At 32.7% G+C, this 72,089-nt stretch overlaps 6 protein-coding genes across 8 annotated transcripts; 4 read left to right on the top strand and 2 right to left on the bottom strand.

Annotated features, from left to right (window-relative positions):
- The first annotated feature begins 13,270 nt into the window (after nucleotides 1-13,270).
- On the top strand, nucleotides 13,271-19,091 carry LOC111900501 (uncharacterized). Of its 2 annotated transcripts, none has more exons than XM_023896383.3 (15): nucleotides 13,271-13,760; nucleotides 14,070-15,511; nucleotides 16,092-16,283; nucleotides 16,365-16,436; nucleotides 16,511-16,600; nucleotides 16,981-17,018; nucleotides 17,091-17,178; nucleotides 17,257-17,373; nucleotides 17,467-17,664; nucleotides 17,756-17,835; nucleotides 17,939-18,011; nucleotides 18,121-18,222; nucleotides 18,410-18,515; nucleotides 18,651-18,738; nucleotides 18,823-19,091. In XM_023896383.3, the coding sequence occupies exons 1-15, from the start codon at nucleotides 13,391-13,393 to the stop codon at nucleotides 19,001-19,003; spliced, it is 3,237 nt and encodes a 1,078-aa protein (XP_023752151.1). In that variant the 5' UTR covers nucleotides 13,271-13,390; the 3' UTR covers nucleotides 19,004-19,091. The 2 variants fall into 2 exon arrangements, with proteins under 2 accessions (XP_023752151.1, XP_023752152.1); XM_023896384.3 differs by having other exon boundaries at nucleotides 13,272-13,760; nucleotides 16,511-16,591.
- Nucleotides 19,092-30,159: 11,068 nt separating this feature from the next.
- LOC111900500 (zinc finger protein CONSTANS-LIKE 9) lies at nucleotides 30,160-33,716 on the top strand. The gene is made up of 5 exons (XM_023896382.3): nucleotides 30,160-30,351; nucleotides 31,139-31,732; nucleotides 31,911-32,129; nucleotides 32,224-32,546; nucleotides 33,143-33,716. The coding sequence occupies exons 2-5, from the start codon at nucleotides 31,199-31,201 to the stop codon at nucleotides 33,270-33,272; spliced, it is 1,206 nt and encodes a 401-aa protein (XP_023752150.1). The 5' UTR covers nucleotides 30,160-30,351; nucleotides 31,139-31,198; the 3' UTR covers nucleotides 33,273-33,716.
- A 12,145-nt stretch (nucleotides 33,717-45,861) lies between these two features.
- On the top strand, nucleotides 45,862-47,078 carry LOC111900498 (probable E3 ubiquitin-protein ligase XERICO). Of its 2 annotated transcripts, none has more exons than XM_023896380.3 (2): nucleotides 45,862-46,020; nucleotides 46,409-47,078. In XM_023896380.3, exon 2 carries the CDS (start codon nucleotides 46,422-46,424, stop codon nucleotides 46,878-46,880), a length of 459 nt encoding a protein of 152 aa, XP_023752148.1. In that variant the 5' UTR covers nucleotides 45,862-46,020; nucleotides 46,409-46,421; the 3' UTR covers nucleotides 46,881-47,078. The 2 variants fall into 2 exon arrangements, with proteins under 2 accessions (XP_023752148.1, XP_023752149.1); XM_023896381.2 differs by lacking the exon at nucleotides 45,862-46,020 and adding an exon at nucleotides 46,027-46,239.
- Nucleotides 47,079-47,479: 401 nt separating this feature from the next.
- LOC111900497 (U-box domain-containing protein 6) lies at nucleotides 47,480-49,688 on the bottom strand. Its single transcript, XM_023896379.3, has 2 exons — nucleotides 49,299-49,688; nucleotides 47,480-48,698 (listed from the first exon to the last, which is right to left on the bottom strand). The coding sequence occupies exons 1-2, from the start codon at nucleotides 49,577-49,579 to the stop codon at nucleotides 47,888-47,890; spliced, it is 1,092 nt and encodes a 363-aa protein (XP_023752147.1). The 5' UTR covers nucleotides 49,580-49,688; the 3' UTR covers nucleotides 47,480-47,887.
- Nucleotides 49,689-55,461: 5,773 nt separating this feature from the next.
- On the bottom strand, nucleotides 55,462-62,083 carry LOC111900496 (GBF-interacting protein 1-like). Its single transcript, XM_023896378.2, has 10 exons — nucleotides 61,639-62,083; nucleotides 59,437-59,480; nucleotides 59,242-59,344; nucleotides 58,659-59,132; nucleotides 58,143-58,313; nucleotides 57,592-57,955; nucleotides 57,198-57,504; nucleotides 56,968-57,099; nucleotides 56,375-56,863; nucleotides 55,462-56,282 (listed from the first exon to the last, which is right to left on the bottom strand). The coding sequence occupies exons 1-10, from the start codon at nucleotides 61,793-61,795 to the stop codon at nucleotides 55,974-55,976; spliced, it is 2,550 nt and encodes an 849-aa protein (XP_023752146.1). The 5' UTR covers nucleotides 61,796-62,083; the 3' UTR covers nucleotides 55,462-55,973.
- A 4,184-nt stretch (nucleotides 62,084-66,267) lies between these two features.
- Nucleotides 66,268-68,628, top strand: LOC111900495 (uncharacterized). Its single transcript, XM_023896377.3, has 6 exons — nucleotides 66,268-66,465; nucleotides 66,573-66,613; nucleotides 66,692-66,855; nucleotides 67,329-67,428; nucleotides 67,499-67,668; nucleotides 67,829-68,628. Exons 1-6 carry the CDS (start codon nucleotides 66,422-66,424, stop codon nucleotides 68,393-68,395), a joined length of 1,086 nt encoding a protein of 361 aa, XP_023752145.2. The 5' UTR covers nucleotides 66,268-66,421; the 3' UTR covers nucleotides 68,396-68,628.
- Nucleotides 68,629-72,089: the final 3,461 nt, after the last annotated feature.

The raw sequence follows: 72,089 nt of genomic DNA, 5'->3' as shown, positions 1-72,089 counted from the left end.
CCTCTATCGGAGATTGTTACAAGACAATTCCATAGACGTGATGTCTCTCACTCAAAGTACATTCTTTGAACATCCTTTTGTATAGAAGTTTCTAATCTAGTCATAGATTTCTCAATATTCAATTCCCAATATGGACACACTTCCATATGTTCCATATGACAACTCATTCTTAATAGAATCTTATCTATTCGTAATGATGTCGATACGGTCCATCCAATATGGAACCATTTCCATATTTTCCAATACTATACTTCCAACTACTCACAAGTGACCAATCCTCGTCGAACTTTGGGTTGTCCTTTGACAGTTGTTTAATTGTTTTAGTCAAAACCAATTCTTGTCATTTTTCCCTCTAAATGCGCTAGACATTTGGAAAATTTTAGAATGTTCAAACATTAAAGCATTTGCAATCGATCCTATACCCGAAGCGTATGGGACACGACGCATAATGTTTTATTTGCTATGTTCTCAAAATTCGAATTGTGAAGAGGGATGCCGTAATCATAATCGAAATTTTAAGAACACACTTTGTACCTTTGACTAAATTTAACATTTCTCAACCTAAACCTTTAGATTTGAAATGAAGCATAATATTCTCTCCCTTAATTATAGCAAAACAACTCTTCAACTATTGCGACTTTGCAAAGTATGACTCTTGTTTTCTATAATTAATATTGCTAACCTTGCAATACTTTCCTTAATAATCATACAATCATAACATTTATGCTCCCACTATCATGAACATAACACTTATGCTCCCACTAGCTTCGACATGTATTCATAAACATCTTAACTTTCAGAAAACAATACTTATTGAATTTCTTAAGTTCATGTTTCTAATACTTAGTGCTTTGATAATCCTTTATCAATGCTTCTTGAACTTATACACCTTTGCCTTCGATAGTTCATATGTGTGTCTAAACAATTAAGACTAATTGCCAAACCTCACAATTCAAATTATGGAAAGGGATGCCGTAACCATGATTGAATTTGAGAATGCAATTTTACAATCACTATCTTCTTAAAATCTCTCTTAGTGAAAGTATTTCTTCACAATCATTTTCATGAAGGAGGAAATCTTATGACACTTAGATTTGAGCGGTGTATGTGTTCCTATCCATGTGAATTTGTCGAAACCAAAGTTTACGACAAATTCAAACTCTTATGGATCGAACTTTCTTGATCTCGATTTCTTGCCTTTATGGTAGCACAGCTGCCCACCATGTCTTCCAAGTAGTTAAGCAGCTCACCCTTTCCTATCAATGTACCTTTCACTGATTAAGGTGCTTTGCCTTTTATGCGTTCAAAATGAGAACTCATAGAACTCACATGCATAATTAACTCGATTGGATTGGCACAGAATCAAAATAATGTCAACACGATAGGTTGTAAACCTCAACTCGTGTGCTAGTGATGATCGATAAGGTTTATTTGATTTGTTCTTGAAACCTTTCAAGACCATTAAGACTCCCACTGACTCCTTGACATATAAGATTCTCTTGTCAAAACATTTCTTGACAAACAAATATTCAAGAGTTAGTGTAGCTTTTATCAAAACTCTTCATAAATTGGTCCTAGTTGGTCTTTGTCTTATCCAAGACATCACAACTTACCACATTTAATGAATGTTTTAAACCTTCTTAATACTTTTCACTCAATGTCACAATCTTAACTTTAAGACTTGTTATTGGAACGAAGTATGATTGACTTATTGATTTAACCATTTCTTCAATTCTTGATTCCTCTTCTTAGACATACAATTGTACTAAGATTCACTTGGAGGATCAATTGAGATATGGTTCTTAATCATTAAGACCTATCATAAAGCATAAAAGGTACTCTCCCTTCATCTTAGAATGGAGTAACTTTTATCTTTCTGCCTACTTGATTCTTCTTATTCGTTCTACTAATGATCTAAACCCTTTAATCAATTTAGAATTACACTTAATCTTGTAAGTATAATCATATTTACTAAGCCTTTAGTAAATCATGACGAATATCTTTGTTATTCTTATGGTGAACTTGATCAACACACTACTTTGTGTACTTGATCTCCTAGTCCTTCACTTGACACTTTGTCAATGAATTGATCTAATTTCCAAATATGAATTTCTCATTCATCATGCAACCAAGTTGCATGATTCCAAATTTCTGTCCGATTGAAACTTTGGGCGATGAGAAACTCTCCCTATTTGGTAAATTCTTGACATTTCCATAAACAAGAATCATATCCATTCGTTGTAGAAATATTCAAACATCGATTTTCATAATGATTTCATTGTAAGGAAATAAACAATTAAATAAATAAGTCAAACAAAATTTATTTTATTTATAAAAGCAGCGGGAAAAATTTGTCCTTACAATGCAAAAAACTATGTTCAAAAGAAAATTTCTAACAACTCTATCATAACTTTCTAAGCTCAAAATCTAATCTTCAAGTCTATGCGATCGAGATCCATCTCTTGTGATTAGATTCATCTTGCTTTCTCTTATCAAGCTTCCTTTCTTTTTACCGACCCTACAAAACATTCAAATGCAATCTTATTACATCATGTGTTAAGAATCAATGAATAGGAACTTAATTGAGTTAGATAGTGGATTTTACCTGAAGCGCAACCATACTCTTTGACTCTCCCATCTTTTGGACTCTTCAGGCTCTTTTGGCAGACTTGTATCCAACGCCCTTTCTTTTGGCAGCAAACGCAGGTCGGTTCTCCTAGAATGTCCTCGGAAGCATGGTCGGTTGATTTTTCCAACAAATACGCTCCATTGCTTCGCCAAATCATTTCTGATTCAGCAGCAATGAGCATGTAAGTTAGGTCAATGAGGTTGTCGTCATGATTCATCATATAATACTTTCTTTTGAACTCATTATATGATTCGGGAAGTGACTGCAAAACCCAATTCACAGCCAAGTCATCTGGGAATGACACACCTAACATTATCAACCTATCAATGTGTGATTTCATTCCTAGAACGTGGGCACACACGAGTTTACCATCTTCATGTTTCATTTCCAATAGGGCTTTAGTGATATTGAACCTTTCAATTCTTCGATATTGTGGGTTAGGGAGAACAATAGGAGGAGGAGGAGGAAGTGAAGCATGATTTCTCGTTCCTCGATTGAATCGTGGAATACCATCTTCATGTGGAATGCTTGTTCCACGGGATTTTGGAAGACCATAGTTGTCGAACTTTGACATCTACAAAACGGGAGAAAAACGAATTCAAGTTAGTTGATAGATTGAGTCCTTGGTAGATCACCCAAATGAAATTCCAAGGCTAGGACCCAACACAATACGCTACAACCTAGAAAAGGGATGCCGTAATCTAGTTGCAGAATATTTGAAGGTAAGTGAATGACGATTCACTAATTTCCACCATGAAAAACGAAAAAGAAATTTTAAGTTTTAAATCTATGAAAACTCCTAGATCCTTTGAGATACATTGAACTTTCAATGACATGTTTATATCTCGATATGCCCCTCTTGTTTGTGACTGGGATGCCGAGGATCACAAAGCGGGTGTGAATAACCATGCAAACTTACATGGTGCCCTCACATGTTACATTCACCTATTCGATGTGCCGGTAAACCACACACGCTCCACCGAACCATGACAAACATTGAGTCACCCTTTGCTACCTTTGCTTAGACCCATTTAGTGTGCCGGTTAACCACACACGCTCCACTAACGTCTTCGCAAGGGCACAAAGTGTAATTTCATGGAATTGCATCAATTCACTTTTGCCTAAGTAACTAAGATTGGGAATTTCGAAAAACATTTAGTTACTTTAGTAATTCATTATACTTATAATGGAAGGTTTCGTCCTATCCTACCCGTTCGGCTAACGACCCTCCACTAGTCAAGAGTGCGGTGGGTAAGAGTGGATACCCATTCAATCGCCATTTTATAGGCAATTTCCTTAAACACCCCTTATAGACTAGCTTCGTGAATGAGGCCTACTAACGGTAAGACTGACCTTTAGTTATACATATATATAATGTTAGACTTTTAATGTTATATATAGTATAGGGTGTATTTTATAACTTTTAAAATACTATGTGGTTAACTATAACAATTATACTTTTAATTAAATGGTTAACCTAAACTTTTATGGATTTATTAAATCTCCTTTAACTATACACCTTAATTAATTAATAAAACCATAAGGGTGTATTTGAACTTTTTCAAAACTAGGGTTTTAGAATTTAACATTCCTAATTAACTTTTAATCAACTTTTAAATTCCAAAACTTGAGGGCAAGTTTTGAAACATTTTAACAAATTAGGGTTTAGAATTTAAATATGCATCAAAATTAAACTATTTAATCAAAATTTAAATTCCAAAACTTGAGGGCAAGTTTCGAAACCTTTTTCAAAACATTAGGGTTTCAACTATTTAAATTTCAAAACAACAAAACTTTTGGGTTCAAATTTAAACTATAAAACCTAAAGGGCAAAATATGAAACTTTTCATAACTACAAGGATCAAATAACAAATAATTCAAATTAACATTTAATCACATAATTATCCATATTTGATTTATTTAATGATTTTTTGCAAAACAATTTATCAAATTACTTAAAATAATTAATCAATTATCTTATAAGGAAACAATTATCTTATTAATTGATAAATATCTTCAATTAGATCAAAAATATAGTCAAATATATCATATAATCGGATTAATATTGATCTAACATGATAAGGTAATTATCCCAATGCAAAAACAGCAAGAAATCCCGAGATAAGCACTGTCTGACGCACCGACTCGCCGAGTCACCCTCTGGAACTCGCCGAGTAGGGCTGACTCGCCGAGTCCAAGAGTGACTCGCCGAGTCAGGTCGAACAGTGAGGCCAAAACACGATTTTCAGTTACATCAAGCATCAATACAATAGAAACCAATCATGGCTCTGATACCACTGATGGGTTTTGGGCATAAGACATCCTATGTGCTCATACAAACCCTAAAGCTCGGATCTAGGTTTCTCTATTGTACATACTTTGAATCCAAGACTATATACCCTAATTCTAGCATATGGAAATCAGAATTCACATGTAGTTAGGTTTAAGAACATACCTTGATTGTTATATAGCAATAACAATCCAATTCCTCCTTGAATTGACCTTGGAAAGCAGAGAGTCACAAGTGTCACTCCTCTAATGGCTTACAAACACCATAAGCAAGTGGAGAAGGTATATAGAGAGAGGAGGGAGGTTAGAATTCGTATTTTGGACTTCTTGGGAAGGGATACACGAATTCATGGCCTTGGGGTTGTTTATATAGGTGTAGAGATAGGGTTTCAGTCATTATCCTTATCTAGTTGATTATCCATTAAGCAACCAATAAGATAATCCTTGAATCCTTATCATACTCAAATTCTAAGGCTTTCCAACCTTAAATTCGTTCACCACCCTTATAAGATAATCCTTACCTTATTTTGTAACTATCACATAATTACAAATCAGCCCCTCTAGTTTAATTAATTACATTTGATCACAAAACTAATTCTTAATTAACTATCGACCAATATTAATTAAACAAATATGATTTCTCCTTTAATATATTATTCTTATAACATATTAATAAATCATATTATCCTCTCTCTCTTTATTTATTTCTCCATTCAAGTTGCTTTGGTGAAGGCAACCCAAAAGGACCATGCACCATCGGGTCAAGTACATACCAAAATAGTTATGGACTTAGACACTAATCCAACAGATGTTTGTATCGATACTCTATAAGATAGATATTACATAAAATGATACTTTAACTTGTAATGTACTTGTATTTCCCCCCTAAAACATGAAAAAAATTGAAAGGTAGGGGTATGAACTCACCCGTTTGGTTTGAAGAGAGAGGGGCTAGAGTTTAGCAGAACTTCGATCGCGGAAAGCTGCGCCTTCGGGCTCTTCGGGGATCTCGGTAGCGTAGATCTTTCGTCGGGGGCTCGGGTACGGAAACCGAGGGCGTCGGGATGGTTTTTGGAGCTTGAAAGTATGAGAGGGTGATTGGGAGTTTGAGAAATTGTGCAAAAACCCGTAGCTCAAACCCTCTATTTATAGGGCTGGAGGATCCGCGTACGCGGGGCGTACTACCGGAGTACGTTGGGCGTACTCGGTACGCGGGGCGTACTTCGGTTACGCGGGGCGTAAAAATGCGTCACGGCTTACGACTCCGGTCTAGCTAGCGTAGAGCACTCGAGCCGATGGGACTTTACACTGGGTCTAGTACGCGGGGCGTAATCTTGGATTACGCAGGGCGTAATCCAGTCTCCCATCTTCTAAATTTCGTAACTTTCGCGTACGGGCTCCGTTTTTCGCGTTCTTTATATCCACGTGTAGGTGAGATTATGCTCCACAACTTTCATTTAGACTACGTCGGCTAGTTTTGACTTTATTTTTAATGATATATTTTTAATAGGCCGGGACTGCTAAAGTCCGTTAAAAATTTATAGTTTCTTTATTCGACGTCGGTTTTCGTTTGTCTTTTTATCATTTTACTCCTATTGTTGAGATCTTCAACTCTCGTTTAGGTTGCGTTAGCTAAATATCATTCGATCTTAAATTCGAGTTTTTAGCTCTCTACTACCGTTACGAAACTTTGAAAATTCGTAACTTCTTCATACGAAGTCCATTTTGGGCGATCTTTTTATGCACGCTCACCATTTAACGAAATCTACAACTTTTGTTTAGATACTTAAGGCTAAAATGCATTTTATTGAAATTTCACTTTTTACGTTAAATAGCGTTTTAACGGGGTGTCGTAAATATACGAGTGATTATAATTTCTTCAATATAACCCGGTTTTGAACGTTCTTTATGTTTTTGGAAACCTTGACACGATATCTAATATTCGATGCATCCCAACTTAGATATTTAAACACTTTTATTTTTGACGTTAATTTCGTTGTATTTGTCTTTTGAGTGTTACACTGCTTTTGGAAAATTTAGGGTTGTCACATCATCCCCCCGTTAGGGGAATTTCGTCCCGAAATTTAATCGAAGATAGAGTTTACAGGTTAGGAAAAAGTTGTGGGTACTTTTGTTTCATCTGATCCTCGCGTTCCCAGGTGTATTCAGGTCCTCGCTTGGCGTTCCAGCGAACCTTTACAATCGGTATGCGGCTTTGTTTTGTCATTTTTATTTCCCGATCCATGATTTCTACTGGTTCTTCTACGAATTGGAGATTTTCATTTATTGCAATTTCGTCTAAAGGGATGACAAGGGTCTCATCGGACAAGCACTTCTTTAGGTTTGATACGTGAAAGGTAGGGTGTACGTTGTGGAGCTCCTGAGGTAATCAAAGTTTGTACGCCACTGGATCGATCCTGGCAAGGATCTCGAATGGTCCAATGTATCTTGGGTTCAGTTTCCCACGCTTTCCGAAGCGTATTAACCCCTTCCAGGGCGAGACTTTTAGCAGGACTTGATCTCCAACCTGGAATTCTAAGGGGTTCCGTCTTCTATCTGCGTAACTCTTTTGTCTGTCCCTTAATGCTTTTAGACATTCCCGGATCTGAACAATCTTCTCCGTAGTTTCCCTTATGATTTCTGGTCCAGTGAGCGTGTTGTCTGTTGCTTGTCCTTTTGCTAGTTGTGTGTCTCCCACTTCAGCCCAACACAGAGGCGACCTGCATTTGCGGCCATAGAGGGCTTCGAACGGGGCAACTTTGATACTGGTGTGGTAGCTATTGTTGTACGAGAACTCGACCAAGGGTAGGTGTGTGTCCCATGCCTTGCCAAAATCGATTACGCAAGCTCTCAGCATATCCTCTAGGGTTTGTATGGTCCTTTCGCTCTGGCCGTCGGTTTGTGGGTGATAAGCGGTACTCATGTCTAATCTTGTCCCCAAAGCTTTTTGTAGCGACTGCCAGAACCTTGAGGTGAATCTACGATCTCGGTCCGAGATAATGGATATGGGCACACCATGCAGTCGTACAATTTCTCTGAGGTATGTCCTTGTTAACTTCTCCAATTTATCCGTCTCTTTGATCAGTAGGAAATGCGCTGATTTAGTTAACCTGTCGACAATTACCCAGATGGTGTCGAGTCCGCTTGCCGTTTTGGGTAATTTGGTTATGAAGTCCATGGTTATCCACTCCCACTTCCATTCGGGTATTTTTGGTTGTTGTAATAAACCCGGAGGCTTTTGGTATTCCACCTTGACTTTGGCACATGTCAGGCATTTGCTCACGTAGGTAGCAATTTCGGCTTTCATGTTCGGTCACCAGTACAGCTTCTTGAGGTCCAAATACATCTTATCAGAACCGGGATGTATGGAGTATCGAGTCTTATGGGCTTCGTCCATGACGATCTCCCTGAATCCACCAAACTTTGGTGTCCAGATTCGATCCATGAAATAAAGAACTCCATCGCTCTTGGCCTCAAGATTCTTATCCATCCCCCTTAGGGCTTCTCTTGTCACATTTTCGGATTTCAAGGCTTCTATTTGGGCTTCCTTGATTTGCGTGGACAGGTGTGAATGGATTGTCATAGTTAGGGACTTTACTCGGCGGCCCGAGTATTCCTTCCGGCTGAGGGCATCAACCACTACATTAGCCTTCCCGGGGTGGTATCGAATTTCGCATTCGTAATCACTTAGTAGTTCTACCCATCGTCTCTGTCTCATGTTGAGTTCCTTTTGGTTGAGGATATGTTGGAGGCTTTTATGGTCGGTGAAAATCGTACATTTGGTGCCGTAGAGGTAGTGCCTCCATATCTTTAGAGCGAAGACGACTGCTCCTAGCTCAAGATCGTGCGTTGTGTAGTTCACTTCGTGCGTCTTTAGTTGCCTTGAGGCGTAGGCGATGACCTTCCCTCGTTGCATCAGGACACACCCAAGTCCTTGGTTTGACGCATTGCAATAGACCACGAAGTCCTCTGTTCCTTCTGGCAATGTTAGGATGGGTGCACTACATAAGGCTCGCTTTAGTGTCTGAAACCCGATGTCTTGTTTTTCTCCCCAGCCGATGTCACACTCTTTTGGGTTAGGGTGGTAAGTGGTTTGGCAATCTTTGAAAAGTTCTGTATGAACCTTCGGTAATACCCAGCAAGTCCCAAAAATTTCCGGATTTCTATAGGGGTTCTTGGAGTAGTCCAACTCTCTATTGCCTTGATCTTGGAAGGGTCCACGTGTATTCCTTCTTTGCTTACAACGTGTCCTAGGAAATCTACTTCTCGAATCCAAAACTCGCATTTTGAAAATTTCGCGTATAGCTTCTCTGCCCTCAATGTTTCCAAGACTTGGCGGAGATGTTGGCTGTTTCTTCCTGGCTTCTTGAATAGATGAGTATATCATCTATGAACACGATCACGAATTTATCCAGAAAGGGGCGACATACCCAGTTCATCAAGTCCATGAACACTGCTGGAGCATTTGTCAACCCGAAGGGCATTACTACAAACTCGTAGTGACCATTGCGTGTTCGGAAAGCCGTTTTAGGGATGTCTCCTTCCAGTCGGTAAAGTTGGATCCATCAAAGATGACTCTCCCACAAAGGTTCATGAGAAAGAAGGAGCCAGTAGGGTTTGAGCGAGGAGTAGCATTGTTGGAAGACATCTGAAAAGAAGAAAGTAAGTTTAGTTTAGATATAGGGATAGTCCTTAATAAAACACCCAAATGTAATATTAAGTCTAGGATCCAATCACAATATATTATAACCTAGAAGAGGGATGCCGTAATCCAAGTTATAACATATTTGAAAGGTAGGTGAATGACGATTCACCAATTTCCACCATGAAAACGAAATATAAATTATTAGGTTTTATTTGGCTTTTAGAAATTCCTAGATTCTTTGAGATTCATTGAACTTTTCAATGACATGTTTCAATCTCGAGTGTGCCCTTCATGTTTTGTGACTGGGATACCGAGGATCACAAAACAAGGTGTGAAGTAACCATGCAAATTACTTGGTACCCTTAATGTTTTACACTTAATCGTAGTGCCGGTAAACCACACACGCTCCTTCCGACCTCATGAAAAACCTTAAGTCACCCTTTGTCTTCCTTGTTAAGTCCAAGTTAGTGTGCCGGTAAACCACACACGCTCCACCAACGACTTAAACAGGGTGCAAAGTGTAATTTCATGGATTAGCACCTTATTCACATTTTTCCTAAAGTAACTAAGATTGGGAATTTATAAAACATTTAGTTACTTTATAATAATCATTATACTTTTAATGAGAATTTATAAGTCCTTGTCTTACCCGTTCGGCTAACGACCCTCCACCAGTCAAGCAAGCGGTGGGTGAGAGTGGACACCCATTAAGTTGTCATTTTATAGGCAACAACCTTATACCCACCTTATAGACCGACTTCGTGAATGAGGCGTACTAGCGGTAAGACGACTTTGTTCTTATACATATATATATATATATATATATATATATATATATATATATATATATATATATATATATATATATATATATAATTATTAAATCATAATACTATAAGTATAAGGGTTGAATTTTAACTTTTAAAATTCTAAGGGTTGGAACTAAAGTTTTAATCAAGACTTTACTTGTTCCAAAACTTGAGGGCAAGTTTTGTAAACTTTCAAAACTTTTCATTTCTTGTAACTTATGAGTTTATTAGGGTATTAAAAAAGAAGACGCTTCATTTTTTATAACCCATGTGTTCTTTTAATGGTTTTAAAGCAAAGTGACTTTTGGTTTTTCCATAACTTGAGGACAAGTTATGGACTCCATTAAAACACATAATAATCATAAATTAATCTACCACATAGGTTACAAATAATTCCTATGATCATCTAAACATCATAAGATCAAGAACATGAATATGAACACTTTCATGAATCAAAACTTACATTTAAAACTTTGTAATTTTGATAACTTGTTGTTGTAAATGGATTAGCAAACACATTACACCATCTAAAATGGGTTTTCAAGTACCAAAACAGTTTAGGGTAATGTTTCTAGTCCATTTCCAGCAACTAAAGTCGAAAATCTGCATTCTGAGGCTTCTACTCGCCGAGTGCATGAACCTACTCGGCGAGTAGGTTGAAGATACACATGAACTCGGCGAGTCCCCCCATGGACTCAGCGAGTTCATCAGGCAGATTGCAAAAATATCGACTTTTTTCAACTATTTAGCACAAATAACAAACAAACAAACCTGGCTCTGATACCACTGATGGGTTTTGAGCATTCTAACACTTCCTAAGTGTACATGCAACCCTAATAACCTTGGATCTATGTTTGTATAATTATCATGCAAAGTTGATTTCCAAGGCTATGATCATATCTAGCATACATGGGGACAATTTTAACTTGAATAATAGATAGAACTACATACCTTGTTGTTGATTTTGATCCTTGAAATCTTGTGAGCCTAACACCCCAAGTGTGATGCCTCAAATGCTTTACACAACACCAAATGCTATGGAGTAAACTTGGAAAGAATGTATAACACTCAAAAATCGGCTCTAACCCTCAAGTATGCATGTGTATCACTAGTGTAACCGATTTTGGGAGACACATGGTCCTTATATAGTGTGTTGCATTAGGTAAAACCCTAATGTAACATGACTATTCATTTCTCAATCCATGGGTTAACTCCATGGAGCATCCTATGGATTGAACCTATTTTTAACAAATTATAAATAGACAATTTTATTCAAATAATACACGAATAAGTGTATTTTAAAATTTATCAGATATATAGTAAATATTTTTCATGCAAATGTTCCACAAAAAACTCTTTTACCATGGATGCTCTTAAAATGAAAAAGTCATCATATAACTATAATATAAAAACTTTTTCAATTTATTTATTTATTTATTTTTTATATGTCGTGTTAAAAAGCAATAAAACATACCACAAATTTACCTCAATACTCTAATAATGGGTAAGTGGTTGACACTTGTTTCTCAAATTGACATATTAAAAAACCGATAAACAAAAAAGTCTCTGGATCGTTCAAAAGAGCATTTTAACGACTTTTTTTTGGTAGGCAAAATAAATGAGTTTCAAAAAGCCACTTTATGTTTTTTTTTAACTAGAAAATTACATATATACCCGTTCAACTACCCTAATAATTAATCTTTTTTGACCATTTTACCCCTAAACATAACTTCAAACAACCCTAAGCCAAACATTTTTTAAAATCAACTTATTAACTTTTTAGATTTTCCTCCCACAAAAACAAAACCTCTAAGGACATCTCTAACCCACTACCATTTCCATTTCCCTCCTATTTTTATCCCTATTCTTCTCCAACCCATCCTCATTTATTCCCTTATTTTGGGGATACACTAAATATGGTGTTATATTATTTATTTCTCTTAAAATAGGGATGAACTTTGTGTTTTCGGTTTTAGTCTCTCTGTTTATATATTTATACATTTTAAATTTATTTTTACCTATTAATTATAATTTAAATGTAATATTTAATACTTATAATATTTTGTTACATATTAAATTATATTAACTAATTATAAATATAAAGTTCGTGTTTTGTTCATCAAATTCTTATAAATAGCTAAATACATATTGAGATTTTGAAAAACAATAAGCTATTTTACAAAAGCTTATAAATATGTTATTAATATAATCTTATTTATTTAATATTATTAGGAAAAACCTTAGAAAAACCCAACATGTTTTCTTTAAATGTTTAAAAAAAACATTATATTATTTTTTAGTGCATTAAAACCCTTATATTTTTAAAAATTCTTATATAATGTTTTCTAACATTAGAAAAACCTAATATATTTTTATGAGAGGATTAAAAAAACCCTTATATTATTCTTTTTAGTGCATTTAAACCCTCATATTTAAAAAAAAAATTAATCTAGTGAATTATAACAATCAAAACAATGAGAATCGATTACCTACAATTTTTGGCTATCTAGGATTTACCGAGTTCAATGCTTTAAATGATACATTTTAAAAAATATAAGGATTTTAACGTACAAAATAATAATATAGTTGTTTTTTTAAGATTTTGATGAAAATATATTGAGTTTTTATAAGGTTTTTCCATATTATTGTAATGAAAAAAATATAAATTATATTTTTGACAAATCCATATAAGTTGGAAGAATTGAAATATAAATTATATTTTAAGGTAAAAAATAAAATAGAATTGAAAATAAATACTATTTATCTTAATTTTTTACTCTATTTTATCTTTTAAAAGAAAAAAATAAAAATAGGTTAGACACGATAACAAATCACATTTGACCCTGTCTCAAACACCCTAGGTCCCAACCAAATATCTTTTTTCATTTATCAATATTTGAAAAGTTCCCGCAAAGATTTCCAGGGAGTGAAGTGAACCCTAGTCCACAATCCCAAAATTTCCCTGAAATCAAATCCACTCCCTCCCTCCCTCCCTCCCCCCGGGATTTAGATTCAGCAATGGCGTCGCTGGTGCCCGTCGACGATAACTCCAATACGAAATCAGAGGAGGGAACAATGGCGTTTCACAAGAAGCGGGCTCGGCGCGTGAGCTTTGCAGAGAACACATCTGTTCACATATTTGACCGTGATGAAGACTCAGGAACTCCATTGGAGCCTAAGCCTCCTAGTTCTCCATCAGATGAATTAGGTTCGGGTGAGCTCAATCATGAACGGGGCCAGTTGTTCTGGAATGTAGATGAAGATGATAATGATAACAATAACGAAGATGATGACATGGATGAGCCCGGATCAAGGAGTCCGTTTTTGCGGTTTATTGGGTCTCCGTCCTCCGGTGGAAGTACAATTGGCTCTGCTAACTCCAACGACGGTAAGTTTTTTCTCGCTTCAAATCATCTTCTTGCATGGTCAAATTTCCCTGATTCTTAATCTGTAGTTTTCTAGTGTATATTTCCAAAACAATAATGTTTAAGGACAAGCGTATATCCAAACATGAAACATCAGCTCTAATTTATGTCTTTAGCTAATGCTGATATGTATGTCTATAGTTTGTCTTGAGACTAAAAGTTAATTTCCTAAGAAATTTCAGCTCTTTGAGCTTTCCATTTTAGTTTTATTGTTTGCTTAGATTGTTTCTATCATCATTTTCATCAATAACAAGGTAATTTTCTGCTTGCAGAAGATAATTTTTTTGGTCCTGTATCAGCAAATTTTATCAGACGAGATTTACTGGACTCTTCAGCTTCAGATGCAAATCATGATCAAACTATGGATTCAACAGCCTTTTCAATGCATTTTCGTAGCATTGCTAGGTCAGACTCAGAAGTGGAATTGAAAACCTCAACTGGGGTCCACCTTTCCTTTGATGAGAAAACCCCAACTCATGATTCTGTTCCCAATAACACAGGAAATTCAATGTTAATGACACTAGCTAAGAAGCCAGATTATCGACCTTCTTTATCCACCTCCAAATTAAGCACTGCATCTGAGTCGAATGATATGAGTATTGTTGGAGAATATCACTATAAGTATGACTATGGAGAACTATCTCCTACATTGGATGCACTCATGGCAGACCCTTCTGGTGTTTCTATCTTGAAATCACCAAGAAATGTTGAAGCAACCATGGAAAATGGGGATAACCTCATGGATTTGAGTTGTAATGAAGATAATGATTTACAAGGGATTAGTGGTCATGAGTTGGTCAATGTTGATGCATTTCAGATAAAGTCAAACTTAGGCTTCTCTACAATTGGTCAAGGCAATCCTAGTCCTAAAACCACAATTTATATAAATGATGTTATTGGAAAGGAACATAAATCTCCTTTTATAGATGATGTTATTCCATCTAAATCACCAATGTATGTGACTCCTTCTCATAATCATTCAAGTGTTTTTGTAAGAACAGAAGATCAAGAACATGTTTTGAGTATTCAATCCATGCAAAAAAGCATTTCCAAACTCAAGATGCTTAAAGCTTCTCCCTTTTCTGCTGCTTTGAGTGCTAAACTTGAAGATTCAATCATCAAATCTGTCACCAGACCCTCTAAGATGACTCCTTTGAATGCTTTGTTGGAGAAAAACGACAAAAGTCCTTTACTTAATTCTATAAAAGACAGTGGTCATTTATCATCTGATGTTCAGAAAAAGAGAGCAAGAGAAAGTTCAACAAACATGGATGATATTAGGTTTGAGACACCAAATAATATTGTCCCTGTGACTCGTTTGCAAAAGATTGTTGAAATTGCATCACCATTGTTGATACCACATGAAAGCACACACTCTAAAAACACAACTGTTTTGCCTCAAAGTTTGGATTTTTCTTCACAGAAAAGGTTAAAGGTTGTAAATACAACAGAATTTAGAAGCAGCCCCTTGAGGATAGAAAAATCTGGTTCATTAGTTTCTTCCACTCAAGATGAAATGGTGGATATTAGGGAGGTTTCTCTTCATGAGGTTTGTTGTGACTCAAAAACTAAAGATAACCCTACAATCTTATTGAAAAATGAAGAACATGAGAAGTTTGAAGATAAGTTTATGGGAAGTGACATTGTTCTTGAAGAGATGAAAGGAACTTCTCCTGTTTTTGATGAAGGGACAGATAAACAATCTTGGAAGAAGGTCAGTTCTTATTGTATTTTACTAACGCAAATTACAAAAAAGACCATGATATTTGTGGACAGTTTTGTGTTTTAACCACTAGTTTCAAATATTGTTCCTATACATCATTTTGGAAGCTTTGCAATTTAACTACTGAGAAATATAATGTTTTTATTGTGATTTGTGGCATTTTCCCAAACAATAACTTTCATGCCATTTTTTTTAAAATGCCACATTAACTACTGAGAAATATAGTGTTTAACTACTGAGAAATATAATGTTTTAAGCAGAATATTGGTGAAACATGATAAAACAAAATGTTAAATTTGAAAAAGATAAAGTAATAGTGGTTAAACCGCAATACTCTCCAAAATATAGTGTTTTTTTTTTTCTTTAATTCTTTCTTTTTAGTAAAGATTCTCAATGCTAATAAAACACACCCATCATTCCATTCCATGCCTTAAAATTTGACTTAGCATATGCAAAGTCTATTCTCTTGACAATTTGAAAGCTGTTAATCTTGGCTTTTTACAACTTAATGAAAGTGCAGCAAGTTTTTATATTTGTTGAAGTTAGTTTGACTCTTGTTCATGGTATTCAGAATTTGCATGATCAGTTTTGTGAAAGCCCTTCAAATAAACAGCCATGCAATAACAATTCACTGCAAGATGAAGATATGATGGTTGAGATAACTGCTACAACTCACACAAGTCCAAAAGCTCATGTAGACCCTGAAATCTTAAATGGAAATGAAATATCAACAATTGTGCAAAAATTAAACAATCCGAATGAGGTATATTGAAACTTGCTTCTCTTTTTCTTAGGATTTTTCTAGTTTGAGTTGTTAATGTTTATTTGTGATTCTATTTTGCAGATAAAGACAATGGTTTCTATTGAAATGAAGAAACTTTTATCTCAATCTGTTGATAAGTTTAATTTGCATGTGGTATGCTTCTTTATCTTATTATATTAAGCAATCACATTGATAAATGTTAATATTTAGTTTTATTTTTTATGCAGATTGATCGTTTATCAGACATTGTGGATCAACTTTTAATGTCAAAAACATATCAGCTTCTCTCTGATGAAATCCAGTCTCAGGTTGGCAAAGTAATAATTTTATTTAACAAACTTTATCATACAAAAACATATCTTTAAAGATCCTCTCCAATGCAATTTTTTTTTTTCTTTTCTGACAATTAAACATTCATCCCTCATCTATTTCAAACGTTTTATAAATCTTCCTCTAGTTTATTGTTTTTTGTGATTATCCCTTTTTAGTATCTGATATTGGTGTCATTTGATCCTCTTGACAAATTCTTTTTAATACACGAAGTAGTTGATACAAATTTTTTAATAAGCCATGATCTCTAGACTCCAATAATAAAAGACTACATAATAACTTTTTAAAAAGCTTTTGATTGACCTTTTTTTAATCTGCAACTAGTTTTTTACTTGCCAAGATTGAGATTTTTTTTTATTATATACAGAAAAGTGTAGATATCAGCAAAAAACTACAACATAAAAGGTAACTTTACTCTTTCCATTTTGATTTTGATTTCTAAACTTGAGTTTTCTTTTTAACAAATGGAAATTTCAGAGCCTCAGAAATAAAATTGCTCTTGTGCAAATTTGTACATGAGAAAGCAAAGTTGCAGTTAATGCAAGTGAAACAAGAGATGTTACTGGTATTTACTATTTACTACCCTCATCTATTTAGCAATGTAAATATCTTTCATTTCTTCTTATTTCTCTTTATTATGTAGAAAAGGGTAAAATCACTTGCATCTGGAATATCGGAGTCTGAAGAATTAAAGTCAAACTTCCCGCCAAAAAAACTTTCAAGTGAGTCAATGTCAGTCAAAATGAAGGACATTCAAGAGGTACAAAACCCTAATCTTGTCCCCCCCCTTTTTTTTTTTTTTTTAAATCTTATGTAGTATTTTACGTTCTTACCCTTTGCATGATTTGTTCAGAGCCAAATTGAGAGTGACAAAGTGTCTTCAACAAGACTGGAATTAAATCATATTGACCAAAAAATTGAAAGTTTGACCAAATCTTTTCACAAGTCATGTAAGATGAAAGAAGAACTGAGCTCCCTTGATACCATCACATTTGTTAATAATCATTTGAGGAAGCAAGCATGCTGCCAGATCATACGAAAGGATGTTCAGGTTTTTAAATTTACTAAATTAATTATGTTAAATGATGCTCTTCATTCGATGAAACTTTTCTTAATCCCGAAAATACCCTCTCCACTTTCAGCTTTGGGTTGTAGACAATCTGAAGAATAGGAACGGTTGCCACAGTGTTGATCTCAATTATCTTGACTTAATGACTCAAAGGTTCCTAATGAAAACTTGTTGGATTTTTAAAAAAAATATATATAGTTTTTCTTCTATTTGAGTTAAATCTTTTTATATATTTATTTATTTATGTGATTTACAGGTTATCACTAAATGCTGGTCGAGTCCCGAGTGTTTCCATTTCTTATGAATTGAATGATGTAAATATTAGCAAGGTCAGACTTTTTTATATATTTGCAAATGAACATTCACCATGAAGTTTTTATTGTTTAATGTTTATATAATTTGCATTATTTACATCTTATTATTTTTTTTTTCATGTAGATCTTCAAAGATATGGAAGCTTGCACTGCATTTAGATTTGTATTTAATGGTGGAGCAACACAGAAGCATGTTGATGGGACAAACTTGGCAAAAGAAACTCAAGTAAGCCTCTTCATACTGGAAACAAAATGAATTTTCATATAAATTTATTATTATATAATATGTGAATTCAATGTATAGTTTTAACTACTTCTTACATAATTTAATCATATTACTTCAAGATTTGTAAATTCAATTCCATCAAACAAAAGGATCAATTTTCTTCTAATCTTCATGTTGTTTTCTATAGGTGACTGGTGCCCTTTTTGGTAATTTATTAGATGTAATGGAAGAAATACAACATTCAAGAATACAGCTTAAAAACCTAATTTCTACAAGATTTCGCACACCCTTAGGTAATTCCTATCCCTTTTCTCCCTTCATTTTATAATCAAATCTATTATAGCCATCCAAGGGCATAATAGGAAATTGTTAATTTACATTAAACATTAGCATCAAACCAAATTCTGAATTAATATCTCGATTTGCAGCGGATCAACTTGACCTAGAGCTCTGTTTCTTTAATCCAAAACATCGCATGAAGGCAACAGTCACTTTAAACTTTTCATGTTTAAAAAGGTTTAATTTACAATTTTTTTTATTTTTATATATAGGGCTAATTTCAATTATAGAATGTGACTTGGTTAATGAAACTTTTAACAGGGGTATATATCCATCCGAGATCATTCCATATCAAATTCACATTCCAGCCAATCAACAATCAAAATCCTCACCAATACTTGCGGATGAGATTACAGCAACACTTAAAAATCTTAAAACGGGATTTTTAAGGATTCAACGGGTATGCAGTTGCATTTCCAACAAGGTAAATACTAAATTATAGATCGAGAAAGAGAGACAGTTTTTGTAGTCAACACCATGTTCCCTTTTAGACTTAGAGAATACCAAAATTTGTATTATTTATTTATTTATTCACATGTATAATAACAATCACTTCACCAAATCGGTGATCTACTTTCTTTTAGTATTATCTTATTTCTTCAAAAAAAAAAAAAAGGCAACTCATACTCTCGTTATGAAAATTTCACTTCACCAAATCATTCTTTTTGTAACAAACCATTGATGTCAAATTCCATATTTGATCTTCGATATATGAAACAATGATCCAAAAAAAAGTAAGCATAAAATACTGTACCAAATGCACAAGGAAAATTTTACAAAATATCTTTTTAGTATTTAATTATTACAAAAGTTGTAACTTTCAATATATTTTTCTTTTATATATTTAAAAAAAAACACATGGTGTGTAAATGTTTACCGAATTTGACCGAACTGACCAAATCAAACCCACGAACACCCAGTAAGAGATGTATCGAACAACCATTTACAAACATTAACTTATATACTATAAAAAATTTGATCAAAATTCAAAAATATTAGTAGATTGGTTAGTAATTTTAAGATTTAGTCTTTATGGTCTTGTAGTGGGAAATAATTTGTGATGATGGAATTGGTGTAAATGTGTAAAAAAAAACATGAGTGCACGCTTTGAATGGACTACTAGTGAGGAATGAGGATGATGTATGCTTATCTTCTACGAGGAATAAATCAGAGTTGATGGCCAATAAAAACAAACACCTTTGCCTTTTCAGGTGTACTAGTCTTTCACTCAACTTGGCCTTTTTTTTTTTTCAGTTGCTTTAGTTTTTCAACATTGTCATGGAAAGAAATCGAGTATTGGACACTTTTATGAGGATTTAAGATTAGATTCACATGAACATGTATTGCGTAACTTTTTATCTACCTTATACCTTTTTCTTCCTTTTATTTTATGCATCTCATTGAAACATGTGGACCTAAAAGAAGGAACATGTGAACAGTTAAATTGGACTGATTGTTGGCCTACATGTGCGGACACAGTGACGTTTTAGAACGAAAATTGACGACCTCTATTATATATAAATAGTTATAAATAAGAAAAAATATAATTAAATTATGTAGTTTTTTTTTCTGAAAAACCATAAATAAGAAAAAAAAATATAATTAGATTATGTAGTTTTTTTTTCCTGAGAAAAGGATGGCAAAGAAGGTTGCATGTTTTTTTTCAACAAAATATGAGATTCTCGGGGGTTTTGAAAAAAATTATAGGATCTGAACATTTTAGTATTAATTCGTTGAGGGGTCTTTATGTCTTAAGTAATCTAATAAATAATATCAAAAAATAACGCTCAGATTTAAAGTCTTTGAATTATATATTTATTTTAATGAATATTCAACTATGTAGAAAAGTTTATTTGATTTTTAAGCTTAAAAACGTGACTTTTAATATCATAAATATATTCAACATTTATAAAATAATATGTGACGTTGGTTTTCGTCATCATGAACGGCGTTATGAATAATTAATTATTATTTCAATCGTGATGCTATTAGTTGCAAAACTTGTTTTCTTCTTTTTTTCTTTTTGCAAATTTAATTAATTCTTTGTTTTAAAAATAATTTTCTTTTCTATTATCTAATATAGATGCTCACTTTGTAAGTTATGTTAGTTTAAATTTAATTTACTGTTAATTAGTAATTGTGTAGTATTCATTTTGAAAAAGTTCTCCTCTTGTTATCATTTATAAACAATATAAATATTTGATTGATAATTAAGGAAGGATCCATCAGAGGGGTTTTGTTTTTTATTTCAATGGGTAAACATAATGCAGTTATATGTGAAACTGGTTGTAAAATGACAATTTGGATATATCACAATCTTCAAATGTTATCGGAATTTTTAATCTGTCTTTCCTTGATATCATATTTGGAACAATCATACAAAGCACTCTCCAATGTATCTATATACCAAGTAACATCAAATTAAGCATAGAAGCACACTAAAATACACTGTGATTTTTCATGAAAGAATGCATAAAGACGCAACAACTTTTTAGTTTGAAAAATCTATCAAAGTATAATAAAATTATCCAAATTCAAAATAATTTAATGGTGTAGGTCGGACAAATAGAAAAGGACATTACATTTATTTAAGATTAACCAAAATCATGTTAATTCTATAATTGGATAGATTTTTCAAAGTATAATATGCAAATAAGAAAAAGTCTAAAACTGCAATTATGTAACTGAGGTGAACACACATGTTTGTGAGTTGTGCCCTATGCTGTTAAAAAAAAAAAAAAAAATTCCGAAGTGCATGGATTCTTGAACTCAATTTACATTAATAAGAACTCATTTGATTTGATTATGGCTACAGTGAGGACTATAATTCAATTTAATTCCCGTTACATTAACCAAAACAAATCAGAAATTACCTCTCAGTGGTATGCATCTCCTTATTCCACATCACTAATCAAAGCTAAGCCAACAAAATCAAAACAATAATTGGATTCTTGAACTCATGTTTAGAAGTCTGTAAATTGGGATAAGTAATCAGAAAACCAAATGCAAATAGGAAAAGGGCATCAAAATCAAATAATAAAAAGGAATCTGAAGCAAAGAGTCAAAAGGGATCAAACTTTTCCTTCATGCTTAATTTAGATGTAGGATATAAGGAAGAATGTTGTTCTATGATTCCACCATTTTTGAATCATGTTTCAAGGCTGCATCTTCTTCTATGTTAGCATCTTTTGTTGCTATAGGAAGATTTGAGATAGCTTCTTTGATCCTTCCACAAGCCTTTGAAAAATAAAGAAATACAACCATGAAACATTCAAAAACATAAAGTTTTGATTAAAATTGATCAATGCGGCGTATTCATCAGATTGTTTCTGAATGTTTGATAAGTTGTTTGTGGATGCACTTAAGCTTATAATATGTATTGAATGAGGATATCACATGTTAATTTTGTTCTTTGTACAGAAAAAAAAAAGATTATCATAGCATCCTTCCTTCTAAAATAGTTAAAGACTAAAGGAATTAATATATAGTTACATATGTATTAGAGGAATTAATATATAGTTATATATCTATTACAACATAATTATTAGAACTATAAATGACAATTTTTTAAAAATCAATCACTCAATTGGCAAATTATTAAAAGAAAATAATTATTAAAAGTTAGTCTTTAATATTTTTATTAGCAATATGTTACACGTTAACGTACTTTCATACAAAACTTTCAAGAATCTAATATTGAATGTAAAATATTAAAGTAGTGACCTTCTGATCGAGCAAGGGTGTCATCCATATCTACAAAATACTGCCTGGGAAAACACAAGAAAGAATAGAAGTAATTAAAAATCAAGTCGATCCAAATTTAGCCTTAAAAAAAATGAGGTAAATGCTTAAAAGCGCCAAGATTGTCAACTTACTTGAACACTACATATGCAAGATTATCTTGAAGGGGATTTGGATATGTCTGCAACAAATCATACACATAAATATCAATAAGATACACAAAAGATATGATCTTCATCTTGTAAGCATGATTATATTCGATGCTCTTCACATGGGAAATATGTTGTATTAGCTTGCTACACTAAATATGGGGACCTAATATTTTAATTTTCTGCAAAAAAAATCTGGTGCATTACCTTGCAGCACTGAATCTGATGAGTTATTATCAAAGTAGCCTCCCCAAATTGCAATTGGCTTTGGAACCTGATTATACTAAAATAACTTAATCAATGAAATGTAATTGGCTACATATATGTAAAATAACCATTAATGGAGTTATGGAGAGAAAATAAAGGTTCTTAACCTATGTTGATGCCTTTAATCTGTTTATGAGGGCAGAAACATAGAAACATATTGGGGTTTTTCGAAATTACATATTATGGGTTGTTAACTCCAAGTTGGCAGTTTTACAATTTGACTCTGTATTTCATTATCACAAAAAACCTCATGCCATTCAATTTTTTTTTTCAGAAGACCCAAACTTTCCTAACATAATTATAAAAAGTTCACAAGAAGAATACAAATTTAGTCCATAAATTTAGATGAACAAGCATAAACAATGATCTTATTCGTTCAACTATGTTCGTGAAAGTTTGTTTATATTGTTTCTTTACGTTCATGGATAAGTTCCTTTTATATTATGTATGCTTAATTGTGTTTGATTATATTATCATATTATATATTCATATATGTTAAGTTATGTTTGTTTATCTTTGTTCGTTTAGCATGTTCATGAGCATAAACAAACGAACATGAACAATATAATTTGTTAAACGAACGAACATGCACAAAAAAACTTGTTTGTTTATCCGTTCGTGTTCGTTTATTTGTTTGGCTAACTTAAACGAACGAACATAAACAAACCCTCCTTCGTGTTTGTTCAGTTTCAGTTTTAGCCCTACATATGTCTAAGTTATATCCATATGAACAAAAAAAAAATTTGCAATTTTTTTTTTCCAAATCTCGTAATCTATGCTATAGGAATGTAAATAAGTGTTTCTAAAAAATGACATTTAGAAAAAATGTTCTCATTTTAAATGAGGACTCCTAGCATATATATATATATATATATATATATATATATATATATATATATATATATATATATGTATAAAAGAGTCAAATGACATATTTCTAAAGTATGACTCTAGTGATGTCATGTGACATTCTTAAAAATTTAATCATATTTAATACTTTAGAAAAATATAAATATAAATATAAATATTTTGAATTTTAAAAGCCAAGTCATGATTTAAACTTTGAAACCATTAATCATTACATTTTACATACTCTATCTCCTAGGTCATCCACATCAATACAATGTCACTAATCTTTCAGTTGTACCACATAAGCTTTGTAATTACTACTCACATCGTGCAATACCAACTCTTTTTCAAAGACTGTACTATCCCCAACGACAACAGCATATCCGAGAATAGCCTAGTTTCAATGGGTCTACGCCGATTCGGGTCGGCCCGCAATGCCGGCCACCACACAATCATATGATGTGTGAGTGAGAAGAGGCTCCAAGAAAGGTAATACCCAACAAGCATGAGCCCCCCCCCCCCCCCCCCCCCCCCCCCCTTTGAAATGAAAGGATTCAATCCAGCCGTGCCCTCAATACGGCTACCTTGTTACGACTCCACATCTGTGGACCTCATTAACACACCAAGAACTAATTTATAAATTTTAAATATATTTAAAATAATAATAACTAATATATATATATATATATATATATATATATATATATATATATATATATATATATATATATATATATATATACACACACACACACACATATCAATGTTTTAAAAACCGGTTTTTAGTTGAACCGATGTAGTGACCAATTTTCGGTTCAATCGGTTCGACCATCGGTTCAACCAGTTCGATTGTCGGTTCATGTATTTTTATATATATTTTATCGTCTATGTTTAAATAGTTGTATTCCTTCGATTTTAATATCTTTCCAATTATATTTTTTTAAATAAGCCTTAGTTATTAATATTTGTTAATCAAATAATAATTAATTGAAATATGAATTTAACGTAAACAATGAACACAAATAATATGAAATTTCGAAAACAAAATAAACAAAGCTTATATATATATATATATATATATATATATATATATATATATATATATATATATATATATATATATATATATATATATATATATATATATATATATTATTGTATTCTAACTATCTATTGTGTGAATGTATAGTTGATTGTGGACCAATCATTTTAACTATTTTAAGAAAGTTATTAATAAATATTACCGAATTAAAAATAATTGAAAAATATCATCTAATTTCACTTGAAGGGTATTTTAGTCAATTAAGATAAATTTAAAAAATAAAATTTTCATATTTTTATGGATAATTAATTCTCTTGATTTAAAAAATATAATTTTTTTAAATTATTTCAATTTTAATTCTTACGTAATTTCTAATTTTTTCTGTTAGAATGATACTTATGCTATAATATTTTGTCAAAATATTATTCTACCAGAATGTATATAATGTTAGTAATATATATTTTGATCGAATGAACTTTTAAAGAATAACAAAATTTTAGATACAAGTTAAATTTTTTCCTCGCATTCTTAAAAAATAAAAAACTTTATATACTATTCTATGATAATGTTACACTCATTAATAACAAACAAATACAACATGTTTATTCTATCAGAATATACTATTACATATACTCTTATCATTCTATAATAGATTATCCTACCAGAATGCGATGATGAATAGTGCATTCTTTTTGGAAGATCGGTGACCATTGAGCATTGTTTATCTCTATCCTACACACATTCATCCAACCTGCAGCCCTTGAATCTTGATCATCATGTCCTACATGCATTCTTTAAGAATAAAAGCCATGAAATCAATTTACGTAAGAATAAAATTATATGACAATAATAAACCAAATTGTAGTAATTCGAAAAGAATGAATACCTTATGGTTAGATTCTAAGCACCATTTTAGTAATTCTGACAACATGACATTATTTTCTTGTTCAAGTGAAATAGTAAACAACACATAGAAGATTAGTCAAAACCAAGTGACATTGTATTTGATGTTGGTTTAGATGGCAAAAAATTGATTGTTATAATAAAAAACATAAACAAAGGAACCAAATTAAACATAACGAACACATTAATCAAAACCAAGTCACATATTATATTTGCCTAGGTTTTGATTCAAAAAGATGAATTGCTACAATAAAAAATTATAAATAAAGGAATTAAACATTCACATAGAAGATTGGTCAAATTATTCAATTAATGTATACAAAAGATTAGTCAAGAACATATGAAAAGTTAAACAAATAATAATTATTTTCATTGTTACTAGCCTGAACACTCTAAATCAACTCATATATCTTTTAATACAAGTTTATTTCTTGTGTGCTTTTGATTAGCTTGACCTCAATGATCACATAAGTATTATCACTTTTACCAAATCACTTTTTGTTGAGAATCAGAATGGAACTAGTGATAGGGACAATTGACTATCACAAAAGCATCGTAATCAAATAATATAAACCCCAAACGAGGCTGATATATGATAAAAAAAACCATCAATTGAACACACAAAACTAAATCATAAATGATTATCTAGGGATTTAAAAAACCATATGCCACATAATTATTAGGGTTCTAGATGTGTAACAGTGACCATGATGACGACGATATCAATTATAAAAAGGAGTATACAAAATCTGATTGTCATTTAAACAACATACCTCTAAGGCAGACGAAGGAGAATTAAATTTGCCTACATTCACGACATAGGGTTATGAAGAACATCTATGTACTTGCGATGAAGGCTTGTTGGTTCCAGAGGTGGGGAAGGAAGGAAGACGCCGGATGGTGATAAAAGGCGAATGAGAATTTAATTTGATGCTCCATTTTGCAAGGTAGGAAAAAGCTTGGTAACACCATCCTCGACGACGAAAGAGACCAACTTCAGCACTCGTATCTTTTTCGATCATGGATGGAATAGAACCATTGCGAGTGAACGATTGTGATGGGAAGAAGACAACATATGGTTGTTGGGTTGCAACATTAGGGTTAGACATTTGTATTTAAGGAAAATCAAACTTATTTTAGGGATTTTAAATTTGGAATAATTAAATGTACTATACATAATGACTAAACTACCATTTATCATTTAATCAATAATTTCTTTTTCCTAAAACTCTGATTGATCCATTCATCCACACAATAGATAGTGATATTTGCAAGTCTTTCATATATTGAAAGACAAAGTCCTCGGTGAGAATAAAATTTGATTAGTGGCATTGCAAGCATTTCTTGAAAGCCTATATGTGAGTGGTCTGTGGGTGGTCTTATAATTAAATATAATATTTTATTTGTATCTCAAATGTTGTCCACCTTAACAAAAAAATTCACATATTTTGAGTTGTTAACTTTAAAGTTACAACTTAAATCCTTGAAGTATTAATCTATTGCTATATTTGAAAGACATAATTCTACACAAATTATATAAAAATATTTATTGAAGTAACTAATTATTTTTTATATCTATAAGATGTTTATTTTTTTTCCTCTTATAAAAAGATAATAACTTTTTTAGATCATACTATCTTATAATTATCTTGATTATCTTCTGTTAAAAAATAAAATAAAATTTTAAATCATTCAAATCTTATTTATTTAAGTATAATATTATTCTATATTAACAATAATATTTTAATATAGTTTACTATTGAAATTTTTTATCTATTTAATTTTATTGTCTATCTTGTAAACCTATGATTTATATGGATCTCTGACCTAACGTGTGTGTTCGAGTCAAATGTTAAGGTTAAATCTTAATGAAAATTGATAATTGAAGGTTAAATTTATCGAAGCATGCTGTTATAATTTTGTTTTATTAAATTTTACCTTTAACTCAATATATAAGTATTTTTTTTTCTTATTCATATTAATTATAATTCTTACAAAATTTCAAATATCCGATAATAAAATTTAGTATATACTACGTGCCACCCGGAATTTTCTCAAAAATAATTTCAAATTAAAACAAAAATTTACAAAATGACAACCACCTAACGTTATTTTTCTATAAATATAGAAAAAGAAAGAAAATGTCTTTCGTATTAAGTAATTTAATAATAATTAAAAAAATGGACCCCATTTAGTCATTACTATTGAATAATCTGAAAAGTGACTCCTTTACAAGATGGTGGGTCCAAAAAGCACCAAAAGAAAAGTTTTTTATTTCATTCAAAGAAATTTAAAAAGTGAAATATTCAAGGGATGGATAAGATTCTTAATCATAAACTATATAGCAGATAGATTTTCAGCAATCGGCAAAAGGGTTTAATTTCACCAATGGTCCTTCTACATATGCTAATTTACATTTTCATCCTTTTACATGTGTTAATTTACATTTGGTCATATTATATATATATATATATATATATATATATATATATATATATATATATATATATATATATATATATATATATATATATATATATATGGGAAAACCTTAGAAAAACCTAATACATTTTCATATAATCATTAAAAAAACTACTATATTATTTTTTTGTACATTAAAACCCTTTTATTTTTTACAATGTCTAATTTAAAGCTTTGAGTTCAATAAACCTTAGATAGAAAAAATGTTAGGTAATCACTTCTCAATGATTCGATGGTTACAATCCATTATATTAAAAAATTTCAAAAAATTTAAGGGTTTTGATGTACTAAAAAAATAATATAGTGGTTTTTTTAATGTTTAGATGAAAATAGATTGGGTTTTTCTAAAATCAAAAATACTTAAATGAGACTTTCAAAAAATATAATGGTTTTTGTGTACTAAAAAAATAATATATGGTTGTTTTAAGAATCAAAAGAAAATATGTAGGGTTTTTATGGGGTTTTCCATATATATATATATATATATATATATATATATATATATATATATATATATATATATATATATAGATCCGGTAAAAAAACAATTTTGGTAGGAAGGTAAGAAGTTTTTTTTCTACATATTTTTTTGACGAACAAAAGAAATGAATCACTAGATGATTCATTTGTAAGATGATTCATAAGGAAAAATTCCCAAAAAAACATCTTTATGATTCATTTTTATGTAAATTAAGAAAAAAATTCGCTTTTGTGACAATTTAGTGAATAACAAAATCATTATATAAATGAATCATCGAGATGTTTTTTTGAGAATTTTTTCTTGTGAATCATCTTACAAATGAATCATCTAATGATTCATTTTGTTTATTCGCGAAAAAAATATGTAGAAAAAAAAACTTCTTACCTTCCTACCAAAAATTTTCTTCTTATTTGATCTTGACTATATATATATATATATATATATATATATATATATATATATATATATATATATATATATATATATATATATATATATATATAAGATTTGTAACCTTCATAATATTCCAATATATCTGAAGTGATTTTTGTTTTTATTGTTATTAAAGTAAAAGAAATATTAGTACATCGAAGTTGAATTATATTGACATGGGTAATACTTCCCATATATTTTTGTTTCAATATATATGTTTTTAAAGTATTTTTGTCTTAATTATTATGTCTTAGTACAAATTAAAAAAAAAAAAAAAAAAAAAAACATTTTGAATAACTTCAAATTTTCTTCCTCCTTGACTTGTTATTAATTTAATATAATAAATAAGAAAGAGATCGATGAGATGTTTACACATGTTATATAGCTAATTATTTAGATAAAGTCATAATAAATAATTATTTGGTAGTTAAATTGATCATGATTGCGATTTTGTCAAAATTTGGAACCATAATAATTAGATCGGGAAAAGTAGATTAATATTTGAGCAAAAATACTAATTATCGAAAATATTTATAAAAATTACATGGCTATCATACACTTTAGTCTAATAACTATGTAATAACACTATTTCAAAAAACAAAACATTTTATCTTTCCGTTGATTAAGACTAATGGCATGCTTGACATTGCATGTTTTAAAAGTTTTTTAACTTTTAACTTATAAAAAAAAGGCATGGGGTAAAAGTTTCGTTCGGAAATAGAAGCTTCTAGCTTTTAGATTAAATCAAAAGTTTCAAATAAAAAAAATTATTTCATATAACGTTTAACAAAAAAGTTTTTTATATATTTTTTATTTTGGCACATTGACTTAATTACTTTTTTTTAAATTATGTTTCTATTTTAAATTTGACAAAGATGTCCTTTTATCTCCTTTTATATATTTAAAAAATTCTAGTTATTTTTACACAACACTAATAAATAAATAAAAATTAGAGTTTTCTTTAGTTCATCTGTAGATTCTTTCATATCATGTTCTTGTCTCTTGAACATGTCGCAAGCATTTCCATATGAATATCACATAAATTTTGTTTTACACATCGAGTAGAGTAAGTGAGCCAAAATTCAAAGTTGAGTTACTAAATAATGTACTCTCAAATGTCCAAGGACTAAATTTGCAATTGAGCTAAAGATTAGGTAAGAGAGCCTAATTTTTCAATGTCATGAAAGTGACCAGGCCCCACCACAACCCCCCCCACCCCAATCTCCTTTCTGTGCACTTTTTGCCAATTTCTTTTATGAAATTTTGTGTTGTCAGATATCTTACACAACAAAACAGTAAAGAACATCCACAACCAACGCCTACCTCACAACACAGCCGCAGAAAACAAGGAGGAAGACGAGAAAGGTCCGATCTTGATTAGGGTTTTTAAATCCTGCAACAGAAACACATCTTCTTTGCTTCAGTGTATTTGGGTTTATAATTTGGTAAGTTTTCATGATTTTGTTTGTTTTTGCTTTACAAAGATGGGTTTTCCGGGATCCCTTCGGTTTTTCTGGATCTAGAAGTTGTCGGTTTGATTCGTTGGTTTGAATTTGGTCTCTTTTTGTGGAAAATTCGATGCTTTCTTGTAAAAATATGAACTCTTCTTGTCAATTTCTGTTCTTGTTCTATTTCCCCTGATTATTTTGTTGATGTGTGCTGTAATTGTGCTCAAATTTTCATCGTGGGTTTGATATTTTAAAGCTCGATCTGGCCGGCTTCATTTTGCTTTGACTTTTTCAATCTTTATTCATATTTATTCAATTCACACTAATTCATACATTTCTTGCAATTATGAAACTCTTTTCGCCATTAATTTTACTTTTCCAGCATGAATTTTACCTACGTTATAGTATCTATACACAATTTTCACATGTACTTATGTACTACAATCTGATTTCTTGAAATTCTTCACCTTTTTGCTTAGCATCTGTAGATGCTAAAAGAACCTTTTCAATTTAACTTTTACCCCTTTCGCATCTTTAACATTCTGCAGATCAAGACTCTAATCTTAAAAAAAATGTCCTTTCCAATCTTTACTTGACAAATATTACTAGATTCTTCACATAAGATAAGTTATCAAATTGCTTAGATAATTTGTTCTTCAATTGACCCTTTTTCGTTACCCTAGAACATATTCTGAATCAATAAAGTGTGTCCTTTTTCAGTCAAAAGAGAATTTTCTTTTTCCAAATTTATAATCAATTTCTCATGTATCGATCTTCTATTCAGGTTGCATAGAACACATTAACCATTGAAGTAAGAGGGGGTCAAAAGGGGTATTCTTGAAAAATGGGGTACCAATGTGATCATTGTGGGGAAGCGAGATCAATGGTGTATTGTAGATCAGATGCAGCCTACTTATGTTTATCATGTGATCGTGTTGTTCATTCTGCAAATGCTCTATCAAAACGCCATTCAAGAACACTTGTATGTGATAGATGTAATTCACAACCTGCAGTGGTTAGATGTGTAGAAGAAAAAGTCTCACTTTGTCAAAATTGTGATTGGGTTGGTCATAACGGGTCAACCACACACAGTAGACAAACATTGAATTGTTACTCGGGTTGCCCTTCGGCTGTTGAACTTTCATCTATTTGGTCGTTTATGACGGAATTGCCCTCGGTTATTGATTCCACTTGTGAACAAGGAATTGGGTCGATGAGCATTGCTGATAATAGTCAAGGACCTTCTAGAAGCAACAATAATCAAGATGTAGTTGCAAATGAATCGAATTTATTGACAGGTTCTTCAAGTGTTCATGTTGATGATAAACAGGAAAATGTAGTTCAACAAGTTGGACAGTTGAATTCTTCTTCATCAAAGGTAAATTGATTCGGTTTATGTGATGTTACTTTTTCTACTGATTATGATTATGCTTTTTTATTATTATTTATGGTCAAAAGAATAAAGATTTGGAGTGGATAAAGGTAAACACCCTCACATTTGTATCTTTCTTATTATGTATCGAGTAATGGAATTTTTGTGTGTTGTTTACATGTAGGTATCACATTCAGGGAAAAAAGATGCTGAAGCATGTGATGATGATGATGATGGATTCTATGTTGACTTTAATATGGATGAAGTTGACTTAAGCATTGAGAACTATGAAGAACTCTTTGGTGTAGGCCATAATGATCCTGAACATCTTTTTGCAAAAGATGGGATCGATTGTTTGTTTGGTGGAGCTGAATCAAATTGTCATGGTTCATATGCTGCCAAGGTATTATTACTTTCACTCAATTACACATGAATTTTTTAATTCAATTTTTTTAAAAAAAAGATGTAATTTTAATGTGTTTTTTTTATGTGGTTAGGAATCATCAACTGGACATGGGAATCAAGTACAACCAGCATGCAGCAATGCAGCATCAGCCGATTCATTAATGAGCTGCAAAACAGAGCCAAATCCTTGTTATGGAAGACAACATTCAAACATCTCATTCTCAAGTCTCACAGGAGAGAGTAGTGCTGGTGAATATCAAGATTGTGGAGCTTCTTCTTCAATGCTTCTAATGGGTGAGCCACCATGGTTCATCCAAGGTGGTGGTGGTGGTGGTGGCTCTGATCAAACCACCACCGCTATTGGTAGCAGAAGTGATGCTGTCCTCCGTTACAGGGAAAAAAAGAAGATGAGAAAGTGAGTATCCTTACTACTCTTTCTATAATGAGATATGAATGAAAAGATAGTGTTTGGTATACATTAGTCGAAGAGGGGATGGAATGGAGCATTATAACGGAATGGAATATAGGATTCCTCCCTCACAGAATATGTGATTCCTTCTCCTGGACTGATTTTCATTCCATGGAGGAGGGGTGTTTTTATTTTTCATTCCTTGATGAAATGGAATGATATATTATATTTATAAATTACTTTTGTCTATATAAAAAAAATTCAAAAGCTGAATTAACTTATGTTTTGTTATTTTCTAAAGATAATTAAAAATACTTTTTGATTATAATTCGGTTTTAAGATTTCATGATAATTAATTCTATTTCATAAAAATAACATTATGTTTCTATTTATTAATTTAATCTTTTACTTATACATGGCAAACGACATGTTTAAATGACTCATTCCATTCCTTCAACAAACTAAACATGATAATGGAATGTAATGATCCATTCCATTACTTTGCTCATTCAGTTACGTTGTTCATTCCATTCCATAGTACCAAGCAGATCCTGGCTATGATCTTAAACCCTAAACCCTAAATTTCTGTTTTTGTCTTATAGATTTGAGAAGAGAGTAAGATATGCAACACGAAAGGCACGGGCAGATGTAAGAAAGCGTGTGAAAGGGCGATTCGTGAAAGCTGGTGATGCGTATGATTATGATCCCATGAGTCAAACTCGAAGCTACTAAGAATCTTGACATGTTTCTTTATGATATGAAAATAAGTAATGGGAATGATTCCGATTCCGATTCCAATTTCAAGATTCATCCGAATCATCTGATTCCCACATCTTCGCGCCAGTTCCAAGAACAACAATATTTGTCGTGATGTCAACACCCCTCGGGCTAAACTTGGTTTTAGTCTGTTTTTGTTTCTTCAAATGGTAAATGTTTTTTGTTGAAAGAACACCGGGTGTATTGTCATGGCGGGTGTGGAAATGTTGGGACCGTGGATGATGATTGTTACTGTAGACTTATGATGTAATTATGTATGTATCTACATAAGCATATTTGGATGCATGATAAGATAGAAAAATTTGTGATAATTGTTGTGTTTTTGTTGGTATGTAAAAAAATGGGAGATGTAAATCAAAGTTGAATTAGGGTTTGAGTATTAAACAACTTTTTGTAGGATGGGTTTTGTGTTTTGTGGTAGTTTTGATGATTCTTCTCATGTGAAAATGTGTTTTGCTAGTTTTGTAATTGGTTATCGAAATCCGATTAACCATCGATTTTGAAGTTTCAATTGTAATCTTCGAATATCAACTGCATATTTGAGCATTTATGTTTTAAGATTCAATAGTATCACATTTGAGTGTTTGTGTTTTAAGTTTTAATAGTATCGATGGTTTAGGCTTAATCAAGTTCAAACCTCATTAAATTCGGATGATATTTAGTGAGTTATTGATTCATTAACATCATCCGATGAGTTTTTGAAAGGGCATTGAGCGCAGAAGGAAGGGAGATTTAATGTTTTGAACAAAATTATTTAAGCAACACAAAATTATACAACCAAGTAATAAGATTTGAATGATCATAACTACACATGTATCAAAGTAAAGTATAGGGAATAAAATTGCAAACCAAACACAAGGACATATTGTGGCTAGATTCTACTTCAACGGCTTACTACACTTGTTGGGTGCATTGTGTGCATATTTTGCCATGTCTTTTAACCAACATTTGCATCATAAATAGCATAAGACATTTCATTTCATGCACATTTTCAGAAAATACTTGTTATTCTGGTGAACATTCTTATTTGCACAAATTTTGTGGTGAAGTTGGACACGAGTCATGTTGACCGAAGAAGAAGTTTGACTTGTAGGCAGACGCAGACTGGGTTCAATTACACTAAATGGAGATAGGTTGTGTTCAATTGAAATGAACACTTTTTAGCATTGGATTTTGGATGAAGACTCGTATAAGGAAACTTATTTTACCCTTAATATGGGCGTGTTCCTTTTGCACTAAATTGACACGGATGTGTGTTGCCTGTAACCACTTGGCAGTTTTCCCTTTTTGTCTTATTATAGGATTTGGGTCATTTTATGTAGGCGTTTCATTTCAGAACCCCAATCTCTAGAGACAGGAGATTTCAAAGACTTTTGCTAGGTTTGATCATAAAACATTTGGAAACGTTAATTGTCGGATTTGTAAATTTTATTGGTGTATTATCTTGCACGACTAGAGTTGTTTATTTATTTTATTTATGTTTGGATAAAACCCTAGCTTTCTAATTATGTGTTTAGACTATGGTTTGTAATTCAGTAATGCGATTTGATGTTCTTTTTCAATCCTATCTAGTGGATTTTGTTTTGTTTGAATTAGAAGTTTGATTTTGATTTTGATGTTCTTTTTCAATCCTTTCTAGTGGATTTTGATGTTCTTTTAATCCTTTCTATAAGGCAACTTATTTTACCCTTAATACAGGTCGTGTTCCTTTTGCACTAAATTGACACGCTGTGGCATGCCTGTATCCACTTAGTAGTTTTCCTTTTTTGCCTTGTTATAGGATTTGGGTCATTTTTACGTAGGCGTTTCATTTCAGAACCCCAACCTCTAGAGATAAGAGATTTCAAAGACTTTTGCTAGGTTTTGATCATAAAACATTTGGAAACGTTAATTGTTGGATTTGTAAGTTTTATTTTGTATTATCTTGCACTACTAGAGTTGTTTATTCATTTTATTCATGTTTGGATAAACCCCTAGCTTTCTAATTATGTGTCTAAACTATGGTAATGTGATTTGATGTTCTTTTTCAATCCTATCTAGCGGATTTTGTTTTGTTTGAATTAAAAGTTTGATTTTTATTTTGATTCTTGTTGGCCACTTAAATTATTGTTGCAACATTTAGGTTAATTGATTTGAAAATTTTGTCATTGTTTTGTGAATTGAATCTAATAACAAAAATTAAGTTAAATTCCATTGAATGATTTTAATGTAAACCAAGTTCAGATATCTTTACGCTCTCGAGCTTGTGTGGAGTATTAGATGTTGTTTGGAACATTCACACAAAACTTAAATTGAGATAACCGGCAGGCGGCCACGGGTCATAACGCACTCTTCGCTCAACAAATCCAATTTAAAGTTGACTTATTCGCTCGCCTAATCGTCGGAATGTGTACGAGATACCATAAGGGCCCAATATCTCAATAGCACCTTTGTCTAAAGGCAAGGGAAAGAAGGAAGTCTTCCTACAGAAGGGGAAGAAGCGGCCCAGTTTAATAGATTCAATGGTCGACTTGCTTGAATCGAGGAGGAAGAGCCCACTTTCATATTGAATTCAATGCAATCTTTTGATCTTTTTCTAAGAACTTGTTTATATTTAAATTAGGAGATTAAGTTTCTTTCAAAGAACTTGTTTTGATTTTATCAATTCGATGAATGGGAAGCGTTAGAGTTTATTAACATTACCAAGTATTAACTTATGTAGATATGATTTAATATCATATACCAAGACTATATTTGGCGCGCCACAGCTAGCTGATAAGCTAACTTATTTTTCGCATTTTTTTAAATTGTCATGTTTGGCAAGCCAAAAAGTAACTTATATGCTATTTTTTTAAAGTTACTTAGACTTAGAGATGGCAACGGGGGCAGGAAACACAGGGGACCCCAATCCCCATCCTCATCCCTGAATCCTCATTCCAATCCCCATCCCCATCCCCATCCCCATCCCCATCCCGATCGGGGAATATAAATAAACCCCCATCTCCAGCCCCAACGAGGACTGGGGATCCCCAACGGGGAAACAGTGATTTCTTTTTATCTTTTAACATGCAAACTTTTACATAAGAAAAAACTCTATATTTCAGTTTTACCAGCATAAGTTTAAAGATTTTATAAAATATATAAGTACCCATAAATTGCAGAAAAAATATAAATAAATTTTCTACCAAATTTAAATACATACATGAAAAATCAAGTAGAAAAAAATTATTAAATTGATATTTAAGGTAAAATAGATCAACCAAAGAGAATATATATATATATATATATATATATATATATATATATATATATATATATATATATATATATATATATATATATATATATACACGAGTTTAAATTAGATAAAAGAAAAGACAAAAAGTATAATTTCAACCAAATAATTACTAATGAGTTAGATTAGTTAGATCAAATTTTATGTATTATAAACTATACTATAAATATATGTTCTATATTATTTTTATATATTAATATATGTCGGGGGCGGGTCCAGGGTCGGGGATTAAGGGTATCCTCATCCCCATCCCCATCCCCACTTTTTTTATTCGGGTATTCCCCATCCCCGTGCCCAACCCCGGTCAATCTGGGGATTCCCCAGTCAAACCGGATGCGGGTTTCGGGTTCCCCATTGGGTATGGGGCTTTTTGCCATCCCTACTTAGACTAGCTTTTTAAGAGTTTTTTTTAAGAATTTTCATATATACCCCTTAATTAATTATAGAAACACATTCTTTTAAATGTTATTTTATGTCATTTTATATTTTCCAGCTAGCTTTTCAGGCAGTTTTACCAAACAACATTTTTTATCAGCTAGTTTTTTATTTAATAGCTACCTTTTCAACTATCAATTACCTTTTTAGCTAACAGCTAATACGTCAAACATAACACAAATGAATTTCAACAATATAGTCAAACATAGGATTAAAACTTCATTATTTCTGAATTCTACTTTACATGTTGTTCTTTTAGTCTATTTAAATAGCACCTTCCATGCATTTGTTGATAGAACCAAAATACATATCATCAAAATTCAAATAACACTACTGATGTTTTTCACAAATAAAGTACTATTTACTCTAAGGAATGTCCTCTTATAAGTCAAATATGTAAGGAATATCCTGTTATAAGTCTAATATCCAAGTCATTTTGGGTTTGGTCTACAAAGACATGAATCATTATATTAAAAATAGCAAGTCAATGAGTATGATGCATGCAATACTTACAACTCAATAAACAAAACAAGGTACCATGAAATTAAGCTAACCCCAAAGAACACGAGATTTAAGTGGTTTGCACTCTTCACCAAGAGGCTACTACACTAGACAACTTCATGTTGATAGTGGAACCACAAATGTTTTTTTTTCCCATGTGGTTGCTTATTATTTACTTTGTTCCTTTATCGTTTAGCTATTATTGTTGGGAGAACCTTTGTTTCGGTCCATTTTCTTCGGTATTTGGTTGTTGGTACAAGTTCACATTCATTTAGTGGACCATGACTTTCAAAAACCCAATAGATCTAGTTGTTATAAATTTAATTATCACATTCCCCCGCTTCACTTCGATATTTCTACTACCCTTTTATTCTTCTACAATATACAAAAGAGTTGTTAAGGTAAATATAAAACATTAATATAAAGAAACGATCGATTGCAATCTATTGTAACTGTTTCCATATTATGCCCTATTTGTTCTTCATTATTTACATGCATCTTTTTTCCATTATCATATAAAGAGGAGTGATAGCTATTTCTATATATTTCTTTTAGTCACAAAATGAAAACATCAAATATCACATGGCCTAACCAACATAATATTGAAATAAGATACCACCCATGATTTTTTTACCAAACGAATACCTTTAAACGCATTTAATATCCATATATATGCTTTCTTTTTTGCTTTGTAGGCTTAGACCAAGGTAGATATGCGTGAATCGTGATACCTAACTCTCCTTTCTTGAATATGATGTGCACAAATTTGGTCTTTGAACAAGAACAATGCCTAATTATGGATTGTGGTCCCAACATGTACTACTAAATTAATAGTATATTAAATATAATTATTAATATTATCTGTAATTAGAGTTTATTATAGGTAAAGTAAGGTTGGGTTCGAGTTTACACTTTAATAATTATACAAGTTGAAATGTTTAATTCAATCTAACAAATTTAATCTAACGAGTTTCAAATCAACATAACACATTTGATAAAGACTAAAGAAGAAGAAGAAGAATTGATCATTTAGACTATTGTAATGTCTCAAATATACGAGGTAAAAATTTCATTTTTCCGTCAACCAAAACCATTTGTTAAATCATTCAAAACGATTATCAGAATATAATGTATTTTCAAAACATCAGATTAAAGTCATAAAATATATAGTGCGGAAAACTCTAGAGATAGTACGCAAAACTCCAGGGGATGCAGTGCGATCAAATCGAGTCTTTCCCTTTGGAACCAGAATTACCTGAAACATTTAAACATAAAACCGTAATCATAAAGCTTAGTGAGTTCTCTAAAATACCGCATAACCATATGGGCCCCTCCCACAAACATAACGGGCCCCGTCCTACATACATCACGTGTAACATCTCGTTTCACATTCCAATTGAACTCAATATAAACCGTTATTTATATAATGCAAACTACATATATGTTACTTTTTAGCCAAAGTAAATGTCATAATCATTCAGGAAACGTTAATACGATTTTCGTAGATATATAGAACACTCGAATCTGGCTTCATATGAAAAAGTTATGTTTCTTCAAAAATTTGCGATTAAACCGACACGGCTATGTGTGTCGTATAAAGTGAATTTTAGATAGGTTTCTTATTAGCCAAAGCAATCTAAAAGAAAGTCATAGTAATCGTAAAACCGAGAGTGTGCATGTAAAGAACGTCCAAATCTGACTCCGTATGAGATAGTTAGGATTTTTAGAAATTTCAGCGCAGCAGTGTGCGACACAGAAATCGGTCGATTGTTAGCTAAAACAATTTAAACGAGAGTTGAAAATCTCGTAGATACAATTTTGTCGATATGAAGACAATCGAGAACGGATGTCATATAAAAGATATATAAATTTTAAACGAAGTTTAGCCGTCTAAGTTTTCTAAAATAATAAACTAAATATAAGGTGAGAATTAGCTAATAGAGTCTAAATGAAAGTCGTATTACTTGTCGATAGCTATGCATGGATAGAAAGAACGTCAAAAATAGAGCTCTTATGAAAAAGTTAAAGAATTTACAAAATATATGTTTTGCACGACACACGTTTCTAAAAGGTGGCAATGTGGACCACGGAGGAGCTGACACGTGACACAAATAGGTTGGGGAGACGTTGCCTTAAACGTGAGGCGTGCACCCCCAAAAATCACATATAAATAGGATCCACCCCCCCCCCCCCCCCCCCATTTCTTCCACACACTTCCAGAACTCTCTTTATCTGGAATTTCTACTTCATTGGTCCAAGTTTTCCCTAGATTCTAGAAGTTTTAGCTGAGCCAGTGTTTCGGTTGAAGTTCTGCCCACGACTTTTCCAGTTTTTCTAGAAACTCTTTATAAGTTAGGCTACACTTACTACGCTTTAAGTGTAACTTATATTTACATTCATAGTCGTTGTTATGAATATATAAATAAGATTTATCAGTAATTCCATTTATAATTTTGATTGATCTGTAGGAGAGGTGTCTAGAATGATCATGTTCGCTTGGTTGTTGAATTTCAGAAAGGCTATATGCCGAAATGGTCCTGCCTCTCAACTTTCCAGCCTGGTTGATCCTTATTTAAAAGAACTCTCAACATTCACTGAGATTAGTGAAAGATCTAGCTTCCATTACCAAATTGTCGTAGGAATTAATAAGTTATAGTATTATAGGTTAATACTTGTTAGGCGCGTTACCAACCAGATTGGATCACCAGCATAATCGTCCAGATAGTTGTTAATTGTTTGAATAACTGTTCATGTGAGTTTTCTCACTATATTATGTGCTCCAGTATATATATAATATGTATGAGAGGATATAGTTTTCATGTAGTATGTGTTGTATTAGGTATCTAAGCTATTAACTAAATTATTATAAACTTAAATTATTAGCAAAGTCCTTTTGGGTTGCCCTTAAACCTGTTGGTGAATTTAGTGTCACCATGTCATTTTAAGTAACTGGAACTAACATGTGAGCTAAGGGGCTTCATAATTTGTACTCTAATAAATGTACGGGGTTGTGCGGAATGCACGCATGTATAAGATCAAATTAGAAGCTGGTTCAACGACTAGTCGGGGGTCCGGGGGCAGCACCCGTGGGTCCGGGTTTCCAAAGGGGCAACACCCCTAGCGGGGTCCAAGGGGAAGAGCTCCTGGCTGGGATGATTATGGTAAAACTAACGAAACTCATTAGTTTTGGTAACCCTAAATCCTCATTGAATCCATATTATCATGACTTGCTTCCAAAGCAACTAATGATGGCCCAACCCTAATGAAACCCTAATCTCATTTAATATATAAATAGTTCTTCCTCTTCAGAAGAGGGTTACGAACTTAAGCTCTCGTTTTTCATCATACTTTCACATAATCCTCTAGCATATTGGCTTACGATTTCTGTGCCTAGCATCATAAGTGTCAACTTGGATTATCCTAGGCTGAATTTCTTGTAACCCAAGCATAGGGTAGAAATATCAGTTCGGAAAGTGACATCAAGATCCAAGTTGGTATCCAGATTTCCCCCAAAAACCCTAAATTCCCCCTACAAAACCTAGTAAGAGACTGAAATGTTATTTAGAGAGAGAGACTGGAATGTTAATCAGAAATCAAAATAAATAGTTTATTAATATGTTTTGAGAAAAATATATTAATTCAAAATTATATTGTTTAATTATACATTAATTTGAATAATTAAAAGTGGAAGGACTAAAGGTGACAATGTTTAAAATATTGTGCATTGACCAATTCTAAAACCTCCCTAAGGGTGGATAGTTCTAGGATGGGATTTGAGATGGTTTCTAGAGCTTTTCTTGGGCTCTAAGAAAACTTGGGGGGCAAACAAAAAGGGGTAAGGTTTATCCAAGGACACCTGCCTTATCCAACCCCCTCTAGTCACCTATATAAACCTTCCATTGCTCTCATATTTTTGGCACTCTTATTCCTCAAAGGAATTCTAAAAATTCTCTCATCTCCCCTCTCTCTTCAATAAGCCTCCAACTGCTAGGGTTTGGGTGTGAGTCATCAGAGGCACCCGATTTCTGGTGTTGGCTTTCTAAAGTTCTACAAAGAAGGATTTCTAGTTTATTTACAATAATAAACTAAAATGTATGTTTTCTATTATCCATTCTCCTAGATAGAAAATAGCAATGTACTTTACGGTTCTTGAATTCAAATTGTTGTTTGCAAATCATAGTAAGAACATAGATCATTTAGGGTGTATGTGAACTTCGAGTTTTATGTTTTCCGCCAAAATATGATTTTTTATCTATAAAACCCATCAACAGTATCAGAGCAATTGTTCTCTTTGCTCTTGCACAAAGTTGAATAAGATCAAAAACCCTTTTGATGGTTTTCGATTTAGGCAAGGGTTTTAGAAACAATAGCCTCCTTCTTCATTTTTCGAAATTGCTAGGGTTTTAGTAGGGTTTACTTTTTTTTTTTATTATTATTATTTTTAGTTTTAAATGTCTTGAAATTATATATTTGGTAAATCTCAAACCCTAATTTTGAAATTAGAAGGTATTGGATTAGGATTAAAATTTATTTGATTAATTGTTTAATGGTAAATAAATTGTTTAATCCTTATTGGTTTAATTTAAATTGAATTAATTTTTATTAAATTTGAATTTGTAATTAAATTTAGTTGAATTAATTTTGAATTTTTATTAACTTTGAATTTGAATTAATATTTATTTAAAAGTTAGCTGAAAAAAAATAAAAAAATCATTTTTTTTAAAATGGTTTTTTTTTCAAAAAAAATTTCAACAGATTTTTAATAAAAGGTGCGATTTTTTCAAAAAAAAAAATTGTGATCTATAATATATATATATATATATATATATATATATATATATATATATATATATATATATATATATATATATATATATATATATATATATATATATATTAAAAGAATGTTCCCTTATATTCTGAATAGTAAACTAATATGTTTTTTGTCAATTTTGTCCCTCATTTTTAAGTCATTTTGACACTTTTGCTCATTAGAATCAAAATTTTTATATTTTTTATGAACCTTTTAATATTCAAAGTTTGGCCACAACACTTTAAGGAATTGACAACTTTGGTCCATTTTCTGAAAACTTGTTAATTCCAACCCTTTTAATTCTATATCCATTTTGACATTTTTGGTCCTTACAGTAAAAAACTTTTACATTTTTTCATAAAAAACACAAAAAACGGTCTGGGACGAAATCCGAGTTTTTCCGCTATTTTTTGATTAATAAGTTGTCTAATGTTTTGTTAATTCTATTTTTTTTTTTGAAACGCCGAAATTTTATAGACCCAAAGCCTATCAAGCGACGAGGCTAGGAAAAAAATAAAACAGGAAAAGGTTTACAAAATTTTGAAATGACAAGAACACCAATCCACCCACTTCTAACGATGATAATAAGGAATAACACAAAATTGACCAAATAATTATTGAAAATTAGTGTAAATAACCCAACTTTTTTAGTTTACCGAAATCACTTCTATTTCCAAAATCGAGTATTGGAAGTATATAATCTAGTCTCATTAATACCAAACTCTTGCAAAAAAAAAATTATATCTAACCTCTTAAATTGAAATGTTACTTTACTTCTCCGGATTTTACAACCACAAAACTCTCTTGAAAACAGTATTTGAGCCATGAATTAGGCATGTGCACATTTGAGCCAAGGATTAAACACAAATAACTATTTTGGAATTCGAAAAAAATCCTTAAAATTTTGAAGAATAACTCTGAAATATTTTGTTTTGTCCGATTTTTTTTTTTTTTTTTGTATGAGATGTAGAATTTGCTTTTGATATGACACGAATCTAGCTCGAAACAAAGTCAAATTAGCCCGAAATGCAATTTTTCAGAGATGGTGATCAAATTGGATACTCCCATAAAGTTGGATTAATTATCTACATTTTCAAATAATCACGTTGTCCTTTTATGATTATCTGTAATAACAGTTTATTTCTTTTTAAATATAAAGAATTTAAATTGTGTTAAACCTTAAAGGGTAGTTAAAGAAGTCTTTTCAATCTAAATATCTAATGGATACATCGTTCTACAACTAATAAGATTTTGGAAAGCCAGAGATATTGAAAACGACGTGTGTGGGCCAACATCAATCTCCTGTACGGCATGCATAGCAGCATGTTCCTGCATGTGAAGGTTTACACAATTTACAGCTTTACATGTTGTTGACATGGGCTTTTAGGCCCACTAGCCATTAAATTTCATCCACTACCATTGTACCATAAACGAAAGGTGCATCATCGCTTTTTTTCATTTGCATCGTTTTCTTGTGATACAATGAACTTATTTATAACGATTAGTAACTTCGGAATATCTCTTGATTCTTGATAATAAAACAAGCTAATATATACAATGAATCTGTTTATAACAATAACAACACATGATATCATGATATGCATGCATTATATATCTATGTATAGCATTAATTTTTCATTTTTAAAGTTATAGGCCCCCATGAAACACTAATAATATATTCGATATGTCATAGGAGTTTTAATTCCAGTAGAAATCGAATCCATAGGAACAATATATATTAGTGTTAGGATGTGAATGTATATCTTATTTACATCTTTCCATACACGAGTCACTTTTATAGAATTATGTAAAATACATAGAAAAAAAATCATAGCAAAAATGATTTGGGACACACACCAAACAATTTGAAATCTTCACATGTATGTAAATTCCAAACAACATACAAAAAGATGTGAGAATCTAAGGATTAGATCTTGTTCTTGGGACCAAAGTCATTGGTTGTGATGTATAGACAGTTACAAAATGGTTGGACAGTTAAAAAATAGTAGGACCGAATAAACCATGGTTATTAGATGAATTTGATCCAATGGTTGTGATCGAATTCTTAGTCATATTTTCTTTGGTTCTCATCTAATCCATAGGCTGTAATCAAGTTCTTAGTAACAAATTATGGTTGTCGGATGAATTTGATCTAGTTCTCAAAATTTTACAGCTGCATGATGGATTGAATGCAATGGTCCAATTTCATTCTTACAATCCTACGCTTTGTAACACAATTCGGGTTTTAGAATAAGTTTTACCTTAAAAGTCATTTTCAATCGAAGAAACATTGGTTTGAAGATTGAGTTAGTATAAGGATTGAGGTTTTCATTTTAGACATCAATTTTTAACGAAATATTATTTAATGTACAAAAATAACCACGATCAGTATCACCACCACTCGCGAGTCTAGAATTTAAAATCACATTGCTCCTAAATGAGTTGAACCAAACCTAATAAAAAGTAAAACCAGGTTCAACCAAAAAAACATTCAATTCAAGATGCATAAAATTTGGACGTGAAAAGACTGAACCCAAGTCGGTCATTCCGTAATACATATTTTTTAACCAGAACCAATTTATACTTTTGAATAAGCCGGACATAAAAGTGTGAAAGAGAAAATATTTATTTATAATGAAAAACTCGTCCCTTTTTTTGGAGTAGATGCGAGACTTTTTCATGTCATAAAATGTGACATGTCTTCTATGGTTCTATAGTTTATATATTTTTCCTTTATTTTTTTTTTTTTGCCAAACAAATACATTAAGATAGTAAATGAGATTGTGTATAACTTTCAAAAAATTTAAATATCACCTTAATGCTACAAACACATCTACCTCTTTTAATAAATGAAACATAAAAATAACACATGTCAATTTTTTAGAATGTTTCTTTGATATGTGACATTTTTCTATGATTTTTATTATTTCTTTTTTTATAGTAAGAAATCAAATTCAATTCAAATTCAAATTTTAAAAATACAAAATCAAAACCTAATAACATTATTATGTTTATTTTGGTTAATAAATTAATTCATAATTACTTACAATCTACAATATCTTTGTTTTTTTTACATTTATTATTTGTTATCTATATAAAAATTTTAAATATACCGACCGTGATTTACACGGATTATAACTTAATACGTATATAAAATACATATTTACACATTCCTCAGATTCTGAACAAGGTTTTTAGTTGTTTCGGGCATCGCTTTATTTTTTTAACTACATGATGGATAATCACGAAACAAACATGGACATTAAAATTATAAACAACCTATACCACATTTTCTAAAATATAGGGACCCCATAAACGTGAGGTTAATTTTGTATATCGTATCAAAATAACACATTTTGGATTGCATAGTCATTTTCATAAATGGGACATGATCTTTTATAAAATAATAAAAAAAAATTAAAATGCTTGAAAATTCATTTTGTCAATTTCGTAAAAATCCTTTTATATATTGGTACCAATCTTTTAAAAAGGAGCACGACGATTTGTACTATTTAATAGAGTGCCGTCATCATCAGCCATTATCACTTTATCAGCAATACCCCACCCACCCCCTTCTTCCGCTCCACTTACACACACCCCCCCACTCCCAGCTTCTTTCTTGCTGGAAATTCTTAAAATCCCATCTCAATTCAACAATTCCAACCACAATCCGCTTCAAAGTACGTATTTTCTCCCTATCTTCATTGCTTTTTACTCTAATCTATACTGTTTCAAGTGATTATCTGCTTAATTCGATCTGTTCTAGATCTCGCCGTAAATTTCCATCGATTAATCGGTGAATGTTTTTTTGAAATACTCAAAGCTGAATCTAACTTCGGTATTCGATTTCGTTTCGCGATGTATGATGTATAATAATCAACGCAGTCGTAATAAAAAAGGTGCCAGGAATCGTACCTTTTGTTAGGGTTTCTTGTAATCTTCTTCCCTATCTGACCAATCTGAGCACCAGATTCATCTGACAGATTCTTAGTTTGCAGAAAAAACATTCAATTGTTAGTCATTTTGCTTGATAAACTAGAAGTAATGATTCTGACGACTTTTTTTTAGGTTAAGCAACGAAATGGGGCTCTCGCCATACTCAAACCCATCGGATGCAGGAGTGTTGTGCGTAATTCTGGTTAACACAGCTATGTCGATATCAATCATGAAGGAAATAGTTTGTTCGATTCTTCATGTGGTGGGGTTACGTGTAGCGTCATCGCCATCATCATCCAATCAAGGCTCGCCGGAAGCTTCTGAGCGCCGGGGAAGTCCGTCGGAGACGTACATGGAGGAGTTCAGAAGCCGGACGCCGTCGCTCCGTTACATCTCCCTCCGTCGTCCCACCAAACAAGAATGCTCCGTTTGCTTAACGGAGTTTAAACCAGATTCAGAGATAAATAAGCTTTCGTGTGGGCATGTTTTTCATAAATCCTGCCTTGAAAAATGGCTAAAATGCTGGAACATTACTTGCCCTCTCTGTAGAAACCACATGATGATTTCTAAAGAAATGGAAGAAAACAACACTTGCCCGATGTGAAGAATTGAAATCAAAACTTACACTTTTTGTAGATATCATCAATTGTGTAAGGTTTCCGGTGGTTTATTCATCTGAGAAACTGATAAACTTTGGTTATTTTTTTCTCGTTTATCGAGTTTTCTTTGACGAAACAGATATATTCTGTTTCTTTCATCATTTATGCCACAATATTGAATGATCATCCCATATCTTAATTCATGTTTCTAGATTTTTTCTTTTTACCTAGTGTTACAAATAATATAATGTTGTTTCATACAATAGTTTTCCGAATTTTTATCATATTGTTCTTTATGCTTTTTATCACTTTTTCAAGTACTTTTTTGTAAATAAAATCAAGCCACTAATGACAAAATCTTTAACTACCCTTGTGTATCCATAACAAGTTTTCTACAATTATTTCCCTCTTTTAATTTAAAACCGGAATTAGAAAAGAGATTTATGTATTTGCATAGAACAAAACTTTTAACTTTTAAAGAGATTCTTTATCGCACTTTGTTCCACTTTTTGGGATTTCACAAAAAATTACTAGTATAATTTTTGTTCTTGTAACATGTATTGATAACACTAGTTTGTCAAAATGAGAAATGGGATAATGCATATACTAGAAGCTAATTGCAAAATTTTCATTTCACTACATTAGAACTTGAGATAAAATATACAAGTAAACATGGTTTTCCTCCAAACCTCTTTATGAAAGATTTACAATCCCCTCTAAAATTAGTTAAAATCACCTCTCACCTTTTTTCAACCTTCTCTTTGACACGACACATGACAGAACTAGACCAGTCAAACTTTTCATTCATGCCTTTTGCACAGACAAGAGATCAGATCGATAAAAAGTCTTTGTCCCACCTTTTTAGGTGGAACAACAATTGCAGCAATTTTTGTCCCATTGACATCAGTCCAAAATCTAAACACAGTACAACCTGTTATGTCATGCATAACAGGTAACAACCACAGCCTAAAGAATACCTCAAATAGTTCTTCAAACGGTAATTTCAATGCTATTAACTTGATGAAGAAGAAGAAGCCCTTATTTGGATCTCACTCATACCAACTTCCATACTTCTTTGAACCATATCTTGCAACAAACTTTTAGCAGTTTCTACAGTTTTATCCGATCCATCAACCCTTGATGCAATATCATGAACAATCTTCTCAAGAACCGATGAACTCAATCTCTTTTCTGAAGAAGACTCCCTAAGTAAATCCAAAAGTGTCCTAGCTTTCTCTTGTGCTTCTTCACTTCCATAAACAGTTAACCTCAATAACCCAGGAATCGCACCTTCATTCAATATAAGTTCCCTGTATTTACTTCTACAGCTTACACACATTGTAAGCAAAGTAGTAACTGCATGTTCTGTGCTTACTAAAGATCCATCTTCAATCGTTTCCACTAATGTTAAAATCCCATCTTGAGTGTTTGTAATTGCGGATTTCCCTTCTTCAGATTGTGAGATGATTTGGATTAAAGATGTGGTTTTTTCAGCGAATTTGGAGGATTTTTTGCATTCTTTTAAGAGGTTGATGAGAGGGGGGATGGCTTTAGCATCGGGGATTAATGGTGGTTGTTGTGAGGTTAAGAGGTTGTGGAGGGCGGTGACTGAGTCGACTCGGCCTTGAACGGTTCCACAGCTGAGGATTTGGATGAGTAGTGGGATGACTCCAGAGTCTATTATGGTCTTTTTGTTTGGTGAGGCTGTTGATAGTGTTAGAATTGAAGCAGTGGCTAGTTCACGTAAGGTGTTGGTGTTTTGGAATTTGAGAAGTTCCACAAGAGGAGGGATAGCACCACATGTCACTATTTGTTCTTTGTTTCTGAAATTCAATGGGGATTTTTGAAGTTTAATACACAAACAAGCAATCTACTGAGTACTGACCATAACATATACAATTCATCAAAAGAGAAGAAGTTGGAATCTAGCATTTAGTGAAAGAGTAGGCTAGATTGTTGTGATTGAGCAGAAAACCATTGCATATTATGAAAACAGGTTTTAGTAAAGGTTGTATTCATCTATTTCTACAATAATAGCTTGATGAAGTTAGTAATCTTTCATGACCTAATCCACAGGCTACATTCAACTTGATTGACAGAAAAACCCTAACATGTGAGTACCAGAGAAACCAGAGGAGTTTAGTATTATCCCAATTGTTAGCACTAAAACAGAATTAGCAGACACCAAAACATCACAATCGCTTCAAATTTGAGACCAACACACACCTTCGCAGAACAAAGTGTTGATACCAATTGCAATTTAAGCAGACAATAATAAATCGTGAAATTAAAAGAAGAACCTCTCTGACCTGGTTAATTTTTTCTAAAACCCTAAAACGAGCAGACGTTGAGATAATACAAACAGCTATTGGGAGGCTTGTATGGAGATAAACACACATGTGATGTAGAGATGAAATTCTAACCGTTCGTTTCTGGAGGCGAGATTGAGGAGTGCAAGTAAGGAAACTTCGCGAGCATCGTGATTTCTGGAGTAGAGCATGAGAACGAGAGGCTGAATAACGCCGGCAGCAGCGAGCTTAGTACGAATCTTATCGGAGGAATTTCTGTTTCGAATCATGCTCCGAATCTCCCTTGCGGCGTGAATCTTGGTGAGGAGATCGCCGTTGATGATCTTACCGGAGATTTCATCGATTAGTGTTTGTTTCTTGTGATGGAATAGCCCTGGCCCATCTTCCTCTCCCATCTCTCTATCTCTGTCTCTCTCTCCTCTCTCTTCTTTCTGGTTTCTCTCTGGGAATCGATTCAGCTTCGGACCATGGGATTTTTACTCCACGGCTATCCCGGTCACCACTACTTTCATATATTCTTACTTTCCCTAATTTAATAATTCCTACTACATAACCTTCTAACTAAAAAAATAACATACTTTTGTTATCTTAATAAATTTTATTATATAAGTTTTTACCCTTATAATATAATAAAAATATTACTTATACCATTTTACATCAAATTAATATTACACTATTTTTTTATATTTTTTGCTCTTAACGGGAGTCGATAAACTTCATTTGTTCGCTTTAGTGGTTTTATATAGATGATATGATAGTATTTAAAGAATCAAATACACTAATTAAGTTTAAATAAACTTCAATTAGTAGATTATGAGTAGTTAAGTGATGAAGTTCGATTAGTAGATTATGAGTAGTTAAATGATGACATTGTATGTAATTATACAATGGAGTCGTTGATTTTTCGAAAGGATTATGGGAAGCTTGTATGACAATAAAAACTATATTGTTAAGATGTACATAATAGATCGAGCTTGTGACCATAGTTTCATTTGGTTTATGAGAGCTTCATTGCTCATTATAGATGACTTTTGATGTGAGATTCATTGCTCATCATTGATAAGAGCCTTATTGCTCGTTATAGATGACTTTCGATGAGAGCTTCATTGCTTATAGTAGATGACTTTCAATGGAAAACTTAATTGCTTATTTAATGAAACAATGGCAATGTATAAACTATGTTTAGTTTAATCAATAACCCTAAACATAAATATTAGTAAACATTTAATCTTAACTTTTAAATGCATCTAATTTGAAACATTTGACCGGAAAATCAGAGCAACTCGTAAATCTTCCTCATGGGTTATTCAAAGTCCATGAAATTGAACATTTGCCATCAACAACAGTTCATGAATAGACCAATTCAATTAATTTTAGATGAGTCTTTGAAGCTCAACACTCATGAAGGCAAACCCATGGAGAAGGAGGAGAATATTGTGATTTACTATCTGGTTGAAGCCGTTGAACGGGATCTTTATGTAATTTTGACTATATTGAGAAATAAATTGCCACGTAAACAAACCTAGTCATATCATTACTTCAATCCTTACAAATGATAAATAAATAAAAAGTGGCTAATTGAATTAGATTAGAATTAATTTCATGTCTCATTTGAAGTTTTACAATTGTCCTTTTTCAAAGAAGATATAATTCTTCCTCATTCCTTTGATATGATTAAATAATTTTTTAAGTAATATTTAAAGCTTGAAATACTACTAATAAAATAAAATAAAAAACATTGGGACCCACATGATGTTTACCAGTTGTTGGAATGACACTATTTTATTTTATTTATATTTTTTTAATTGAATCAAATTATGTATATATCTGCTTGGATTTGTTCCATTGTTGGTTTCATATCTAAGAAGTTTTGTAAATAAAAACAAGGGAAAAACATTGTGATTTATAAACCAAAATTAAATTCAAGAATTAAGTTTAATATTTAATTATTTATAGATGCTTTAATAAAGATCAAATAAACAAGTGTTTAGACCCAAATCCACAAGAGGAAAATTGGGAATTTTGTTGGAATTTGGGTTTAGAAGGAAGGAATCATGTATGAGAATCTAAACAAGTGATATAAATCCATTTCAGATAAAGACAAGACATGTATATTTACCTTTTAACAGACAACATGCCAACAAAATCATTATTATATACCTCAAATAATACTAGATTGCATTTTTCTAAAAAATTAATCACTATTTTTATATTTAAAGAGCAGACAAGGAAATTACTAAAAAGATTTTGAAACTAAGTGTAAAATTAAGATGGGTCCATTTCTCACCTCAGAGCTTAATTCATTGGATTCTTTTTTCAAGAATATTAGGCTCATTTTCAAAATTTATCACTCTTTTTCTTCATTTTTATTTTTTCAACTACTAAGATGTCGACATGTTCCTGTAGATTTATTAATTTCATATTTTTTATTTTGATATTTTGATATTATTTTTGTAATATTCTCTTAGACAATTTTTATAATTTTGTTGTTACATTGGGACCATTACGGTAACTTTATCTTATACAGAGACTCTTTCTGTAATTTTGATATTACATAGGATAGGGACTATTTCTCTAATTAGGCTACTACAATGGCCAATTTTATAATATCGCTACTACATAGGGATTTAAGTAACATTGTCTTGCAGAAGAATTGTTACTATAATTTTATCTTACAGCGAACCATTTATGTAATGTTGCTGTAACATAGCGATCATTTAAGACGATTTTTATAATCTCCCTGTCTAATAAAAGAATCCTCTCTGCCACGTGTCCCTTCTAAAACTCAAAATTCATTCAATGTGAAATCCCATTTTTGCCCCTCCATATCACACTATGGCTTACATGTCCAGGTCATAATATTTGTAACTTATATATCCAATTTAAATGTGGTGTGATTTGAAAAACCGCTTCACGTTTGGAAAGACTTAATTGGTTACCATATTCATTCTTCTATTTCATCTTAAAATTTATGAAACGACTATTATCACTCATATCGAATCCCTGCAAATAAGGAATTGATAAGGTATGATATATTCTAATTTAAAATTAATTGCAATTAAGTTGATTTACTTGCCCCTTTTCATCCTATTCAGTTCAATATATAATTCATATATTTTTAATCATTAATTTACATGACCACTCTTTCATACTTCCACCACATGAAACAAGTCCAAAAACTTCTCCAGAAGATGAGTCTGATTAGTCGAGACAACTGTATGTTCTTAATCCCTTTTACTCTGTAATGTTGATACTTATTACGAATAGTATATGTTAATATTATCCGTCTTCCAAAACGAATTACATGTAAAAGGAATATTATATGTTTTGAATACTTATGATCTGTTTGTGTTTTGCATTTTTTTTATGGTGTGTTTTTTTCTTGGTTGCATCTTTATAATCTTTAAAATCCCTTCAAAGTAGTAAAATAAAAGTTTAATTATTATATGTTATACCTATACGATTATTATCCATCTTCCATATCGATTTACATGTAACCATCTTGGAAATCTATTTCCAAATTGTCCCTGACACTTCAAAAATGTTATTATTATTGGATTTCTTAACTGTGCAATGCTCTTTTTTATATGAAAATGAACTTTAGTCTAATCTACTCACAATGAATCAATATTAAAAGGACAATTTTGTCCTTGGTTTCCATAAATGAAAGGATAGTAACCTGGTTAAAAGGTCAGTTCGGTCATTTCTTGGTTGTTGGTTGTTATTTACACAGGGTATTATTGCAATAGCGGATATTCAAATACATGTTAAATGGGTTACAAGAATTTTTAGATTCATTATACATGTTAAATGGGTTACATGATCGTTTAGATTCATTATACATGTAAATAGGATGTTCATTAACTCACTATCGTGGTCTTACATTGTGTATTATTATTGCAATTGCAAAGAGAGCAATTTTAACATTTGAACACTTATTGTATTGATATTCAAAACCATTAACATTGACTTCATTTATTTATACGGTAACATATCGATTTATAAATACTTAACAATATTTTTTTCTATTAAACTATATACATTCTACTAAATAATATTTTCTTCTTTGATGTTTTGTTACATTGATAATGACAGAGAGAAACATCACTTTCATTCACGACTTGGATAACATGAAAGATGATTACACTTTAAAGGTTTGAATTATCCGGTTATGGAAATCAATCTCCTTTTGGAATAAAAAAAGCCAAAAGCAGAAGTTGTTACTGTTCTAAGAGTCATCAAGGGTATAATGGTCCTTTTTTGGTTAATCATAAAAACTTCAAGATTTTTTATGGGTTTCTGCTACAGGGTTGGTTTTATTGGAATAAAAAAGGAGAATAAATAAATAATTTTTAATGGGTCTAAGTATATTTCGGTTAAAGAATTTGCAGCAAGGGCAATCTCATATTTTTATTTTTATTATTATTATTATTATTATTATTATTATTATTATTATTATTATTATTTCTTATTATCTGCCATCTTGATTTGGATTTCTTGAAGATCTGTGAAGTTAGCAATGATTTCTGTTGGTATAAGAATGTCAAAAGAAGAAGATTCAGTTGTTCAGAATGGTACCTGATGGTGTGGATTGATCTTTTGGAGGGTAGAGTTCAATTTATTAAAAAAAAAGATCTTGTGTATTCATGTTCTCATGTTTTTTTGGATCCTTTACAATTGGATTATGGAAGATTGCCCAACGAATTTCCTCAAAAGACTTCATGGGCATTTATGGAATTTCGAAAATATAAAAGGAATTGACGAATTTTATTTCAGTGGTTCAAATATGTGTCGTATTATGGTTTGGTTTTATATTTTTTCTCATAACTTGAAAAGTGTATCCATGTATGTTTAATAGAGAGACAAAGATGAAAAAAAAAGGTTGAAGAAAAGGCTCGATGCTGACTCTATTTCCACAATCAGGTAATCAAATTCTATAAACACGTATACGATTAAAAGTATATTCATGCATGTCATTTCCATGAGTAATTGTGTTTTTTACACTATATTCAAATTTATATTATGTTCTATAAAATCAGAGAAATATTAAATGTCTTCAAATACATAATGAATAGTGGATGTTCAAATAAAACAATATATTAATTTTAAATAATCAATATAAAAGTTTAAACAAAACTTTAGTTTAATAAAATTTTATATATCTTTTACCCGTGGTTCCACGGGCTGTAACCTAGTTTTCTCAAATATACCAAACCAAAATTGAAAAATGGAAATTCAAGGACCCAAGAACCGAACTACTTTACATAATTTGGTTCCTATATGGTTCCAGTTCGGTTTAATTCAATTCTATTTTAATTTCATTTATATTGGGATGAGATGAATCTACCCCGAAAAAAAAATCAAAGAACTGAGAACCAAATTGATTTACATATTTGGTTTCTATACGGTTTTAGTTCAGTTCGGTTTTGTCGGATATTTTGCTCATTTATCACTTTTGTAAAACTTGTAGAGTTTGTAGATTACTCCTCCGAGTACTCGCTAATCGGCCCCTTATCGAGGCGAGTTACAGAATTTCGAGTACTTTCCAATCGGCCCCTTAATGAACTGAGCAGTGTTGTAAAATTCGGTCAACTTGGTGATTTATATATATAATATAATTAATGATGTATTATTTAACACACACATGTGATTATTATTACATATATATCTTAAATTTTCGGTAATTATTCACGAAGTGAGACTATTATGTATTTTTCAGCTTTTGTGTATTCACATGTATTTAATTTTGTTATATATTTCAATCAACTTATGATTTTAACTTGTAATTTTGACATATATAATTTCCCTAAAAATATTTCTACATGAATTACCATATCCGAGTACTCGCTACTCGGTAGTCGATCAAACAGGTACCGAGTAACAAGTTCTACAACCTTGATCCCTATAGAGACCATTAGATAATTTTGCAATAAATATTTCTATAATTTTCGAAAACATATGGACCATTAAATAAAATGTAAATTTTACACAATTATTTCTTTCTATGTTTTTCTCAAACATAAGAACCATTAGATAATTTTTTGCAGCAACGATTTCAATAACTTATTCGATCATAGGGACCATTATTGATCAATAAGAAACTTTCTAAGGTTAATACCAAAATAAGGTCATTTATGTCTTTTGTCTTTTACACAAGATAGTGATTCTAACCTGCCATTTGGATGGGACACAAAACAATTGACATCAGCATAAAACCAATCCAATGCATGCCAAAATCAATACATCAGATTCTGTCATATCATCAATACCAAATGAATGATTATGAATGATGTTTCCGATTATACCCAATACCAATTACAACAGTTGAAGTACATTTTTTCTTGCTATCAAAATTCACTTTACATGCAACACCACCAAAAGGGTAAAAAAAACAAGCAAGAAAACATAATAAGCCTCTAGACCCTAAATCCATGAGTCCTATAAAACCTCAAATTTCAAAACAGAAAATAGAAGATCATCCACATCCACCAGAGACTCATGACCAAAAACCATATACCCCCAAGAAAAAAGACAAGACCCAATAAACACTTCCACCCACATCACTCTACCTTTTAAAAAATGGTTGCTTTATCGGTTACAAGAGGAATTCATCTTTTTTTTGTTTATATATATATATATATATATATATCCTCCAACAATAGCATACTCTCTTCTATCAAAACTTCCAACCTCCTCTTCCTCCTATATAAGATGATTTACACTCAAATCCCTAATAATCATTCCATTCATACCTTTTCTGGTTTTGGGTTTTGATTGAAGTTTGTTACTTTAGTAGTTGTTAGGCCAGTTGATTTGAGTTGGTTGGGGTTGTTGCTGCTGATAGACACTAGCTGCGGCTGCTGCGGGTCCCACCATGTCCACACTACCCGGTCCACCACCAGCCAGCGGGTGAACCGCACCGGTGGTTACTGGTTGAGGCGGGTGATAAATATTAGCAAAGGCCGCCGCGTGGCCATGGTTAGGTTGTTGTGTTGGGGTGGTGTATGCCACTTGACCACCTTGAGGCAGATTATAAAAAGAACCCGACATGTCTCGACCGGGTCCCGGTCCCGCTATCCATACACCTGGACCTTCACTCTACAAACAAAACAAAACATACAATTTTTACACCAACTTTTTTTTATTTTTATTTTAAAAAAAAAATGTGCATAATAGTTGATACAACTAACCTGCTGGCCAGTGATGTAAACATTAGTTTCCTTAAACTGGGAGTGGGACCCACCAAGGTCTTCATTAGAGGTGGAATTGGCAGCAGCTGAACCAGGGTTATAACCAGCAGGGGGTGGTGAAGCATATGGTCCATAGCTTCCAATATGTCCTGAGTTATTGCTTCCGGGCTTATACTGTGGAAGCGGGTATTTAGAATTAGAGGCGGCCACTGGTGGTGGTGCTGGATACATGCCGCCGCCTTGCTGCGGTTGTTGTGGGAATGTCCCATTGCTTAAAAACTGATGGATAGCAGCTGGTGGAGGGACATAAAATGGGGAGAAATATGGACCGTATGGGATGTAATTTGGAGGGTAATGGGGTAGATGAACCCCGGGTGGCTGCCGGAAAACAGGTAATGGTTGTTGAGTGACGGATATGGAGCTTTGCATGGTTTGTGTGGCGGCTGTTGGTGTTGGACTGGTGGTGGATAACATTAGTGAGTTCCCAACCTGTGGTTTCAATTAATTAGTAAACAGAGACATAAATTGGCAAATTCAATTCATCTTGTACAACTTGGTTAATGAATTTGTTGGCATTTATTTAAGAAACAAACCTCTTGAGAAGAGTGAGAAGGTTGTGGAACATTTCCGTTATACTTTGTGGTTGAGTGGAAAGGTGACATGCGTCCATCACTCTCACGATAAAAGTGAGCATAATAGCTTGCTGGATCAAACGGTTGCTGAACCTGTAAGTAATTTTCTCAAATACATCATTTTTTATTTAATTAATTAATTAATTAATGGATTATAAATAAATAAATAAAAAAGGGTGGTAGGGTCTTACTACAAAGCTTGGGACATGAGAAGCATCGCGTGCCTGAGACTCAGTGTTTTCAAAAGATGTAACTTGGCTTCCAATCATTGGTGGCATGAACCCAAAACTGAAGTTTGGATTTGGAGATGTATGAACAACTGGGTATTGATGACTTGGAGTTGGAAGTGAAGAAGAAGAAGAAGAAGTCTCTTGCTTGGGCTCTCTGTACTCGGGTCCCGCATTCGATGACATGTCAGGTAAACTCTCGGGTACATTAGATGAAGATGTGGTAGGAGGGCGTTCAAGATGATCCTCCTCTCCATCAGCACTTTCATTTCTGAAACAATAAAATACATTTATTTTATCTAGTCCAACAATATGCAATACAACCTAAGTAAGAAATGGAGAGAAAAAGAAAATAAACCTGGATTGCATTTGCTCCTCCTCTATAGTTTCATCAGAAGTCTTGTCACTCACAGGACCATTTGAGTTTGAGGAGGTTTTATTAAAACCAAAAGTGGCATCAAAACTCCCAAAACAGAAGCCTAGTTTTTCGGCTTCAGGAACATGAAGGTGATTTGGGATAATGACATGTTGTTTATCATCTGAGATGTGGGACTCTTTCAGCTTCTTCTCAAGTTCATCCTCCTTTGAATCAAGATTAGTGGAGGATGCAGAAGAAACTGTTGTTGGAGTATGAGCTTCAACTGGAACCACAGCCACAGGCACCTTAATTGACCCTTGACTTTGACCAATTGGTTTCGGTTTCCATTCCATGCTAGGACCAACTGTAGGAAAAGAAATCACAAACATGTTCATTATTATTATAATTTGTTTTGGGAGGCAAGGGGTGTTGTGGCTGACATCTACAAACAAAAGGTGGCTAGGTTTACACCTCTGCAATCATTAACTTCTACTCTTTTCACTTCTAATAAAAGCATTCAGTTAAAACTTAAGGTTTCGGTGTCTTGATACCTTTTTGAGGTCCAATTGCTTGTTGCATCCTATTATTATAATTTGATGAAGGCCTGGAAATGGGAAAGGAGACATGAGAAGATGATCCTGGTCGTGAAGAAGACTCTGGAACCACATTCTTCCCCACTCCCTGAAGCTCACCGGGTCCCACCTTCCCTTGCTCAGAGCCAGCTGTCATGTTTAACCATTCATAAATACAATTAATTTACATCAAATCACAGAGACATCAAAACAAAATAATTTCTTTGTCCTTAAGATCACGTTTGTAGCACTAGATTGGACAAGCATTCTAGGGCTATTTTCAATAACAAAGAGGAGGAGAGGGCATTCACGTCTTTTGCACAAACGAGCTTTTTGGGTAAGACAAAAAAAAAAAAAAAAATTGCAGTTTTTGTCCCATTGACACTCAGTCTCAGTCTGAGTCCCAAACAGAAACCTGTTGTGTCATGTCATGTCATCTCAGGCCTAAGAAAAAGAGATTAAATAAATTTTTATTTAAAAAAAAAAGGTTCTCACAAGCAGTTGATTTGATGACAAGAGGGGTCTCTTGAATTTGTTCAACTGCAGCTACTTTACTCCCAACTTCACGTCTAATAGTACCCACAGACAGCCGTGAATCTTGTGATGGCATCAAAATAGGATCTTTTTCGGACAAATATACCCCTGGTGAAGGTGAAGGTGATACTGATGGTGTCTTGGATGCAGATGTGTTCTTGGAAGTCAACATGATTGGCACATGTCCACTTTCAGAAGACCCTAAGGCAACAGCTGGGATCTTACTTGACTCAACAGGAACAACTTTTGGCACTTGGCCCTCCATCTTACTACTAGAGGCAGATGAAGTCACTTCAGATTGCTTCTTATCACTTTCGACAGATGTCTCTTTACTCTTCTGACCCTGAGGAATTGACTGATTTGCCCCTTCCTCTGCACCTTTATTGATTATCCCGTTTTCCTTCGCAGAAAGAGCTGTTCTTCCACCACCTGCATCTGGGAATAATATACCATAGAATTGTTTAGATTACATTTAGTTTTTAAACATAATAATATGATGAACAAAATCAGATTAAATAAGATGCATTTTAATATGGTGAATTACCATTAGACATGTGGCGAGATGAGTAGTTCCCTCTGCCACCCCTGTTACCCCTTCCCTGCATCCCAGGTTTCCATCTGGGCTCTGTAGATTCTTTACTCGGATTCTGCAAAAAGAGAGCATTTTAACTTTCATATACTACAAAAATCAGGAAATATATTTCTAGATTAACAGAAAAATCATGCATTGTGACTTTACCTCCTTCTTTCGGTCACGTTTCCTTTTAACTTCATGAAATGGGTCTGTGTAAAATGAGTTAAAAGTTGTTATTATAATTTGTATACATATATAATGACATTGCTTGATGTAAAACATAATGTGCTTGGAGTTGCAAACTGGAATGCAATAGAAGATCAAGAATTAAATGAAAGATAATCAAAGCACATGATGCTCAAAATATAACAAATTACAAACCAAATGTTAAGGGCAAAAAAATAGAATGAAAATCACCAAACAAGTCCATTGAGCAGCCCTTTAACGGGTATGTGGGCTGGGCATCTATATAACTATTGCCATGAAAATAGAGGTAAAAGAAGGCTATCAAGATAAGATAAAAGGATGCTATAAACACCTGCATCGTTGCAAGAATATTAAGAACATATGCAGATATTAAATAGTAAAAAAGAAGCTATATAAATGAGAAGTTTGTAGAAGAAACCAGAAAAAATTGATGAAAATGGTATATGAAAAATGGCTAATGCAATGGAAAGGAAAAGTAGGATCCTAAATTATGTCAAATGTGCCAAAGATTACAAACAATAACTTGTAGTAGACATATCACATATAATGAGGTAAGAGAATGATTGTGAATTATATAAGGTTCCTAATAAAAATAGTAAGAATTCGTTAAAAAAGGTAGGAGATTCGTAAGAATGAAGCCATATGAAGATCCAATAGGTTAATTGATGTCATTACCAAGGCCCAGTTTCTTTTTTCCCATTAAGTGCTATCTGGATAAATGATGTTTACAAAGTAACTGAGAAATGACAGCAAGCTCAAGGATATAGAAGAAAAGAAATGAGGAAAAGTTTGTAAACAGTTAGGACTCAACAGGAGTCTCCTTTCTCTGGCTTTTCACCATTAAGTAGTGCCTTTTACATTAAGTCAAAAGGAAACACCAATGTAAAGCTCATTGGAATAAGTAATGTCAACAACATCTAATACAGCTATTATACCAAAGGATGGAAGAATACTAAGGTCCAAGTTATGGCCAAAAGAACATGTTGATAAAAATCAAATTGGTTTTAGATCAATATGATCAACAACATAGTCTATTTTCTTGATTAGAGAACTACTGAAGATATACAAGGGTTGTAAAAAACAATTCCATACAATGAAAAATATGGTGGTTCTAGCTTCTGGAATTTCTTGCTGACTTGTTTTTTTCACATGGGCTTTTGAGAATAATGTATTTGTTGTAGCTGTATCTTTTTATATTTATCCACAATGATGACTACGAAGCATGAAAACATATTTTAGCAAACATATGATTTTCCTATTACATAGTGTACACCAGGGTCTTTGTTAAGTTTTGTCTTTTTAATTTAGTTAACAAATATTTGAGAAAAATGACAGTGCGTTTAGGGAAATGAAAGTAAAAAATAAATGAGGGAAATTTTGTAAAAAGTTATCCCTGACTTTCATTATTAAGTTGTTGTCCGAGTCTCTGCATTAAGTCAAAAAGAAAGACCCATATATAAATTACCGGATTAACTAATGTCCCCATTAAGCCCATTAAGTCAAAAAAGAAAATCCAACTTGGTTATGCATATATAGACATAGCATTAAAAGTTTATGATACATAGAAGAAAGTTAGGAGGCAATGGTTGATAGCTAAGGCAACAAGGTTAAGATGGTTTGGTCATACTGCCTGTAAAGTGGTTCACCTCTTTATAATTTCCACAGGATTCCATTCTTTTGGCCCACCCTTCTTTGAATAAGGAGTTTTTTCCATGACAAAAACATGTTCTGCACTATTGAATTACTATAATTTCAAAGTTTTAAGCTTAAATTATTGAAGAAAACAATAACAATATACATATATCTAGCTCCTATTTGAGTAACCACCGTAAAACTATATACTATAAAGTGAGAACTTCTGTTAAAAACATTGAACTCTCAGCTTGTAAATCAAGGATCACGAAAGGTAGCACCAATCAGCTATACATAAACATGAAAACAATACATAAAAGATAAAACTTCAAGAGCAATTATAACCAATCTAACGAGCACGCTAGGGGTTAAAAGAGAGAATAAGAAACAAAAAAAAAATCCCAAACCAGGCACATAGAACACGCAATTGGAAAGGTAAATCCCTAAAATCAACAAGCACATAAAAACGCACAAATCGAACAAAGAAAAATAGATCCCACCATGAAATTAAGAAAGGGGGAAGAGTACCCTGTAAGAGGAGCTTCTGAGCGGTCTCGTTTGGATCCATGGAACATTCTTTAAGCATTGCATATATCTCATCTTCACTGTGATTACCTGTGATCTCCTTGATGTTCTGGATCGTCTTCCGTACATTGTTTGGAATGGTAACCCTACCCCCACTCATCTTTTTCTTCTTGGCACACAAATAACAATAATGACTCTCTAATGTTTATGTATCTATGTATAGAGACAATTTCTGCATATGTATCTCTGTGCGCCGAAAGAATTAGGGAGAGAAAAAAGATAGCATACAAAAGGGGTTGAATCCTTTGATATAAAATTAGATTGATTGTGAATAAGATGGATGAAGAATAATGGGGAAAGACTTTGGCAAGGGTTTTTGGATTGATCGAATTTTGGTTTATTTTAGAGAGAGAGAAACGGAGGGGAAACAATACACCGAAACGGAAGTCTGTGTGTGTTGGAGTGTAATGTTTTCTTGTTACTTTTTAGAGAAAAAGTACAGTTTTGGTCCCTTAACTATTTTTTTTAACCTACAAGTTTACTTTATTAAGACTTCCCTTACAATTTTAGCCCACACTTGGCTTTTTATACGTCCTTTTCCATTCAAAATATTCATTTTCATCTTTTTGATTAAGGTGTTTTTTGTTTTAGATGTAAAAAGATAAATAATTTACGGACCATATTTGTAAAAAAAGAGGTAAATCAAACGTTTATAAGCTTTAATAAAAAGACTAATTGTTTTTTAAAGTTCCTATGTTGTTAAAATAAATTTATATTTAAATAAATTGGTATTTTAATCTTCGAAATTTTTTTTCCTCAAATATATTTTATTATTAAAAAGCTAATTAACTTGTAACATTACAATATTTTTATTCCCAACAAAATATGGTGAGTAAGGAAATTGATCATTATATTACCCTTTCTCCCAAAGACAAACCTCTAAAACTTGTTTTCATGATTGATTAGCTAAAGACTTAAGGATTTTTAGAATAAGGTTTTGGGAAAAACCTTATGTCGTGATATGGATGATAAGGACCCGTGGCGCGATCCATGTAATTAAATAGTGACTTAGTCAAGTGTAGAGCACGGTGCGATGACGGTTGGCTTCAAAATCCTAGATAACGAACCTTGAGCTCTATACTATGATGCTTACTTTTAGGGTTTCCCCTATTCTCCAACTTCCTTCGCCCGAAACTGAAAACGTCCCCAAAAGTACTCATAGAAAAATTTTCATTTTTAAACGATAAAAAAACCATTCATTCTATTTCATCAAAGATCATCATAGTCTCAAGAGTAGTTCCAAAACAATATCAAAGTACCAAAAAGAAGTGTAGAAACTCCAATTGACGCGATGCAATTAATCATGGCTCTTCCCCGTACTATAAGAAATACCTAAAATATCTAAACTTAAAACTATAAGTATGAAGCTTAGTGAGTTTCCTAATATACCTCATACCAATACGAGCCTCGCCCTACATACATAATGGGCTCCGCCCAACATACATAACAAACATGGCAGAGTCACAAAGACAGTATAGCATTTTGCATGGTATAGTGAGAAAACTCACCTCACGATCAAAGTATACTACATCACAGTTCGTACGATCGGAAGACTGGTCCTACACACAATTTATTATAGAATAAAAGGTATATCATCAGTCTACTATCTAAAACTATCAAGTTGACTAAAAGTCAATATGGTAAAAAAGTCAACGACCAACAGTCAGAGTCAACTTACAGACCATCACACTATGGCAAGGCCTTGGCCACATCGTGGTTTATCATGATCTCGATGGATTAGTCCATCGCACCATAGTCAGCACTTGACCATGTCGTGGTCACAATGACATATCCACCCTCTTATTAAGTCCTTAATCCATTAAGTCCACCACTCAAACTTTCCAGAAAGCTTATTTGCAACCAATTGATTCATAAAATCTTAACTTTATAAATATGCATGTTCAATACATGTCACACACCAAATTAGGTAAAAAAAAACGAGATAAGTGGGTTCAAAACCCCATGCATGGCACATAATCAACATGGAAGTCTATATTTGAACCATATGATACTCTTAGGACTGCAGTCATCAATAAGGTTGCAAACTTTATCAAGATGGACCACTCAAATCATCCCAACAAGGAGAACTAGTCCCAAAAACTTAGATCTAGAAGGAAACACTCATAAAGATGAAGGTTTGGAAAGTTACAAAGGTCCAAAATTTGAACAAAGAGATGTATATGAACTTGCTTGATGATCCTTTGCTCTACAAGATCTTCATTCTCCCTTCAGAGGCAATAAATCACCAAAATGAGCTCAAAATGTTCACAAAAGGCTATGGATTTGGTTCTTTGTAATTGGAGGTGTTGGAGGATGGGGGTGAGAGAAACTCTAGCCATCGCTTCCTTTAAATAACGCCAAGGCCCGAGATCTAGGGTTTTGAGCTCCAGTCGTCACCATGACATGCAAGAAAATGACCATGTCGTGGTCACTAAATGACCATCGTGTCGTGGATAAAGCCCTACCACGTCGTGGTGATGGGAAACAACCCAAAACCAAAACATTTAAATCACAAGACTTATATCTGAAAACGGGTGTTATAGAAACTAATTATATGCTATAAATTAAGAGATTTGTAAGGTATTTTGGAGTGCTTGAAGAATAAATAAGGTTCCTTGGTGTTGAAGTTGGTGTTGGTGTCCATTCTCAACTAAAGAATCCTCATTATAGTCCCATCTTCTGCATTGTAAGTCTCAAAGATCCTTGATTTATTGGAGTTTATGCATAGATCTATAATTCCATTTGGTTTTTAGTTATTTGTGGTCACTTTGATTGGATATTCTTGGAGTTTGAGCAACTAAAAAATCTTAGCTTGCAAGAGAACATGTTTATGACCTTTATGAAAAAGAAAAGGGTGTGCACTTGTGTCCTTGTTTAACCATGCATAAGTTTATGTAAATTGGGTTAGACATAGGCCTTGGAATGGATATAGTTGGAAAATCTATCCATTAAGCCACTAGAAAGATTCAGACATGAAGATCCAAGGCTTGATTTGTAGAGATTAAGTGCTTAATAAAAAATTAGGTTATGTCAAAGGAATCGTGAAACGACCAAGGATAGTTTGCAACGCGAATGTACGATTGGGTTCTCGATTGTTTTGTTGCCTTGTGCTCGCACGCAACCAAAAGTTAGGTCGTAGCGCATTGACCGTTGATTGTTGGCTTTTACCAGCTGACCATTGAATTTGTGACCAATTTGGCCTTTTGTCAAATGGGAGGTTTTGAGCCGTAGACTGAGGATTAACCTCTGTTTTGGTTTAAGTGGTTTATGTAGCTAATTCTTCGAGAGTTCGAGTAGTTTGGATTCAACTATTTGATTCAAGTGAGTCTTCTCATTGTAGGACATTAGTTGTCATAGTATGCTAGATTGTATTTGTGATTTTTGTATGAAAGACGATGGTGGTACCACAATACTTATATGAAAGACTATGGTGGTAATATAAAACTTGTATGAAATTAAACTATGCTAATATATACTATAATGGTATTGTAGCAACGGAAGTGAGTATAAGACTATGATTGTATTATAGCATTCATACAAGTATGTGGTATTTTGAAGAATTCACTAAGATTTGCGCTTACTAGTTTAAGTCTAAATGTTTCAAATTGTTTCGACAACAAACTGAAGGGCACGACTTGATTGCATTACATTCATAGATATATTTTTGGAGCATTTCGTATGTTTTATTTCACTATCTTTTATTATTTTGATTTTAATAATAGAGAACTCTCATTTAATGACTCAACCTCCACATAAGCTACATCAGCATGTGAAACCAACTAAGAAAGGGTTATCGAAACAAAATGGATAATTTGTTTAATTTAACCGGTTTTCTAGGCCTTGTTTGTTTAGTTTTCTTAGAACTAAAATATCGAAACTTATTATTATTATTATTATTATTATTATTATATATTAAATCTAAAGGAAGTTAGCAATTGTAACTTTTATTTTTTTAGGTTTTTGCCACAAATGTTTAGTGAATTTGACACTTTTAGTCCTTAAGATCAAAACTTTTATATTTTTGTGTTTTGATTAAGTTTTGTGCTTTTAGGGTTTTGCCACAACTTTTTAGTAACTTTGACACTTTTCGTCATTGCAGTGAAAAGTTTTATATTTTAGTGTTTTTGCCACAAATCTTTAATGAATTTGACATTTTTTGTCATTGTAGTAAAAATTTTTACATTTTGACATAAAAAACACAAAAAATCACCTTTAGAATTTTGTCACCATATTTTCTAACATTGGCAACTTTCACATTATTGCCACAACATTTTTTTATTTTCTCCATCAATGTCTCTTCTTTTAATTGTTGTACACTTTTGACATCTAATTTTAAAGGTTGTTGACTTTCTCTCATATTCATGGTGATTTACACTTTCAGCACATATGTTTTAAAGTTTGTCGATTTTTCCCGTATTACCCAAAAAACAACATAGCTGCAAGTTTTTTTGCTAGTTATTATTATTATTATTATTATTATTATTATTATTAGTCGAGAAAACCCAACTTCATTTAGCCTAAAAAAATTAGTTAAAATTTAGGGACATACATACTTAACTTTTTCCCGAAGTAAACGTTAAAAGGTGCCTCCCGAATTTAGAAAGCCGTAACCCTATTTTCCACCGCAAAACGCTCGCCGCTTCGCCATAAGAATCATAGCTTCACTTCGGTGCCCTAATTTCGAAGGATCGGACCACCAAATTTCTGATTCAGTAACTGCTCTTCAATGGGATCCAAGCGATCTGACTTTGGTGACGGCGCCAGTCCTGGGTTCGTCATCTCTATACAACTCCATAAGTTTTCTCTTAATGTTTTCCTTTGGTTTTACATCTAATTACCAATGGGAACCTAAATCTTGATTGATGAATTCGTTACAGGAAGATATTTATTGGAGGTTTAGCGAGAGATACTACTATAGGTTAGTCGCTACATTTACGACGTGCTTTCGTAAGTTCTCGAAACAGCATCTGATTTCTTTATGGTTGCATGTATATAGACACTTTTGTTAAGTACTTCGGGAAGTATGGAGAGATTACGGACTCGGTTATCATGAAAGATCGACAAACTGGTCGACCGAGGGGTTTTGGGTTCATCACATATGCAGATCCTTCCGTCGTTGACACTGTAATTGCTGAGACACATGTCATAAATGGAAAACAGGTGAGTTACTTCATAATTGTAGCATATTAACAGTAAATCCTGTCATTTTTTTACAGTTGAATTCCCGTTTACATTGTTCTCTTGAGAAAGAACCTGATAGATGCATTGAAATTACATAGCAATTCAATCTCCACTTAGATTATCTGTAATGTGAGACTGCTTTCTTAGAAAATAACAAATACTCTAAGAACTACAAACTATTAGGTTGCATTGATTGATCAAATTTAGGTTATTGCTTGGTGGATTTTCCCCAATTGGTTATGACTTGAATAGTTGAATCATGCAGTTACTGAAATGTTCTTCTTTAGGACCTCTCCAGTTTAACAATATTTTGGAGATCAAATACGAATCAAGTTCCCTACTTTCTAAAGTCTTTGTGTTCTCAAAGACATTTCATCGACTCTAGTCATACATAGTTTGTAGTTCAGTGCTAATAATTTTGTTACTAACTGCTTGGATGTCTATTTGCATAGGTGGAAATCAAGAGAACCATTCCCAAAGGCTCTGGTGATTCTAGGGATTATAAAACAAAAAAGATATTTGTTGGTGGGATCCCCACATCAGTTACAGAAGGTTAGCATGTGAAAATCTTGAATATATAAAAGCTCTAATTATCTGATTCTTGCCATTCCTTTGTGTCCAGATGAGCTTAAAGACTTCTTCTCAAAACATGGAACAATAGTTGAGCATGAGATTATCCGAGATCATGTGACAAAACGTTCACGAGGGTTTGGATTTATTGTATTTGATAGTGAACAAACCGTTGATGAAATTCTTGTCAATGGAAATATGATTGATATGAATGGCACACAGGTAAGTTATATTAAAGATCTTCTATAAGCCTATTCAATGTAGAAAAAAGACACCCTTTTTTTTCTTTGCTAGAGATGGATGTCCATATGTCCATGGGTTTGGTTTATAAATAGTTTTATATGGAGAAAAAGGAAAAGGTTAACATGTTTATTTGGTGTAGGTTGAGATCAAGAAGGCTGAACCAAAGAAACCCTCAAACCCTGCACCTAATTCATACACTAGGGAACCTAGGGGACGTGGATACACTGATAGTTTTGATGGATTTGATGATTCTTATGGTGGCTATGGTGGTGTAGGAGGTGGTGGTGGTGGTGGTGGTTATGGTCCACCTTCTTATAGGTCTTACGGTGCACTTCCAACTAGGTATGGTGACTATGGGCCATATGGACCTGGTGCAAGTGAATTTGGTAGTCGTTATGGTGAATTTGGCGGTGATTATGGTGGTTATAGAGGCAGTGGTGGTGAGCCGCCACTCGGTTACTCTAGTCGGTTTAGTTCATTCAGTGGTGGAGGGTTTGGCGGTGGATATGGTGGTGGGTTAGGTGGGTATGGTCGTGGTGGTGGTGGTGGTGGAGGGTATGGGGGGTATGGTGGGGGGGCAGGGGGTAGTGGTGGTAGTTATGAGTCAGGTGCAGGTTCAGGTTATGGTGGTGCAGGTGGGCCATATGGTGGTAGGGCAGGTTATAGTGGTGGTGGCAGTCGTTACCACCCTTATGGTGGCAGGTAGACACCACCATATCTTTAGCTTCACCTGGATATCATATCATATCACTCAACTTTTGGTTCACAGAGTTGAATAGACATTAATACCCTTTACAGCAACAAGACACTAGAAGATCAGCATTAGAGAACCAGAGTTGGATTTGCATTTAGTTAATAGATAGACAAAAGGCAGAATTTATGTGTGTACTTTTTTGTAAGAGATTATCGTTCTTAGATATGATGTATGTTTTAAGGACACACTTTGTAGGGCATACATACATAACACATACTATCATCATCATCATCATCATCATCATGGAAGACATCTCCAACCCTAGGCCTTGCCTTTTTTTCATTAAGTGTTGTTTGGATAAATGATTTATATAAACAACACTTGGGGAGATGGAAAGCAAAATTAAGGGCAATTTAGTCTTTTTCTCCTTGGGTTTCTTTATTAAGAAGTTAATTTTTCATTAAGACATTAAGCTATAAAGAAACATCCCGTATATAGCCCCTATAAGATTAAGTGTTGTTCATATTATGTCCATTAAGTCACAAGGAATCTATGTATAGCTTATTGGATTAAGTTGGGTCCTCATTAAGTTAATTAAGTTAAAAAGTAACAACATATATTGGTAAGCACAACATGCTTTACACCCTAAACCAAATTATTCTGCTTTTGTTTTGTTAACTATTTGTTTTATTTCTACTGGACACCATTGTTTTTAAAAAGTACTATTATAAGGTGAGCAACTTGAATGTTTTGTTAATTAAATATATATTATTTTAATGGTATTTTGTGAATAAAAAACGTTCTAGTGGCTTACCATGGTACTTTCACAATAGTTTTGTTGTAAAAAAGAAGTTGTTAATTAGCTGTTTATGACTTAAGCTAACATGCACTTGACACCTGTGAAATGTGGACGAGGAATTGACATTTTCAAGGAAGGCGATCGGATCCTTTGTGGCTAGTTGGTGACCAAATGTATTGTTATTGATTATAAAATGTACCATTTTCTTCTTAATTTTATTGTATGTGTAAGTTGAAAACGAATTCAATGAGATTTTATTGTCTGACATTATTAATCAATTTGTGTATAATGAAGGTTGAATATTAATTGTATAACACAAATTTGTTTCTTTTCTCCAACTAATTGATAGTGGACAAAACTTCAAGAATGGTCTCTATAGTTAGTTGCAAATTGTGATTTTGGTCCAAGAAGGTTTCGACTAGTATTAAATGTCAATAGTTTTTATTTTGCTGTGAGTTTGGCACAATTTGTTTTGATTTTTTTATAAAATGATGATTCTGCCCTTTATATTTATATTTTCTATTTCTTCTATTTACTTTAATATTTTTCTAATTAAAAGTAAAACAAAAAATAAATATTTATCCCCACCCATCTCTCTCTCCGTCTTCATTGTCCATCGGAAGTGAACAGACGGTTGGTAGGGGTGTCAATTTATGACACGACACGACAAAAATACACGACACGAAATCGGGACAAAATCAAAATTAGAATTCGTGTTTGTGTCGTTTTCGTGTCAAGATTAAAAAACACGATTTCGTGTCGTGTCGTGTTCGTGTTCATAAATCGACATGAAATTGACACCATTAAGCATGTGGTTGTCGTGTTTTTCGTGTTTGTCGTTTTTGTCGTGTTAGTATGAACGAAATACACAAATAGTTATGTAATATTATATTTGTCGTGTCGTGTCGTGTTGTCGTGTTTTAATTGGTTCGTTTTCGTGTTAATGAAAGAAAACACGACATCGTGTCGTGTCGTGTTTATGTTATACAAAACCTTATCGTGTCGTGTCGTGTCAGACAAAAACACGTCACGACTGCCCGATTTGACAGCCCTAACGGTTGGCACCACCCTTTTCGTCGGAACACAACTGCAGAATTGCTTATACCAATCTCTTCTACTGTTAGGAGAAAAAGGTGTTCAAATGGTTTGTTGTGGCTCTAACGATCATCTTTCTCGATTTGAAGATGGAAACTCCGACGACCTCGAGCTACAGTGGCGAAGCTTCAACATATATTTTTGGGGGGCTGAAAATATAATGTGTATAAAAATTGGTGAACTGGGGGGGCCAAAGCCAAAATTTTATATTTTTGAGTCTAATATGTATAAAATCAAAATACATGGACTATTTCTAATAAAAGAAATAGGGGGGGGGGGGGGGGGGGCACAACCCCTCCTGGCCCTAACAATCCTCCGCCCCTGTCGAGCTAGATCTGAAGATGGCGGCGACTTTTAGGTTTGTTGTAGCTCCGGCGACACCGAACTTCATCTCTATCCTTCTCTGATGACGACTATGAGCTACAAGATACAAAATCAGAGCTAGGGTTAAGGTTATTATGAGAACGTCGTCAGAATGGAGGGATGAGTCGTATAAGATTGACGAAGCTAGGTTTAGGGTCGTTGAAAAATTAAAATGTTGCCCCAACCACCAGCTGCTCCTAATCTCATCTAAATCATCGTCGGAATCGAAAGAGAAAGATGAAGCGACATGTCGATCGTTACTACTGTACGTCGTCGTCAGAATCGATGTGTTGTTGTCGCCTCTCCAAACTTGTGTTTGCTGGACTTCGGTGGTGGTGTTGATCCGTTCCGTTCGTTGGTTCTCAGTTTAGATATGTTCGCTTGTGAAGGTGACGTGAATATGGTGTTGTTCGCCTGAAATTCGACGAAGGGTTTGCTGAGGAAGAGAGACCCTAGCAGTTGGTGGTGGTGTTCTGATTCTTTAGCGTCCAACAGTTGGTGGCGCCACCTCGTTTTCAAGGTAGTGGTGGTGACAACATTCTGATTCTCCGACAATGGTGGTGGTTTCCAACGGTGTCACATGTGGTTTTTCGTGAACAGTAGAGAGAAAAAAGAGAGACCCAAGATTGAAGGGGTGTATTGGGGGTGGGGTATAGTTTATTTTATATATTCTCTTTTGTTTTATTTTTATTTAAGAAAACTGTAAAATAAATAAAAACAAATTAAAAAACGAACATATGAAGTATAAGATCTATCATTTTATAAAAATTGAAAACGAAATTGGATTAAACTCACAATAAAATAAAAACTTTAGACCGAATGTTAGTCTAAATATTTTTAGACTAGTCTAAATATTTTTAGACAAAAATGACAAATTTTAACCACAGAGACAATTCTTATGGTTTTGTCCTCACGGTGATTTTTTTTTGGACGAGTCCACGTGAATTGCGGTCAAAACAGTGAAGACATAAGGTGGGAAACTAAGTTATTTTTATTTTTCTTGTTTGTTTCGTATTAAAGTGAAGAGAAAAGAGAAAATATTGAATTTCATTTCCATCATTTTTATTCTGAAAAGGTGGGAAACAACACGAGAACGCATCCGATAAATAGAAAAAAGAAACAGAGAATTTTGTGAAACAACCAAGCTCTCCACATTTCGATTAAACCTCACATTCAGTGATATGTTTTTTTTATATCTGTCTTCACAGATTATTTATCAACATATAAGATGATCAAGTAAATGACTAGCCAATTTTTAACACGTGGCTCAAATGGAGAAATCTTATGGATGATTAAGCAAAATATGTATACACCAGGAGAGCATGGAAAAGAGACTATGTATAAAGTAGGAGTCAAAATGTTTATTATAAAAATCATTGATTTATATCTAAAGTATTTTTGTTAATGGCTAATATAATCGTCGTACTTTTTTTTTTCCTTAATACATCT

The sequence above is a fragment of the Lactuca sativa genome, chromosome 7, assembly GCF_002870075.4.
Source record: "Lactuca sativa cultivar Salinas chromosome 7, Lsat_Salinas_v11, whole genome shotgun sequence".
NCBI classification, from domain to species: domain Eukaryota; kingdom Viridiplantae; phylum Streptophyta; class Magnoliopsida; order Asterales; family Asteraceae; genus Lactuca; species Lactuca sativa.
Note: the sequence above shows the minus strand (reverse complement) of the source record. Positions and strands in the feature narration are given on the sequence as shown.

What these genes read in the sequence shown, in the direction of transcription:
- LOC111900496 (XM_023896378.2), bottom strand. Translation starts at nt 61,795, where the DNA reads ATGAGTGGGGGTAGGGTTACCATTCCAAACAATGTACGGAAGACGATC. An exon ending in AACGTGACCGAAAGAAGGAG is followed by an intron (nt 59,345 to 59,436) that starts GTAAAGTCACAA and finishes CTCTTTTTGCAG; the next exon opens with AATCCGAGTAAAGAATCTAC. An exon ending in CTCATGTCCCAAGCTTTGTA is followed by an intron (nt 57,100 to 57,197) that starts GTAAGACCCTAC and finishes AATTACTTACAG; the next exon opens with GTTCAGCAACCGTTTGATCC.
- LOC111900497 (XM_023896379.3), bottom strand. Translation starts at nt 49,579, where the DNA reads ATGGGAGAGGAAGATGGGCCAGGGCTATTCCATCACAAGAAACAAACA. An exon ending in CTCGCCTCCAGAAACGAACG is followed by an intron (nt 48,699 to 49,298) that starts GTTAGAATTTCA and finishes ATTGAATTTCAG; the next exon opens with AAACAAAGAACAAATAGTGA.
- LOC111900498 (XM_023896380.3), top strand. Translation starts at nt 46,422, where the DNA reads ATGGGGCTCTCGCCATACTCAAACCCATCGGATGCAGGAGTGTTGTGC.
- LOC111900501 (XM_023896383.3), top strand. Translation starts at nt 13,391, where the DNA reads ATGGCGTCGCTGGTGCCCGTCGACGATAACTCCAATACGAAATCAGAG. An exon ending in ATAAACAATCTTGGAAGAAG is followed by an intron (nt 15,512 to 16,091) that starts GTCAGTTCTTAT and finishes CATGGTATTCAG; the next exon opens with AATTTGCATGATCAGTTTTG. An exon ending in AATTAAACAATCCGAATGAG is followed by an intron (nt 16,284 to 16,364) that starts GTATATTGAAAC and finishes TCTATTTTGCAG; the next exon opens with ATAAAGACAATGGTTTCTAT.
- LOC111900495 (XM_023896377.3), top strand. Translation starts at nt 66,422, where the DNA reads ATGGGATCCAAGCGATCTGACTTTGGTGACGGCGCCAGTCCTGG. An exon ending in GGTGACGGCGCCAGTCCTGG is followed by an intron (nt 66,466 to 66,572) that starts GTTCGTCATCTC and finishes AATTCGTTACAG; the next exon opens with GAAGATATTTATTGGAGGTT. An exon ending in TTGATATGAATGGCACACAG is followed by an intron (nt 67,669 to 67,828) that starts GTAAGTTATATT and finishes TATTTGGTGTAG; the next exon opens with GTTGAGATCAAGAAGGCTGA.
- LOC111900500 (XM_023896382.3), top strand. Translation starts at nt 31,199, where the DNA reads ATGGGGTACCAATGTGATCATTGTGGGGAAGCGAGATCAATGGTGTAT. An exon ending in TGAATTCTTCTTCATCAAAG is followed by an intron (nt 31,733 to 31,910) that starts GTAAATTGATTC and finishes GTTTACATGTAG; the next exon opens with GTATCACATTCAGGGAAAAA. An exon ending in GAAAAAAAGAAGATGAGAAA is followed by an intron (nt 32,547 to 33,142) that starts GTGAGTATCCTT and finishes TTTGTCTTATAG; the next exon opens with ATTTGAGAAGAGAGTAAGAT.